The sequence below is a fragment of the Triturus cristatus genome, chromosome 2_2 (assembly GCF_964204655.1).
Source record: "Triturus cristatus chromosome 2_2, aTriCri1.1, whole genome shotgun sequence".
Taxonomy (NCBI): domain Eukaryota; kingdom Metazoa; phylum Chordata; class Amphibia; order Caudata; family Salamandridae; genus Triturus; species Triturus cristatus.
In genome coordinates, this window is record NC_140582.1 from 294,951,860 (window position 1) to 295,023,948 (window position 72,089).

A 72,089-nucleotide genomic window follows, 5' to 3' on the forward strand; every position below is an offset into this window, starting at 1 on the left:
CCCGAGGACGTGTCGGGGAATTTTCCCAATGCGATTCGTATGGATTTTTTAACATACGAATCGTACTTGCCAGTTTGTACGGGACTTGTACGATTTGTACGTAAAAAAGTCCGGATACGATTCGTACGGGGAATATTTTTAACGGATCGGCACCTAAGTTGTTTAGTCTGTCAAAATAATTTTCAAATTCTTGTTCCATGCCATCCCAGATGATTAGGAGGTCATCTATAAAACGCAGCCATAAAACAACCTTTTCTAAGAACTCGTCATCTTCTGATGCCCAGGCCAGTTTTTGTTCGCGTTGGGCATGACGAGACTTTGATAATAAAACTGCCACCATTTCTGTTCACAATTGAGTGCGCTTCATAATTTTCGTCTTGAGCCAGAAAACCGCTTTTTGATGTTCACCGGCTTAGCCCTGCCGGTTAAAGCGCGCCGCCCCATCAACGAGCGCCAGAGTCAAAAATGTTTTTGGGCTAATGGCAACAGTCTATTCCCAATAACTTTGGCGCCAATTGACGAATCTTCGTGACATTTTCAAAACTAATTATTTGTTGAGATCAGCTCCTATGTTGAAAGTTTGGGGGTGATTCATCAAGGGGGGGGCAAGAAAAAAGGGGGGTCCCAAAACTTGTTTTCTCCATGTTAATTTCCATAGGAAACTTTAGACAAGGCTACAGGTCCAACGGGTGAACAGAATTACCCCAAATTTGGCAGGGAGAAGGGTCTGAGTCTAGAAAGCACGCTTTTGTTTATTTGGTGTAAATTTGTTCAGTAGTTTTTGAGAAATATTGATATTTACAGATATCGATATTTGGGAATTCTGCCATCTGATCGGCTGAGGCGTTACGAGCACGAGCTTGTTGCTGATTGGCAGTGAGCGGTGCAAGCGGTTGCAACAAGGAAGTGTTGGCCACCATTTTGTGATTCCGTTGAAGCGAGTAAGGGGAAAAAAGTGGGAAGAAGTGGGAAATAGGAAGGTAAGAGCACTGTAACCTCTGTGGGGTGTTTAGGGGGTGCTATAGAGGGGGTGTGAAGCGAAGTATTTACCCCTACCGGTGTGTAAGTGGTGGGCAATAGAAATTAAGTGAGGTATTGGGTAGAGTCTGATGCGGATAAGGTGATCTGGTGCGGGACTCGGGGATTAAAGTGTGAGCCCAAATTGTGTGTCTTATGCTGTGAAATCATGTGCCCTTGTGGAAGTAGTGCCCGGATGTGTTTATAACTAGTAGGACGAACTACTGACCCGTACTCGTATGAAAGTCCTGGGGTACAGACTATATGTGAGGTATTGTCTAGAGTATCATGTTTCTAAGCTGAGCTGCTGCCGGAGTCAGGGATTAAAGTGTGAGCCCAAACTCTGTGTCATATGCTGTGAAGTCATGTGCTCTGGCCGCTGTGCCACATCTGTGCAAGTAGTGTCAGCATGTAGTTATAGGTACTTGGATGAACTTTTGTTTAGAACATTGTAGCTTGTGTATGGTGCTTAGGTGGTGTTGTATAGGGAGTGAGAAGGTACTTCAATATGGTATTTGTAGAGCGCAAACTACTCACCCCTATGGGTGAGTAGAGCTGGGGATCAAAGCGAGAGGTCTGTGCTGCAAAGTGAGATGGTCTGGCTGCTGCGCCACAGCTGTGTGGAGAATAAATGTTGGCGAGGGTGCAGGAGTTGGCGTTATATGGCCCTAAAATAGGGGGCCTAAGTTGTAAGTTATAGGATGGCTCTAAAAAGAGCCCTTGTGTTCATTAGTTGGAGCTACATATAAGTGCAGATGCACAGCTTCCAGTTATTCAGAAGAACTCGGTTTCCCTGATCTGTGAAGTGTACTCCGTCACTTCTGTATATATCCGCCATATCAAAACGCATGTTGTTGTTGTATATGGAGCCCATTCTGTGGTCTCTGAGGTATGCAGAGACAGCTTTGTTGACTTTTTCCGAGATTTTTCAATCTGAGGACAAAATTGTTTGGACCATTTCCACTTCTGTCTTTGGCATATATTGGAATATACAAAGACAGTTTGAGGCAAAAGTAACATCAATTGTCCAAAGGTGTCCTTCATAAGCATTTCCAAATCTACCCCAGTCAATGTGCCTAGGTCGTTTCCACCACAGTGCACAATCATGAGGTCAGGGTGTTGGAGATGCAAACAGGTTTTAACCAAAGGCAACAATTGGTGCCACTTCAATCCTCTCTGTCCAAACCATTTAATGTCCACATTTTGTTTACCTAGGTCTAAGTCAATACGTCTCTGTTCTGTATACCTCTTGCACCAGAAAACATAGCTATGTCTTACGATCCACACTAGCATTTTGAAGGTATGACTGGAAGGTATGGAAAGATGTCTGTAGCTCATGCAGTTCCTTCATAGAATAAGAGATATGTTTAAAGATGGGGAACTAGTTTCTTTTCGCATACAAAACGGTACCTGATTGGGAGATGAAAAGCATTGTTTTTTAAAAGTACGGTGCACATTCGTTTTGTGGAAAAGTATGTTTGTGATTGGTTAAGAAAAAGCAGTTTGCACATACATATTATAGTACATATTATAGGATAACATTTGCTCAACTCAACCACACCTGCTACTTTCATTTGGAAGGTACTGTTCGAACTTAAAACAATGTTGAACTTTTAACCTGAACGTGCCGTTCGAGAACATGTTGCAAAAAAATACCGTTAGATTTTTAAAAAATGAATAACTTTTAACCTCCACGTGTTGTAGAATGTTCTAGAAAGTGTGTTGATAGAATACGTTGCATTTCTGACTTCGCGGTGTTACTGAATATTGCAAAAAAACACTATTTATATGGAAAAGTAGAAAGACAGTAATAGAAAGAATTTTGGAAAGCTAAAAGAATCAAGGAACGATTGTAATTTGTTCTTGATTACCTACTGGCGGTCGCCAGTAGGTAGTTATCACTGTTAACGGTCTGAAAGTGCGGTGTTGCTCAGAGTGGCATGGTGGTGATAGGATATGGTGCTACACTAGGGTATGAAACCGAAAGTCTAAACCATGAGGTCATTGCTGTAAAGTGATGTGGTCTGGTGTTTGTAGCATACATGTGCAAGTAGTGTTAGTAGGCGTTTATAGCATACAGGGAGTCGGAAGCGAACTACTGACCGCTACTGTGTGTTGATAGTATACACGGAAGCGGGTAGCGAAGTAGTTATGCCTACCGGTGTGAAGACTTGGGGATGAAACCGAGCTGATTGCTGTAAAGTGATGGGCTCTGGGCAGTTTAGGATACTAGCCGCTGTAGTATAAGTGTGTAAGTACTGTTAGTATGCGTTTATAGAATATAGGGAGTGGGAAGCGAACTACTCATCCCTACTGGTGTGAAGACTCGGGTATTAAACCGTGAGCCTAAATTGTGAGCTCATTGCTGTCAAGTGATGTGCTCTGGGCGCTGTAGCATACTTGTGGAAGAAGTGTTAGTTTACGTTTATACAATATAGGGAACGGGAAGCGAAAGTCTTACCCCAACCGGTGTCAAGACTCGTGGATGAAATTATGAGCTCATTGCTGTAAAGTCATGTGCTCTGTGTAGTATTCCATTGTAAGTCATAGTAGAATGTTAGTATGCAATTCTACTAGAATCTAAGGGGCATATTATCAAGGAATGGCGTTAAAATTATCGCCGCTTTAGCGGCAGGAAACTGCTGCTTAAACTGTAATAATGGGCTTGATAATATGCCGTAGAGAATTCCAATAGAAGCCCATGTTAACACTAGAACATGGGCTTCTATTGGAATTCTCTACGGTATATTATCAAGCCCATTATCGCCGGTTTAGCGGCAGTTTCCTGTCACTAAAGTGGCGATAATTTTAACGCCGTTCCTTGATATTATGGCCCTCAGTATGTAATGCTAGAATGTAGGGCTGTCATGAGGGGAACCTTGCGGAGTTTGTACACGGTGCTGGATTAGATGGTTGCTTTGCTGTCTGCTCCTGTTGGTGGTTGTTTCAGGTGTCTTGTTTAATTGAAATAAATCAACTTATTGGATTCACTGCTGTCTGCCTCTTCACGACATAAATTTGGTGACGAGTGGGAGAAGGCAAAAAGAAGGCACCACTCAGCAATATTTCAAAACTGCTTGCATTGTCCTGAAGACCCGTTTTGTTTGTGTAGCTGTTTCTACTCATGCCAGGGTTGTCGACTCATTGAACTATGTCATCTGACTTCTGGTAGGATTTATATTTTTAGATTTTGCGCTTCCTCTGCTTCTTCACTACATTCTGGTCGCTGTACTACACATGTGTAAGTAGTGTTAGCATGCGTTTATACTAACAAATGCATCATGGTAGTAGGGAGGGCGATCTCTCAGGCGCAGCTCATACAATGTCCCGGGGTGTGCATTCGCTGGACATATGTGCTTGCTATTAGAGGGTGGTGCATGGCTTCCACCCTGTGATAGCAAATACATGTTCGACTACTTGAAGCGAGAGGAAGAAAACCTCGTATCGCTGTAATAGAGGGGATGCGGATAGTAAAAATTAAGAGAAAAGAACAAAAACAAAAAAAGTGGGGTCTCACCCGCTCTTTTAAATGAGGTCCCTGGTGGGTGGGTAATGTTCCGTGGCCAATCCAATTATTATATTGCGGGGTCTCTGTAGGACTGGGGATCTTAATGTCGCATGTAAATTAGGCGCGGAAGGGCACAGAGATGTTTTGCAGCCTAGGGGAGCGCCACCTTCCCGGATATTGTTTACTAATTGTTCGGGGGGTCAACTGAAGTCCGGGGATCGCCACACTCCGGGTCTTTATTTAAATATGCAGGTTGGGCCTCGGCAGTCCCTGAAGCCTCGGTGGTCCTAGGCAGTGCCTTATTTGTTCTGTAATCACACGGGCAGTACTTATGGTGTTATAAAGTGATACACTCATAGAACTCTTGCAGTTGTATAATTACCCAGGTTTAATTTGTCTAATAGTCAGTTATATTATGTTTGGTAGGTGCACTCTAATATTAAATAATGTTGTCCTTAAAATCTCCAATAAACAGATGATTTTCACAATAAACAATAGACAAGTATCGTCAGAAAAAGAAGACTTATACACTCAGTTATTTATTTGAAAACATAAGTAACCTTTATTAAAACAGAAATAAATAGAAATGTAACTTTAATAGAACAGTATAATAAAAAAAATGTGGGTTGGACACCAGTGGAAGCAGCGTAGGAAACCTGCAAGACAAAAATGAAACATAAGTATGTGTGCTATGTGGAAGAGGTAAAGAAAGGTAGTCCGAATGAAAGGACCATAGTGAGAATGGAAGGGAGGGGGAGTGGGTGGAAGGGAGAAGGCGAGGGAGAGTCATAAGAAGAGAGGGAGGAGGAGACAGAGCGTCGGCCTATTGCACCCAGCCCTTAGTGTTTACCCTCCATCACCTGTTTGTCTAGGACACTGGGGTCTGCGAGAAAGAGTGTGGTTCAGCAAGTCCTTAAAATTAAATACATGAGGGCAGAGATTATGGGCCATATTATGAAGGAAGGGCAATAACATTATCGCCACTTTAGCGGCAGGAAACTGCCGCAAAAGAGGCGATAAGGGGTTGATAATATGCCCTTGTGAATTCCCTTAGAAGCCCAGGTTCTGGTGTGAACTTGGGATTCTATGGGAATTTACAAGGGCATATTATCAACCCCTTATTGTCGCTTTAGCGGCAGTTTCCTGTCGCTAAAGTGGTGATAATGTTATCGCCGTTGTTTGATAATATAGTCCTACATTATTAGCTACGGGAAAATCACTTGCATGCACCTGTGCACCCAGGGTGCTGCACCCCAACCCCTTCCCCTGCACTGTGCTCAATTGTAGGTCTTGCACACCGAGGCTTCACTGCTCACCTGCCACCACTGGTGTGTCCCACGATGTGTTGGTGCAAGCTCCTAGTCCGGGGTATGTTTGTACGATAGACCAGGTCTCCGGTCGGGGACGGTGTCTTGATACCACGATGGAAGGTGTCAGAATGCCAGGGCATCATTGCGGGGTCAGCTCCCGCTCTGCCCTTCTTGTGGCAATCAATGGAATGTCTGAAGTGGAGAAATAATTTAATGGTGGAAATGTCTGGAGGTAAATGAAGGTTTATTTCAAGCTTGATAGAAAATAGGAGTTGAGTGCATCCTTTGTTTGTGAAGTACGATCTACCAACTGTTAGTGGTAATCGTGGTTCAAAGAGGAGTTGAAGTGCACGAGAATACACAAGGTTAAATAATAATATGTTATGCCAACGTTCACATACAAAGGAACAGAGCGCATGCTAGAAGCGTAATGTGCACGTGTAATGCAGTGGCGGGAGCCTGTGTGCATGTACACTTAGTAAGGAGCTCACTACAGTGTCCTAAAAGCCAATGCCAAGTGTCTGTAGGGCAGCGCTGCCCGCTGGCTCAGGCCTACAGTACGGTCCAGCAGGTCCTTAAAATTAGACCGATGTGACTGAATGAGATCAGAGATCACATCATTATGCACGGCAACATCACTTTTCGCATGTGCGCACTCAGGGTGATGCACCCCACCCTCCCGCAGAACCGCCCTCAACAGGTGTCTGTAAGGCTGCGCTGCCCATTGGTTCAGGCCTACCTTATGGTATAGCAGGTCTTTAAAATGAGACAGATATATGACTGAATGAGGTCAAAGATCACATCATAACACATGGCAATATTGCTTATTCCAAATGCGCACTCTGGCTGATACATCCCATCCCTCCCACAGCACCGCTGTCTGTAGGGTAGCGCTGCCCGATGGCTCAGGCCTACAGTACAGTCCAGCAGGTCTTTTAAATTAGACAGAGATGTGACTGAATGAGGTCAAAGATCACATTATAACACATGGCAATATCGTTTGTTCGGACCTGCGCAACTAGGCTGAAGCACCCCACCCCTCTCGACGAAGCGCGCTCAATTGGAGGCCCTGTGCACCCAGGCCACTCTACTTACCTGCTGTCATTGTTGTGTGAGCAAACACTACGGGCAGCAGTGCTCACAATTCAGATGGAGTGTTGATTGCAGGAGAGTGTACACCTCATGGATCCCTTTCGTAGACGACGGGCAGTAGGACTCACAATTTAGAGCCCGTGTTGATTGCCAGGATGGAGTACACCTCATGGATCCATTTCTTTTTTTTATTGCGCATTGTGATATGCGAGGTGGATGCGGCAAATCATTTGATATAGTGTGGATGAAGAGGGACATGTGGTGTCGTGGTTATCCTATTTATACGTACGCAAAGTGGGCTGGGCTTGCGTACACCAAGCTAGCGTAGGGATGTGAATAATTATTCCGGGGACTTGGGCGTTGTTCAGTTCCTGCCTGGCCAGGAAGTGTACTTATGTGTGTTTCTTTTGAAGTTTTGACCTCGCAGAGTGTGCAATTTAGATTAGTGTAACATGTGTCGGGAGGGCGGAAACTATTGTTAATGAGATGGCATGTGATCTAAGATGTGCAGTCTGCCCGTGGCTGATGATGCTCCTTAGAGCCAGCAATACCCAGGCCGAAAGGCAGCACAATAATGTGCAGACACACCACCAGGAGCATCGTGTAACACATATTTGTTTTTTGATGGAACGTTTGAGATGCATGGCAATCACACGTGGAAGGCTAATGTACAGAGCATGAATATTGATCAAGATGATCGTTGCATGTTGTGTGTAGTATAAGATATGTGTATACAGGAAAACACTTTTCAAAAAGCTTTCTAAGCAGAAGAGGTGTCTCTCATCAAACGCTGTAAAGAGAATGAGTAAAATGGGTGGGGTCGTACAACTGTTACAATGGGAAATGTTATGAACCAATCAATTTTAAGGTCACATGGCAATCGCGCACCGAGCGCGCAAGGAGGTCACACCCCACGCGATTTTGACAACATATATTTATCATAATATAAGTTTATTAGTTAGAAATATATAAATGTTTAAAATAATTTAGATTTTTGCGTGCTCTCATATACTGTTTAAAGTTATTTAGATATACTTTGAGACAAAAAAAATTAAAAAAGGGAATGGCGTACCCGGCGTAATACTATACGTCTGTGACGTAACACAGGGCCTGGCAGCTGTCAGATACTCGTCAAATACGCAACGTATGACATCACTCATGACATCCTCCACGTGACAATCTGATGCACATACTGATGAACTAATATAAACTTTGATACACCCATTCTAAAATGCTGACTACTATTTTTGAAACCATACACAGAAGAATGCCATATACTACATAGCACTCACTATTTCCTAGGTCTACACACACATCCAGTCACTTATACATGTAGTTACTCATCAATTGAGGACTATAATATGCCCTCATACATCTATACATGCAGTCACACGCTGCCACTCATCCATAGAGTTACTCACATGCCTAGTCAGTAATGCAAAGAATGAATCACATACCCATTTAATCATGTATATAGTTATACACACCAACTTCGCTATTTTTAGACATACCACATCACTTATTTATACAGATACTAACACATATTTACTGTCTTATACAATCGCTGATAGAGGCAGACAACTATTTATACACCCACTCTTGAAATAACTTAGTCTCACGTATACTTATTTATATACTCTAACACTCACATATAGTGGCTTAAAACATATGTAGTTAGTCACAGATATACCACTGAGACATTTATTCACTCACCAACACACCGATAGACACACTAACCCACCTATACAGCCCTTTCCAGATGCACTTTTTAATCCATACAACCACTGAATCACCCACTCAGACATCTATGCACAGACTCATACACCCACCCACGCACACAGGCACTCAGGGACCATACAGATACTCAGACAACCAATCAATAACCTATATAGACACTCATGTAGGTATTCAGCAACCCATACAGTTGCTTACACTCCAATGGAGAGACTAATACAGACTTTTACACAGTTTAGTCACTAACCAATGCATTCAGTAAGACACGTTCAATCACTCACTTATACAGTCAGTCACACACATACAAAATAATTTGTTTAGGCACTTGTAAATGCACTCATTCTTCATTACACCTTGGCATATATATATATAAAACATATGTACATTTTAAAGAAACACACATTCACTGGATGATGTCATGAGTGATGTCATCAATGATGTCATTTGAGATGTCATCAGTGATGTCATCAGTGCTGTCACTGACCATGTCATGAGTGATGTAATATGTGACATCATCAGCAGTGCATTGTGGGCGCGCGAGTTATAGTTAGCTCAACTAACTATAACAGGCGAATTTCTCTGGGTTTATATGAGTCAAATGTTCAACTAACTATAACGTCCCTGAAACCTATGGTTTTTTTAGTGAATTTATGAGGTTTTTCAAATGCTAATTCCTAACTATAACGTCTGTAAAACCTATGTTTTGTTTAGTATATATATATATATATATATAAATATATGTATATAAATATATATATATATATATATATATACATATATATATATATATATATATATCTGTTACCTACTGGCGGTCGCCAGTAGGTAGATATAGTTAGGACCTATTTTCCATAGGAAATCCACAACATTCTATTTGTAATAACTTTGGCACCGATTGACGAATCTTCGCGAAAGTTTCAAAACTTTTGGCCAGCTCCGGTCCGCTCCTATCCTAAACGTTTCATGGCATTTCGTCAAGCGTGGGCCGAGTAAAAAAAGGGGGTCCCAAAATGCGTTTTCCCCATGCAATTTCCCATAGGACCTTTAGCCGCAGCTACAGCCCGAACTGCTGAACGGAATTACACCAAATTTGGCAAAGAGGTAGTCCTTAGTTCAGACCCGTGCCTTTTCCTTAAATTGTGTAAATCTGTTCAGTAGTTCTAGAGAAAATGACAGTTAAATGTACATATATATCTATGGCCTCGGAAAATCTGCGCACCCTGAGCGCACCCTGAGTGCACCCTCCCGATCACGAGCTGAATTTTAATTGGCTGCCAACGCTCTGAATCAGGAAGTGTTGGCAGCCCCCAAAAAACGTCGCAAGACACGAAAAGGAGGCAGGGTAGAAACCCCCCAAAAAATTCTTTTTTTTTTTTAAAACCAGGAGGATGCGCGCATCCTGCCGATAGAAAAAAATGTCAGCGCTCTAAATATGCTAATTTGCCCCCCTGGGACTCTAACATAATATAGGCAGTGTGCTCACGGCTCCCCCGCAGCCCTGGGGACCACCCCCCCAGGGGCTTGAAATCATTTGGTATGGGGGGGCTCTCAGGGCCCCCCAGCCCTGGGGACCGCCACCCCCGGGGCAACTTCAAAATATGGTAGGGGGCTGCGTGGCCCCCCTCCTTTAGCCTTGTATAGGCCCTGGGGACCAGGGCCGGCTCCTGCAGTGTCCCGGGGTGCCCACCCCTGGGACACTGTAGTTTGCAATGATAGGGCAGGAGGTTCGCGGCTCCCACCCTGTCATTGCAAACTGCTTTGCTTCATTGAAGCGAGAGCAGGGAAACCTGCTCTCGCTTCAATGAAGCAAAGCAGATTGCTTTTCCACATAGGGAGCAGCATGTTAGCTGCTCCCCATGTGGAAAAGCAATGCCGGCTCCCGGAGGACGCGGGGAGTCGGCTGGGACCGTGGGGGGATTGGGGACCCCCCCACGGACCCCAACGAAGAGGGCCAGCCCCGGGGGATGTGGTCCCCGGGGCTATTAGTAGCCCAGGAGGGGGGCCACGCGGCCCCCCTTCGAAAAAAATAAATAAATAAATGCACACAAAAAAAGAAACGGCCCTGGGGATGGGGTCCCCGGGGCCATAAGTGGCCACAGGAGGGGGGCAAGGCAGCCCCCCTTCAAAATGATTTTTTTTTTTAAAAAGGTCCATGCCCCGGGAGTTGGGGTCCCCGGGTCATCAGTGATATCATTTAAGATGTCATCAGTGATGTCACTGACCATGTCATGAATGATGTCATATGTGACATCATCAGCAGTGGATTGCGGGAGCGTGAGATGTAGTTATATATCGGAGGAATTTCAATGGCTCTGTTCGAGTGAAATGTCCAGCTAACTATAACACCCCTAAAACCTATGGTTTTTTCAGTGAATTTCTAAGGTTTTATAAATGCTAATTCCTAACTATATCAGGCCTGAAACCTATGTTGTTTTCAGTGAATATATATAGATGCATATATATATATATATATATATATATATTCATTCAAATCCGTCCACAGACGAAGCGGCACACAAGGGCTGGCAAACCCCTCCAGCAGGAGAGAATTCTTTATTAGGCAGGCTGCTACACAATCCTCGTATTTCATGAGTGCTGGCCCAACGCCTTTCGGAGCTCCAATGCTCCTTGGTCACGGGCAAAATCGGCTGGCAGACGCAACCAATCACCAGTCTCTATGCGTCTTATATAGCCCTACATGGGCCGCTGCATTGCCTTCTGGGACTTGTGGTTGGATGCCAAGATATTACACTGAATGTGTTCCGCCTTCGCCTTCATTATTTTCACGGTTCTCCATAGAACCTCGGGAATCGTGAGCGGCCTCATTAATGCACAAACCAGCCTTCCTGCATAGCAGTCTCAAGAATCCAAGACCTACAGTCCACTTAACTAATCCCAGTGGTGGTGCTCGCTTCCCGACCTGGACCGGCCGGTAAAAATTCATTCAAATCCGTCCACAGACGAAGCGGCACACAAGGGCTGGCAAACCCCTCCAGCAGGAGAGAATTCTTTATTAGGCAGGCTGCTACACAATCCTCGTATTTCATGAGTGCTGGCCCAACGCGTTTCGGAGCCCCAATGCTCCTTGGTCACGGGCAAAATCGGCCGGCAGACGCAACCAATCACCAGTCTCTATGCGTCTTATATAGCCCTACATGGGCCGCTGCATTGCCTTCTGGGACTTGTGGTTGGATGCCAAGATATTACACTGAATGTGTTCCGCCTTCGCCTTCATTATTTTCACGGTTCTCCATAGAACCTCGGGAATCGTGAGCGGCCTCATTAATGCACAAACCAGCCTTCCTGCATAGTGGTCTCAAGAATCCAAGACCTACAGTCCACTTAACTAATCCCAGTGGTGGTGCTCGCTTCCCGACCTGGACCGGCCGGTAAAAATTCATTCAAATCCGTCCACAGACGAAGCGGCACACAAGGGCTGGCAAACCCCTCCAGCAGGAGAGAATTCTTTATTAGGCAGGCTGCTACACAATCCTCGTATTTCATGAGTGCTGGCCCAACGCGTTTCGGAGCCCCAATGCTCCTTGGTCACGGGCAAAATCGGCTGGCAGACGCAACCAATCACCAGTCTCTATGCGTCTTATATAGCCCTACATGGGCCGCTGCATTGCCTTCTGGGACTTGTGGTTGGATGCCAAGATATTACACTGAATGTGTTCCGCCTTCATTATTTTCACGGTTCTCCATAGAACCTCGGGAATCGTGAGCGGCCTCATTAATGCACAAACCAGCCTTCCTGCATAGCAGTCTCAAGAATCCAAGACCTACAGTCCACTTAACTAATCCCAGTGGTGGTGCTCGCTTCCCGACCTGGACCGGCCGGTAAAAATTCATTCAAATCCGTCCACAGACGAAGCGGCACACAAGGGCTGGCAAACCCCTCCAGCAGGAGAGAATTCTTTATTAGGCAGGCTGCTACACAATCCTCGTATTTCATGAGTGCTGGCCCAACGCGTTTCGGAGCCCCAATGCTCCTTGGTCACGGGCAAAATCGGCTGGCAGACGGTAACCAATCACCAGTCTCTATGCGTCTTATATAGCCCTACATGGGCCGCTGCATTGCCTTCTGGGACTTGTGGTTGGATGCCAAGATATTACACTGAATGTGTTCCGCCTTCGCCTGATTGGTTGCGTCTGCCAGCCGATTTTGCCCGTGACCAAGGAGCATTGGGGCTCCGAAACGCGTTGGGCCAGCACTCATGAAATACGAGGATTGTGTAGCAGCCTGCCTAATAAAGAATTCTCTCCTGCTGGAGGGGTTTGCCAGCCCTTGTGTGCCGCTTCGTCTGTGGACGGATTTGAATGAATATATATATATATATATATATATATATATAGTCACTGAAAAAACCATAGGTTTCACACATGTTATAGTTAGTGGAAATTTTACTGATAAAAAACCAATGAAATTCCCCCGTTATAGTTAGTGCAGGCAACTATAACTCACGCGACCGCAATCTTCTGCTGATGCTAATACTGTATTTAGACACTTATTTGCCCATGTCTTCTTCCATACATTTTTAGCTATACATATATTACAAATATTTTTTTTTCATAAAGACACATATGTCATCAGCAGAAGATTGCGGTCGCGTGAGTTATAGTTGCCTGCACTAACTATAACGGGGGAATTTCATTGGTTTTTTATCAGTAAAATTTCCACTAACTATAACATGTGTGAAACCTATGGTTTTTTCAGTGAATTTGCAAGGTTTTTTAAATGCTAATTCCTAACTATAACGTGTGTGAAACCTATGGTTTTTTCAGTGAATTTGTACGGTTTTTTAAATGCTAAGTTACTTTACGCCATTCGTGGCGTGCGCGCCCACTTAACGCAGTTCGTTCCGTGCGCGCACGGTGCGCTTCGCGCACCGTGCGCGCACAGTGAGCACGCGGTGCGCTTCGCGCACCGCGCGCCCACTTTACGCAGTTAGTGCCGTGCACGCACGGTGGGCACGCGGTGCGATGACAAAGCAAGAAAGCACGTCAACAAATCTGTTTCTGCTTTCCTCCGTGACTATGGTATGGGTGCCATTTACCACAACAACTTGCGTTATGACATGCAAGACATTTATAGAGGAGATGGTGTGCACTTCAATGATGAAGGGAACAGAGTCTTCCTCTTGAACCTTAGACTCTGCATCGGTACTTACTTGTAGGTACCACTAAAAAATCATTTCATATACACAACGGCTCTTTTTAGAGCCCCCTAATATCTAAACACTTAAATCTGATTTTCATTTTTTTTTTTTTTTTTTTCTACCGTACGCTTACCGTAAGCTTACCGTACGCGTACCCCGTGATTTTTTTTTAAAATCAATAAATGTTTTTTTTGTACTTTTCTGTCCTTCTTTGACCCCCTTACAAATGTTAGGGGGTCTGTAACTCTCCTCATTGCCCCCTTTCCTTGTTTTCACTCTTTTTTTTCAGAGTGAAATACACAAAATGGCGGCCGCCGCTTCCTGGTTTCGGCCGATTCGAATGTTTACTAAGATCTAAGAGCCAATCAGAATCGCGCTCGCGCACGCCACCGTACGCTTACCGTAAGCGTACGGTAAGCGTACCGTAAGCGGGCTCAGATATATATATTGATTTAAAGGCTATTTTCTCAGAATCTACTGAACAGATTTACACCAAACCTACAAAAGGCACTTCCTTGACCTAGGGACTACCTCTGTGCCAAATTTTGAGTAATTCTGTTCAGCCGTTCGGGCTGTAGCTCGTTCTAAAGGTCCTATGGAAAAATGCATGGGAAAAACGCGTTTTGGGACCCCCCTTTTATCTCAGCCCCCGCTTGACGGATCCCCCCGAGACTTTCAGGGTAGGAGCGGAGCGTAGCGCCCCACCTATTTTGAGAAATTCGCGAGGATTCGTCAACCGGCGCCAAAGTTATTCAAAATAGAATGTTGAGGTTTTCCTATGGAAACGTGGTCCTAACTATAACTACCTACTGGCGACCGCCAGTAGGTAATATATATATATATATTACCTACTGGCGGTCGCCAGTAGGTAGTTATAGTTAGGACCCTGTCTCCATAGGAAATCCGCAACATTCTATTTGGAATAACTTTGACGCCGGTCGACGAATCCTCGCGAAATTTTCAAAATAGGTGGGGTGCTACGCTCCGCTCCTACCCTGAAAGTCTCGGGGGGATTCGTCAAGCGGGGGCTGAGAAAAAGGGGGGTCCCAAAACGCGTTTTTCCCATGCATTTTTCCATAGGACCTTTAGACACAGCTACAGCCCGAACGGCCGAACAGAGTTACGTGCGTGCACGGCACTAACTGCGTAAAGTGGGCGCACGGTGCGCGAAGCGCACCGCGTGCTCACTGTGCACGCACGGTGCGCGAAGCGCACCGTGCGCGCACGGAACGAACTGCGTTAAGTGGGCGCGCACGCCACGAATGGCGTAAAGTAACTTAGCATTTAAAAAAACTTTTCAAATTCACTGAAAAAACCATAGGTTTCACACACGTTATAGTTAGGAATTAGCATTTAAAAAACCTTGCAAATTCACTGAAAAAACCATAGGTTTCACACATGTTATAGTTAGCTGGACATTTTACTGATAAAAAACCTATGAAATTCCCCCGTTATAGTTAGTGCAGGCAACTATAACTCACGCGACCGCAATCCTCTGCTGATGACATATGTGTCTTTATGAAAAAAAAAAATTTGTAATATATGTATAGCTAAAATTTAATGGGAGAAGACATGGGCAAATAAGTGTCTAAATACAGTATTAGCATCAGCAGAGGATTGCGGTCGCGTGAGTTATAGTTGCCTGCACTAACTATAACGGGGGAATTTCATAGGTTTTTTTATCAGTAAAATGTCCAGCTAACTATAACATGTGTGAAACCTATGGTTTTTTCAGTGAATATATATATATATATATATACACACATCCAGGTATGTGTATATTGGCGCGAAAGGGGTGAGAGGTGTGCAGACCGAATAGCCGAAACCGACATCTAAAGTTTCTATATTGGTTCGGTCACAATATATTTCAAACACATCACAATGTCGGCTGACACGGTGAAGGGGAGGGAAGCAGCAGCATTAGCTATATTTAATGACGGCAAGGCGGGGACAAGTAAAGAAACAAACACCACCACCAAACCCCCGGAAAGGAACGCTACAATGAAAGAAAAATTTAAAATCCTAGAAAAAAAGAGTCGCTCCGAACAAAGTAAATAGTGGGAATCACGCTCACTACGGATGTATTTGGACTCAGACAGGGTCCCGCGAGGCCTACGAATTCTACTGGCCCCCAGCTACGAGGCACCTAACCCGCTTATGATGAGAGAATGGGCGGAATGCAACTTAGATTCTTTCAAACGCCTTATGCAGATTCTTATTAAATATGCTGACATTGATCGTGCAGTACTGTTGGATGAAATAGCGAAATTGAATGAAGAAATCGATGCAATGGAACCAAAAGATGAAAAAACAAAACTACGCCAAGAAATGATATCTAGGCTAAAAAAAGAAGAGGACAAAATAAAAGAATGCAAATCTTTTAAATTCTGTCGAGACAAAACGGACTACGAAGTAGGCCAAATTTTCACCTTTTCGAAAAAATATGAAGCATTGAGAGCTAATAAAGGACAGAAGTCAAGAGTAACCATACCAACTGCACACGAGACAAGTGAAAGATCCTCCGGTACATCGTCGGATCTCAGCTCGATCCCAGATAGCGATTCTGATAGAGGCTCAACAACCAACCTCAGCGGACAAAGACACACACTCGACGAGGAACTCGGTTTTTTATGTGTGGACAGGCGACAAACCCTTCGCCCTCGCATAGAGAAAAACAACTCCGGCCCACAAAGAACTACAGGCGCAAGCAACGGCGAAAGGCAAACAGGGCAAGGAACAAATCAGAAAAGACGCGGTACATGGAGAAGAGGCAAATAAATGAAACAAAAAATGAAGGAGACATTAACAAAACTATTGTCAACCTATCTGAAATAACACTAAGCGACAAAGAAAAGAAAATACTTAATCTTGGCCTCACATACTGTCCACCCAACAACTTCAATTACGCCAAGACAAGATTGGATATATTCAAGAGCACTCGCAAACTAAAACTTAAAAAGTATTTTATACTGAATAAAAAACACGTCCCATCAGGCGATGAAGGACAAACAACTCCTATGCCAACCCAATCAGAAACATCCTTCTTTGACACAATGCAAGAATTATGGGACTCTTCTGAAAACACAAACCATTCAGAAAATGAATCATTGACTTCTACTTCCAGTCAACAAGAAGAGTCTAACGAACATAATACAAATACTCAAGGCCCAAGAACTAAAACAAACTTCAAACCTAAGTCCAAATTTATTCCAGTGATGTTACGGGATTCTATAGATCTATTCCATGATCAGGTAACTAAGGAATTAAAGGCCCTTAACAGCAAAATGTACAGAGGCAAAATGAAATACAACAAAAAAGATGAAGACTACAGAAACTTGATTGTAAAACTCAAAGAAAATAACAATGTGATTGTCCGTGCTTCAAACAAAGGCGGGAACATTGTGCTGATGTCCAGAGAAAAATACTGTAAGGAAGCCTATAGTCAGCTTAACGATAGAGCATGTTATGCAAAATTCAGTGGTGCAGAATTGAAAAACATGTATGCATCGTACAACAAAAGTCTTCCAATATGGAAATCTAATGGTATTCTCACAGGAAACAAATACAAATTTTTGAAAAACAACCATCCAGTTGTACCTACCATTTATTTCATTCCCAAACTACATAAGGACCCTGTGAATCCACCTGGCAGACCAATAATATCAGCCATGAACTGCTACCTTGAACATACATCACAATACATAGATTTTTTCTTGCAGGATTTGGTTAAAGCTTTACGTCATATGTGAGTGACACCAGTGACTTTCTAAGAAAAATTTGAATCTGGAATGGAAAAACAACTACCACTTTATAGCCCTTGACGTCGTCTCCCTATACACAAGTATACAACACGAAGATGGACTACGAGCCATAGACTTTTTCTTAGATAAAGCCTTAGGCACAAGTAAAGATCACAAGGCTATGTTGATGAAGATGATCACATTCTGCTTGGAAAACAATGTATTTATGTTCAATAACATGCTCTACAGACAGACAAGGGGCGTAGCGATGGGGGCCAGCTTCTCCCCCAGCTATGCATGTTTACACATGGGTTGGTGGCAGGAGTTGGTCCTCAGAACAGAGCACCTTGACAAAGTTAATTCTCATGTGAAGTTATGGCTGCGATTCATCGATGATTTGTTCGTAGTATGGGATGGTAGTAAGGATGAAGCACAAAAGTTTGTACAAGCCATCAATGTCAATGATTTAAATTTAAGTTTCACAGCTGACATTAGCAATTCTTCAGTAACGTTTTTAGACACACAGGTGTACGTAAAAGGAAATCAAATAGTTACCAAATTGTTCCGCAAGAAAACAGCGGGAAACTCCACACTGCACGCAAGTAGCTCACATGTAAATCATCTGATAACCAGTATCCCCTACAGTGAAATGCTTCGCCTTAGGCGAATTCATAGCCTAGAAAGTGACCTCATATTAGCTCAAAATGAGAGTAAACAAATATTCAAAGAAAGGGGCTACTCAGAAAAGGTTATACAAACTGCGGTTAACAAATCTATGCTAAAAAGCAGGGAAACGCTACTCATGGAGAAACAGGTGACTAAGTTATGTACACAAGAAACAGCATTAAATAATGACACTATGGGGGACTTTAGAATCATATTACAACACAGCCAACAGCATGGCAAGATTGAATCCATCATAAACCGCAATTGGTCCATGGTTCTCAGTGACCCAGTGATAGGATCTAAGCTCCCGAGAAGACCCCCAATAACTTACAGTAGAAGCCGCTCTATGAGAGGTGACTTAGTCAAAACAAGTCCTGAGGTCATAGAATCCACGAGCTGGCTCCAAACTCACACTGGCTTTTTTAAATGCAAAACATGCAAAGCATGCTCACAGGGTGAAAACAAACTATGGTATATTAACCCTTTCAGTGAGAAAAAACACAAAATATCTAAGCTCCTAACATGCAAAACAGAATTTGCAATATATGTACTCTCATGCCCATGCAACCTACATTATGTAGGAAGCACCAAACTTCAAGTGCATAAACGCATACTACAGCACTTAAGGGCAATTTCTAATCATGACGAGACATATCCTGTAGCCCGCCACTTCAAATCCAAGCATGGCTCTCGAAGCAGTGACTTAAGATATTTTGTTATAGATTCGATCCCAGCCAGTAGAAGAGGGGGTGACAGGGAGCATAGATTGCGCCAGTTAGAAACAAGATATATCCTTGAACTGAATACCAAACATCCAAATTCAAATTCAAATTCAAATTCAAATTCAAACATCCATCAGGCCTAAACACAACGGAGGATCTCTATACATGCCTATAAGAACATTTTGAAAGGTGCAAACCTATAGATAATTGTGATCACACTTCAATTATCTATATAATATGTAAAATGGAAGGAAAATATACTTTTTTAGGTTTAAAAAAACTTTTTAAAGGGTATTTTAAATGTATTTATTCTACTATTTATAGAAGTGTATAGGGTCTTTTATATGTATTTACTTTTAGATGTATCTATTTATTTACCATACAATATAATATGAAAGCTGAATAATATCTATTTTAGATTATATTTAGACGCTTATATAATTTTATAACATGTAAAATGGTATTTATTTATCTATTTATCTATTTATTCACTTAGATGAATAAGGACCTAATTCAAAACCATAAAGGGTTTTAATTAAATTTTATTATCACTTTCGATATATATATAAACCTCAAAATACTTATTCTTACCTGTATATAATCCCATCGGTAATTTGCAAACTTAGGTATCCATTTTACTATATACATTTAAAAAGTTTGTTTGTATCTTACATTAAGCCTAAAACATTCAACCTCATATGACGTGATATTGAGATCTCTCAACAGAAATACTATCATTGGAATGCACCATTAGGCCGTTTCACATTTATCAACATTGACTAGCGTATTTGCACAAATGAGACTAGATGGGACCACAATACCTTCTGTAGGCCTTCACTGCCACCTAGCCTATTAATAGGAGTTGACCAAAAAACCGAAAAAATGATTTACAAAAAAATGTTACGAAGTTTTGTTTATAGCAGACATGATAAGATGTCATGCATAAACGGTATCACTGGGGCTCCAGTGAAGGTTTTTTTTCACACATATATATATTTATACACTTATCTATGCTCCTTTCGATGTGCTATTTCTCAATGTATTCTATATATAGGCATTCATGCTGTTTATCATAGTTATATACTTTTTATTGAGAAGTTGTGCACCAATCAGGGTAATTGGGGAACGACGAAAAGACTCTCATATACACAGAACAAGGGTCCCTTTAGCACTAACACCGTTCACAATGTTAAAGGGTTGTTATATACTATCATACTGTGTATCCCCCCATGCACTATGCACTTTAGTATTTCTACTTTAGGTTTACAGATACAGTCAAGCGTAATGAAACAAATTTACAAGCATCAGTTCCATTCATATTAACAACTTGTTTTCAGAAACCTAAATTATGTTATTTGAACCAAAACTTTTTTAAATACATTTTAAGTGGTTTTAAGGATTTAAATTTACTTGTATTTTACTCGTAGTTTTAACCCGAAAAGATTAAGGAACTAACTGTTTGTAGTCTGTTATCCATGTCATTTGTCTCAACACATGCCAATCAGCGTGCTTGTTACTCGTATTATATAAACCAATGATATGTTACGTTACCGTGTCATGTGATCAAGGCCCGTGGTCGGGCTGAAACGCGTCATGGCGGCAAGGTGATTTTGAAATAAATATATTTGCTGCACCAAACTGTGGTCCATATCCGTTGTCAAGAAGCGACAGTAGCGGACTTCCTGGATATATATATATATATGTATATATATATGTGTATTATCTACTGGCGGTCGCCAGTAGATAGTTATAGTTAGAACCGATTTCCCATAGGAAATCTGAAAATTCTATTTTGAATAACTTTGGCGCCGGTTGACTTATCTTCGTGAAATTTTCAAAACTAATGGGGCGCTCCGCTCAGCTCCTACCCTGAAAGTCTCGGGGTGATTCGTCAAGCGGGGGCTGAGAAAAAAGGAGGGTGCCAAAACGCGTTTTCCCCATGCATTTTCCCATAGGAACTTTAGTCGAAGATACAGCCCGAACAGCTGAACAGAATTACATGAAATTTGGCAAAGAGGTAGTCCTCAGGTCAGGCATGTGCCTTTTGCATATATGGTGTCAATCTGTTCAGTAGTTCCTGAGAAAATCAAAATTGCATATATATCTGGGCGAAGCCTAACCTCACATCTCATCGTGAGATCTGATTGGCTGTCAGCACTTCATCCAAGAAGTGTTGGCAGCCATCTTGGGACCAATATACATGATAGCACCTCATTAAAAAGCATTACAGTTAATAGAAGGTTTTAAGACTTTAGTTACATTATAAATCATTTGTTGATGGTACCATACTCATTTTAGGAATTGTGGTGTGTTCTAAGGTGATTTTACAATGTGAAAAAGCCTTTTTCTGTGATATCATGAATCATGTTTGAGAGAAAACCATGTTCTCATGCTTTTCCCACAGAGGTTTGGAAAGTGATCTATAAGCTAAACTGAGAGCATATTTTCTGTAAATTCACATTATCTTTCTCAGTCATGTGAGAATGAAGTCTGACATTCTCAGTAAAACATGTACATCCAACAAGGGCAGAGACTGTCAGTTGATTCCTTTGTGTTCTACTGCAGCTTCCCAGAGTGTTCTAAAGAACAACTAGAGCGCTAACAGTCCTACTTATGACAAACGTATTGCACACCTGAAGCCATCTTGAATGGAATAAAGTGGTAACTCTTAAAATATTTAATTTAAAAAGGAACACAATGAGGGGGTTCATTTTGCCATAGAAAGTATGATTAGTGCTGCAGAAAGAAAAATTAGGGCACATTTTGAGTGACTTCTCAAATCCTCTTCTATTTCATTAAAAAATTCTGACATGCAGACTGAAACATGCACTTTCAATACCAGCAGCAGACTTCCCTGATGAGCAGTAGCTTTACTATAGTGATCTAATAAGCAACTAGAGTGCTAACATTCTGAATTTATGGCAAATGTGTGACACATCTGAATGCCTTCTTGATGGAATCAAAGTAAAAAACTGAAAGTATTTCCTACTGAGGAGACTGTAGTAAACGAGGAAATTAGGAAACTTCATAACAAATAAGTCTCCCAAAATGGCCACCAGAGACAAAAGAGCCCAAATGTAGCCCAAATATCACCCAGATGTAGCCCAAGTATAGCCCAATGACAGAATGTCCCAGAGTGTTCTAACGAACAACTAGAGCGCTAACAGTCTTACTTATGACAAAAGTATGGCACATCTGAAGCCATCTTGATTGGAATAAAGTGGTAACACTTAAAACATTTAATTTGCAAAGGAACAAAATGTGGGGGTTCATTTGGCCATAGAAACTATGATTAGTGCTGCAGAAAGAAAAATTAGGGCACATTTTGACTTCTCAAATCCTCTTCCATTTCATAAAAAAATTCTGACATGCAGACTGAAACATGCACTTTGAGTACCAGCAGCAGACTTCCCTGGTGAGCAGTAGCTTTACTACAGTGCTCTAATGAGCAACTAGAGTGCTAACATTCTGAATTTATGGCAAATGTGTGACACATCTGAATGCCTTCTTGATGGAACCTAAATAAAAAACTGAAAGTATTTCCTACTGAGGAGACTGCAGTAAATGAGGAAATTAGGAAATTTCATAACAAATAAATCTCCCAAGATGGCCACCAGAGACAAAAGAGCCCAAATGTAGCCCAAATATCACCCAGATGTAGCCCAAGTATAGCCCAATGACAGAATGTCCCAGAGTGTTCTTAAGAACAACTAGAGCGCTTACTGTCTTGCTTATGACAAAAGTATGGCACATCTGAAGCCATCTTGATTGGAATAAACTGGTAACACTTAAAACATTTAATTTAAAAAGGAACACAATGAGGAGGTTCATTTTGCCATAGAAATTATGATTAGTGCTATTGAAAGAAAAATGAGGGCACATTTTGAGTGACTTCTCAAGTCCTCTTCTATTTCATTTAAAAATTCTGACATGCAGACTGAAACATGCACTTTCAATACCAGCAGCAGACTTCCCTGGTGAGCAGTAGCTTTACTATAGTGATCTAATAAGCAACTAGAGTGCTAACATTCTGAATTTATGGCAAATGTGTGACACATGTGAATGCCTCCTTGATGGAATCAAAGTAAAAAACTGAAAGTATTTCCTACTGAGGAGACTGTAGTAAACGAGGAAATTAGGAAACTTCATAACAAATAAGTCTCCCAAAATGGCCACCAGAGACAAAAGAGTCCAAATGTAGCCCAAATATCACCCAGATGTAGCCCAAGTATAGCCCAATGACAGAATGTCCCAGAGTGTTCTTAAGAACAACTAGAGCGCTTACTGTCTTGCTTATGACAAAAGTATGGCACATCTGAAGCCATCTTGATTGGAATAAAGTGGTAACACTTAAAACATTTAATTTACAAAGGAACAAAATGAGGGGGTTCATTTGGCCATAGAAATTATGATTAGTGCTGCAGACAGAAAAATTAGGGCACATTTTGACTTCTCAAATCCTCTTCCATTTCATTAAAAAAATTCTGACATGCAGACTGAAACATGCACTTTGAGTACCAGCAGCAGACTTCCCTGGTGAGCAGTAGCTTTACTACAGTGATCTAATGAGCAACTAGAGTGCTAACATTCTGAATTTATGGCAAATGTGTGACACATCTGAATGCCTTCTTGATGGAACCAAAATAAAAAACTGAAAGTATTTCCTATTGAGGAGACTGCAGTAAATGAGGAAATTAGGAAATTTCATAACAAATAAATCTCCCAAGATGGCCACCAGAGACAAAAGAGCCCAAATGTAGCCCAAATATCACCCAGATGTAGCCCAAGTATAGCCCAATGACAGGGTGTCCCAGAGTGTTCTTAAGAACAACTAGAGCGCTTACTGTCTTGCTTATGACAAAAGTATGGCACACCTGAAGCCATCTTGATTGGAATAAACTGGTAACACTTAAAACATTTGGAACACAATGAGGGGGTTCATCTTGCCATAGAAATTATGATTAGTGCTATGGAAAGAAAAATGAGGGCACATTTTGAGTGACTTCTCAAGTCCTCTTCTATTTCATTAAAAAATTCTGACATGCAGACTGAAACATGCACTTTCAATACCAGCAGCAGACTTCCCTGGTGAGCAGTAGCTTTACTATAGTGATCTAATAAGCAACTAGAGTGCTAACATTCTGAATTTATGGCAAATGTGTGACACATGTGAATGCCTCCTTGATGGAATCAAAGTAAAAAACTGAAAGTATTTCCTACTGAGAAGACTGTAGTAAACGAGGAAATTAGGAAACTTCATAACAAATAAGTCTCTCAAAATGGCCACCAGAGACAAAAGAGCCCAAATGTAGCCCAAATATCACCCAGATGTAGCCCAAGTATAGCCCATTGACAGAATGTCCCAGAGTGTTCTAACGAACAACTAGAGCGCTAACAGTCTTACTTATGACAAAAGTATGGCACATCTGAAGCCATCTTGATTGGAATAAAGTGGTAACACTTAAAACATTTAATTTACAAAGGAACAAAATGAGGGGGTTCATTTGGCCATAGAAATTATGATTAGTGCTGCAGAAAGAGACAAAAGAGCCCGAATGCAGCACACATATCACCCAGATGTAGCCCACATGTAGCCCACATGTAGCCCAATGACAGAAGTGAACAAAACACATTTTTTGTGTATTTGCAGTTTTATATAGTGCAGACTTGTCAGGTATTGGAGTGCTTTTCATGAGCATTGGTTACATCACACAAGATCAAATTCATTTTGGTTGTAGACATGGGGAGATTAAGTGATTTGACCAGAATCACAGAATGTTGAGCTGAAGCAGAAACTCCAACCTGGTTCCCAAGTTGCAAAGTCTGCAACTCTGGAAGTAACACCACATCCCCTCCCCTAGGTGCAACATTTAATCAAGTGGTCAACTGGATAAAAAAAATAAAGATTACAAATAATTTAAAAGTTCTTTGTCGCTATTTGAAAACTCAGAAAATATGTCCTCATTTTAGTTTTTTAGAGCACTAACCATAATTTTGATGCAAATGAGACCCTCTCATATATGTAATTTCTAAAGGAAATGCTCTAGGTATTACAGTTTTGATTACATCAAGATGATGTCAGGCGTTCCACACTTTTGTAATACATATAGAATGTTAGCAATCTAGTTGTTCATTGGGATACTGTTGAGAGGCCGAGGGCAAGGGCACGGACTCTGAAAATTGAAGGCAGGTAGGAGAGTGCAGAGGCAACAATTTGACCACACTGGGCAGGCAGGAAGGGCAGTGGCAGCACAACAGACTATGGAGGGCAGTGGAAAGGGGGGCAGGGGCAACAAACCAACAATACAGGACTGGCAAGAGAGGCTGTGGCAATATAATAGACCATTGTGGGCAGAAGGAAGAGGCAGTGGTAGTACAACCATACATGCCAACAGTCCCGTTTCAGCCAGGAAACGGCCAATGTTTTTAAGCTCAAATGGGCTTTATTTGATCTGTCTCCTGTCTACAATCTCCTCTTTTTCAATGTAACTCAAAGGGGAAAATCAATACCCCAGTTTTTTTTCAAAATCTCCCTCTTACCAAGTTCAAAATGTTCGCAAGTATGATACATTGGATCATGGTAGGCAGGAGGAATTGGGGTAGGGACATGGACTCGGATAACAGAGGGCAGGAGGGACATGGAGAGGTGCACCAAACTGACCCTACAGGGCAGGCATCAGGGTTTGCAGCAGCACAATACACCACACAGGGCATGCGGGACGGGAGTGCAGCACAACAATCCATAGAAAGCAAGAGGGAGGGGACAGGACCATGCACATGGACAACAGAGAACAGAGGGGAAAGAGGCAATGGTAGCTAACTGACCATAATGGACAGACAGGAGAGAAAGCTGCAGCATAACAGACCATAAAGGGCAGGAGGGCCAGATCAGGGGCATTACAATGGAACAGACAAGCCAGGAGGGAGGGAATAGGGGTCTGCACATGGAGACAGAGGGCTGGGGGCAAGGGGGCAGGGCAGGAGCAGCAAGATGACCATGGAGGTCAGGCAGGATGGGCACTAGAAACAAGACACACCATAGAGAGCAACAATGAGACTATGATGGCATACACACAGACAATGGAGGGAAGGTGGGAGGGGGTCAGGGGCAGCTAGCTGACCACACAGGGAAGGTGGGAGGGGCCATGGCAGCACAGAAGGCCATGCATGGCAAGCGGGATGGTTAGTGGCAGCACAATGGCTATGATGAGCAAGAAGGAGGGTGCAGGGGCATGCACAAAGGACCATGGAGGACAGAAGGGAGGGTCAGGACCTGGGCACAGACAAGAGAGTTCAGGGGAAGGGGCCTCACAACAGACAGCGCGGGGCAGGCAGGAGGAGCAGTTGCAGCACAACAGACCAGGGAGGGCAGAAGGGTGTGGCAGTAGAATGGACCATGGAGGACAGGAGGAAGGGGATAGGGGCATGGCATGTGGACAGGCAGGGTGGAGGTGGCAGGGACAGGTTGCAGTCATCTGACAATGCTAGGCAGGTGGGAGGGGAGTGGCAGCTCAACATAACACTCAGAATAGATAGGAGTGGCAGGTCCATGGAACATGGTGGGCAAAAAGGATGGAGCAGGGGCATGCACAATGACATCGGAGGGCAGGGGAAGGGAGAATAGGGGCAGCAAGCTAAGCACAGAGGCTAAGCAGGAGGTCAATGATGGGCCATAGAATTGGGCAATGGAGGGCAGGAGGAATGGACTGGTACATCATGCTAAATGGAGGGCAGTGGCAGCACATCAGACCATGCATGGCAGGAGGGAGGAGGCTAGTCCATGGATTCAGACAACAGAGGATAGGGAGGAGGTAGATGGGGCAGCAAGCTAACTGTTCAGAGAAGGTGGGTATTAGGAACGTTATTGTTTTTAAAATGTGTGTCTGTGCGAACTACTTAAAATATGAACAAGTATGCAGCATAATCTCACTTTTATTCAGGAAGAAGAGGACGTTTGTGACTGTGACTCTGGGCTCCCTTGGGAGAAACACCCCCTGACCCTCCACCCCATCGCAAAATGTAATGCCCGTGAAAAGGGTAGGTGGACGCAGTGTTATATAGAACATAGTCCTGAGAGCACGATTGAAAATGAAAACAAGAAATAGTATATGGTTTAAACTATGCAACAAAAAGTGTGATATAAGATGAACCGGGGCGTGAAATATAATATGCAATACATTGTGCGCAATGACAGATTAATTGGAGAGCGCAAGATAGCACAGGCACTAGTGCGTGCTATGCGTTATGCGCCTTGGAGTGTAATATGCACAGGGCAGTGTTGTGTAACCTAACTAGTCTCTAAAGTTGTAGTATAAAATATGTGCTGGGGAGTGTAAAATTGCATATGCACAGTGACAAAGATATGGATCCCAGATTGTAATATATATGGCATAGCGCTGTCCGTTATAACATAGGCATCGAGGAACGCACGTTAGATGGGGCAATATAACCCGTGCAAAGGCAAGTGTGGCATGACATATTCACGGGGTGGTGTTACAGTGCACATGGGCTAGAGAGTGTCATAGCATACGCACTAGCTGGTGGAATACAACACAGAGGTGTGTGGCACTCGGTGGGCACTGGTGGGTGTAACACAGCATTGGGCTCAGCCAGGAGCACGCTGTGACTCTTAAGTGAGGTTCGTCTCCTTTCCAGAGAGTAAAATAAAAAGTATTAGACATTCGGCGGTGGATGTGTGTTTTATTAACCGTGAGGGGGGTTTCTTGCATAGTTTGGTCGAATTTTTGTCGAATCCCCTTTGAATGGCTTGGTGTGCGTGTGTATTAAATGTGCCCGTCAATAGCTACCCATCTTTGTATAAATAAACGACAAGGGTGTCTACTTGGAGAGTACCCACCGGCGGGGGCGCCGGGATTAGGCAGGGTAGGGCATCAGACATGTCAGAGCTTCACTAGCGGTGTAAATACATTCCACGTGGATTCATTGTATGCATAGTCGCCTTTTAATGAATATCACGCAAATCGTCATGGTGATAGGTAAATACGGTTTGTCCAGCATGTCCTAGGTGTTTCTATAAATATATATTTTTTTAAAATAATAAAAAACAAAGGCCGGCCCCGGGGAATGGGATCCCCGGGGCAATAAGTGGCCTGAGGAGGGGGGCAACGCAGCCCCCCTCCTAAAGAATAATAAAAAAAAAGGCGGATTAAGGCCTTGGGAGGGCCAAATTAATTTTTTTCAACAAAAAAAATTAGGGTGCAGGCCCTGGGGGATGGGGTCCCCAGGGCCAATAATTTAGAAAAAGAAGGGGGGCCACACAGCCCTCCTTCTTAAAAGAATAAAATAAATACAAGACCGGCATCGCGCCGGAGGCCACGCCCCCTCCTTGCAGCACTCTGCAAACGCGCCCCCTGGCCAGTTGTAAGTTGGGGAATTAATTCCCCTTCAATACTGAGGGTCCCTGAGGGCCAACTAGCCCAACAGGTATCTCCAGTATGCGCCAGGGAGCTGTGTTGCAGACAGGTGTTCTAAGGCCACGCCCCTTTTTACACCTCTATGCAACGCAGCTCTGTGGCGCTTACTGGAGGTACCTAGTGGGCTAGTTTGACCCTAGGGACCCTTAGGAGTCAAGGGGACTTAATCTCTCAACTTAGAACGGCCACAGGGCGCGTTTACACAGTGGTGAAGGGAGGGGACGGGGCCTGAGGTGACATGTGCAAACACGCCCTGTGGCGTGTTTTAAGTTGGGGAAATAATTCCCTTTCAATCCTGAGGGACCCTTGGGGCCAACTAGCCCACCAGGTGCTTTCAGTAAGCGCCACTGCTCTGCGTTGCAGAGAGGTGGTGCAGGCCGTGCCCCTTTTTACACCTCTCTGCAATGGCGCTTACTGGACGTACCTAGTGGGCGATTTTGCCCCTAGGGACCCTCAGGATTCAAGGGGACTTAATCTCCCAACTTAAAAAATGGCCACAGGGCGTATTTACACAGTGGGGAAGGGAGGGGACGGGGCCTGAGGTGACGTGTGCAAAAACGCCCTATGGCGCGTTTTAAGTTGGGGAAATAATTCCCCTTCAATCCTGAGGGCCCCTGGGGGCTAACTAGTCCACCAGGTGCTTCCAGTAAGCGCCACTAAGCTGCGTTGCAGAGAGGTGGTCCAGGCCGTGCCACTTTTTACACCTCTCTGCAACGCAGCTCTGTGGCGCTTACTGGAGGTACCTAGTGGGCTAGTTGGACCCTAGGGACCCTCAGGATTCAAATGAACCTAATCTCCCAACTAAAAACGGCCACAGGGCGTGTTTACACAGTGGTGAAGGGAGCGGACGGGGCCTGAGTTAACGTGTGCAAACAAGCCCTGTGGCGCGTTTTAAGTTGGGGAAATAATTCCCCTTCAATCCTGAGGGACCCTGGGGGCCAACCAGCCCACCAGGTGCTTCCAGTAAGTGCTACTGCGCTGCGTTGCAGAGAGGTGGTCTAGGCCATGCCTCTTTTTACATCTCTCTGCAACGCAGCTCTGTGGCGCTTACTGGAGGTACCTAGTGGTCTAGTTGGACCCTAGGGACCCTCAGGATTCAAGGGGACTTAATCTCCCAACTTAAAACGGCCACAGGGCGTGTTTACTCAGTGGGGAAGGGAGGGGATGGGGCCTGAGGTGATGTGTTCAAACACACCCTGTGGTGCGTTTTAAGAGGTAGTTTTAATCCCCTGCCCTATTATATACTAGGGGCTTACTGAGGAGGTCATGCTAATCACAGGGGGACCCCAATGCATAGTGTTCCCTAGTGTATGTAGATGTTTTCACTGTATTCTGAGTGTCTTTTAAAATAGCACTGGCTCTAGGACTGGTTAGTCAGACTCAGTTACCACCAGTATCCGTCTGAAAAAGTTGAGGGTACAGGATGATATTGCAACAAGGCTTCTTTCTGCTCTTCTCTTTGTTCTTTCAGCACGTTATCCTTCTTCCTACACTTTTCTTCATCTTTGAGGACTTCGGTTGCTTCTTTCTGCATTTCTTTTTTTTCTTTCTGTGCGTTTTTTCTTCTTTCTTCACATGTCCTATCTCTGTAGGCATAGTTGGAAATTAGCATTTAAAAAACCTTTGAAATTCACTGAAAAAAACATAGGTTTCAGGCATGTTATAGTTAGGAATTAGCACTTAAAAAACCTTAGAAATTCACTGAAAAAACCATAGGTTTCAGGGGCATTATAGTTAGCTGGACTTTTCACTCGTACAAAACCATTGAAATTCCCCCGTTATAGTTAGTTCAGCTAGCTATAACTCGCGCGCCCGCAATGCACTGCTGATGACGTCACATATTACATCACTCATGACATGGTCAGTGACATCACTCATGACATCACTGATGACATCTCAAATGCCATCACTGATGACATCATCCTTGTGATAGAGTGGCAGACCTCCTCTCCCCCAATATAACCTTTGATACACACATTCAAAAATAGAAACAAAAATTTTCAAAACAATGGACATACCAATACCGGTTACAACAACCTATTCAGTAATTCTAAGATCCACATACACATCCACTCATTCACCAACCGTCCTATACAGTCACTCATACATGTACTCACTCATCATATGTACTCATACACCTATACATCCTGTTACACAACGCCACTCATCCATAGAGTTACTCACACACATAGTCACTCATGCTAATAAAGAATCAAACATCCATTTACTTGCATATACAGTTATACACACACCACCACACTTACTTCTACAGAAACTTACACATACTTAGTCTTTTAAACAATCACTTATAGAAACACATACTTATTCATACAGGAACTCTTTCAATCTCTCACTCTCACGTATACTCACTTATGTACACCAATAGTCACATATACTAGTTTAAAACATATGTAGTTACTCATAAAGACACTATTGAGACAGTCATTCACTCACTAACACACCCATGCACACACTCATCCACCCATACAGTCCTGCACACATGCTGTCTTCAACACATACAAACTGTGCGTCACTCATTCATGCACCTATGCACTACGTAATACCCCCCACCGAACCATACAGACACTCAGACACTCATACTGATACTCAAAACACCAACTAATAACCTATATAGACACTCATGGAGCCACTCACCAACCCATGCAGCCACTTATACACAAAGTGAGAGACTGATACAGATATTTACATATTTAAACATTACTCACTAAGCCATGTATTCACTAAGATACACTTAATCAGTCAGTTATAGAATCAATTTTTCAAAAACAAATCATCCATTTAGACACTTATATACCCATTTATTCTTCCATCGACCTTGAGATATGCATATATAAAACATATGTAATTTTCAGAAAAACACACATTCACTGGATGATGTCATCAGTGATGTCATCAGTGATGTCATCAGTGATGTCATCAGTGATGTCACTGGCCATGTCATGAGTGATGTAATATGTGATGTCATCAGCAGTGCATTGCGGGCGCGCGAGTTATAGTTAGCTGAACTAACTCTAACGGGGGAATTTCAATGGTTTTGTTCGAGTGAAAAGTCCAGCTAACTATAACGCCCCTGAAACCTATGGATTTTTCAGTGAATTTCTAAGGGCTAATTCCTAACTATAACGTGCCTGAAACCTATGTTTTTTCAGTGAATATATATATATATATATTTATATATATATATATATATTACCTACTGGCGGTCGCCAGTAGGTAGTTATAGTTAGGACCACGTTTCCATAGGAAATCCGCAACATTCTATTTTGAATAACTTTGGCGCCGGTCGACGAATCCTCGCGAATTTTTCAAAATAGGTGGGGCGCTACGCTCCGCTCCTACCCTGAAAGTCTCGGGGGGATTCGTCAAGCGGGGGCTGAGATAAAAGGGGGGTCCCAAAACGCGTTTTTCCCATGCATTTTTCCATAGGACCTTTAGACACAGCTACAGCCCGAACGGCTGAACAGAATTACTTGAAATTTGGCAGAGAGGTAGCCATAAGGTCAAGGAAGTGCCTTTTGCAGGTCTGGTGTAAATCTGTTCAGTATTTCCAGAGAAAATAGCATTTAAAAGCATATATATATCTATATGCGCGCAGGGTGCGCGCACCGTGCGAGCACCGTGCGAGCACCCTAACGTGCGCGAGCGTAATTCTGATTGGTGGTTACATGTTAGTCAACGTTCGAATCGGTCGAAATCAGGAAGTGTCGGCCGCCATTTTGTTTGTTTTCAGTGCGAGAGTGAAAAAGGAAGGTGGCGAACGTGAAAAGGGGGCAGGGTAGAGAGTTCCTGACCCCCTAGCCTTTGTCAGGGGGTCCCTGAAGGACCCCGAAGGCAAAAAAAAAAATTTTTTTTTTTTTAAATCGCGGGGGTGCGCGCACAGTGCGCGCACCCTGAAAAACACACACAAAAAAAAATTTTTTTTACAAAAAAAAAAAAATAATTCGCAGGGTGAAAACCAAAAAAAAAAAAAAAAAATATTTTAATACGTAGTTTATTGTAAAATAAATATATAAAAAAAATAATACATAAATAAATTAGCATTTAAAAAACCGTACAAATTCACTGAAAAAACCATAGGTTTCACACACGTTATAGTTAGGAATTAGCATTTAAAAAACCTTGCAAATTCACTTAAAAAACCATAGGTTTCACACATGTTATAGTTAGCTGGACATTTCACTCATAAAAAAACCAATGAAATTCCCCCGTTATAGTTACTGCAGGCAACTATAACTCACGCGACCGCAATCCTCTGCTGGTGACGTCAGATATTACATCACTGATGACATAGGTGTCTTTCTGAAAAATAAATATTTGTAATATATGTATAGCTAAAGATTAATGGAAGAAGACATGGGTAAATAAGTGTCTAAATACAGTATTAGCATCAGCAGAGGATTACGGTCGCGTGAGTTATAGTTGCCTGCAGTAACTATAACGGGGGAATTTCATTGGTTTTTTATGAGTGAAATGTCCAGCTAACTATAACATGTGTGAAACCTATGGTTTTTTAAGTGAATATATATATATATATATATATATATATATATATATATATATGTACACATATTATCTACTGGCGGTCGCCAGTAGATAGTTATAGTTATATATATATGTATATATATATATATATGTATATATATATAGATATATATATATATATATATGATATATATATATATATATATATCAAGCTCCTGGACACACGCAGTTTGGTATGTATATGTGTAAGCTACTGGCATTTGCCACTAGGTAGTTATAGTTAGGACCATGCTTCCATAGGAAAAGCATTTTTTGACTTGCCTATATCTTTGGAACTGTTTGGCGAATCTTCATATATTTTCTAAACAAAGAGTCCCAGTGATTCTAGTTGTGCATGGAAAGTTCTAGGGTGATCCGTCACACGGGGGCTGAGAAAAAAAATGGGGGGGGGAGTGCATTTCCCCTGTTAGTTCCCTTAGGGGTTTTGAACACAACTATAGCTTGAACCGCTGGATGGAATTGCACCAAATTTAGAAGAAAGGTAGCTTTTGGTTCACGGATCATGACTTCAGTTATTTGGTGTAAATCAGTTTAGTAGTTTTGACGATATTAAAGGAAAGACAAATTTGTATATCCGGGCGAAGCCTATGGACAGATCTTATGGTAAGATCTGATTGGTTGCAAGTTTTGCAACTACTGGATTTTTATCCAATAAAAAGGTAAATGATCAACCTATTTCTTCCCCTTCTTTTCTCTTTTCTTGTCTTTTTCTTCTAGAACAATGGGCAACAAAGAAACAAGCACACAACATAGCTGCCCAAAATCTGCTTTGTACATAGAGATTCTTTCTTATCTTTTATTCACTTGGTTGTGTACAGTTGGAAGATAACATGATAAATAGCACTAATTAGAGTATATTTATTTTCTTTTGTTTAAAAAAACCACAAAAAAAACAATAGGTAACAGGTAACATAGGTTGGACATTAAGTGGAAAGATGCCACAACTACATTAAATTAAAGTAGTTGTACAGATCAGGATTGGCTAAAACAATAGGGATCCTATAGGCTATCAGGTATTTAAACCAGGACCCAAGCCGATGGTTAAAATTGAGAAATGCATATTTTTTATACATGAAAGGATTGAATTTATTCACAATACAGCGGATATAAGTATGGGTATATTTAACTATTCAAATAACTGATTGTTTATTTATATATTTAATGTTTTTTTATATGTATACTCTTTTAACACTAATATTTATGTATTTATTTATTTATTTACATATTTATTTACAAAATCTGCTGATTTCATGTGAATGCATTTAAGCAGAAATCAACGTTGTTTGACTGCATGAATATAATCTTTACTTTACCTGTCATCAGGCATCAAGTTGCACTGTCACTTTAAGGTTTTTAGTCACATTGTGGATAATATATAAAAAAACTAAAGAGTATTTAAACAACTGTCATGGCCGATAGCGCGTCATGTGATCAAGTCCCCTGCGAGGGCCGAAACGCGTCATGGCTGCTGCACTACTTGGAGAGTTTGAATAAAATTATAGCTGACGAGCCACGGTGGTCCACGCTCTTTCTTTTTGCCTTGCTGGCTGAACAGGAAGGAGTTTATCTGTATATCTATATATCTATATATATATTCACTGAAAAAACCATAGGTTTCACACACGTTATAGTTAGGAATTAGCATTTAAAAAACCTTGCAAATTCACTTAAAAAACCATAGGTTTCACACACGTTATAGTTAGCTGGACATTTCTCTCGTAAAAAACCAATGAAATTCCCCCGTTATAGTTAGTACAGCTAACTATAACTTGCGCGACCGCAATCCACTGCTGATGACGTCACATATTACATCACTCATGACATGGTCAGTGACATCACTCATGACATCACTGATGACATCTCAAATGACATCACTGATGATGTCACTGTTGAAGACATCAATCGAGCTTCTGGAGCAAACCCTCCACCTGCTCAGCCGACGACATCTGCAGCAGCTCAGCCGAGCACATCTTCGGCAGCTCAGGCGAGCACTTCTTCTGTGATGGTGCCTTCGCCTTCTTCCACACCTCTTGTTGGACCACCTTGTTTGGCGAGGTTGTCCACACGCTGCACTGATTGCGGTCGACTTATTTCTGTGGGTGAGACCAGTCTTGATCTCATTCAGAGAAAATTTGATGCGCATGAGTGCAGTAGGCCATAGACGTTTTTTCTTTTTTTTCGTTTTTCTCTTCCTGTTTCCCTACATTAACTCAAGGGCTCTTTTAAGAGCCACTTAAAAACTAAACCCCCAACATTTTTTGGGGGATTTTTTTTTTTTTTTTTTTGGGTGCGCGCACCCTGCGCGCACCCTAGGATGTTTTTAAAATTGTTTTTTTTTTTTTTAAATTTAATGTACAAAGAGAGGTGAAGAAATGGAAGCATGAAAAGGGAGGATTGAGAAATACAAATATTTTTCACTTTTTTTTAAAAAAAAACAACTTATTTTGAAAAAAATTTTTTTTAGTAATTTGCAAGGGAACAGAATTTCATTTTTAAATTTTTCTTTCTAGTTCTGCAAAAAAAGAAAAAAAGTATTAATATTCAATCATACATTTTAAAAAGCATTACATGTTTTTACATATTTAACAAAGCAATTTTTTGCCCTTTTTTTGCTGTTTTCAGAATTTTTTAATTTTCACTTAAAATAGTGAAAACAATTGTATTCATCATTTAACAGCGGGCAAAAAAAAAACAATCTGAAAGATTGATTAAAAAAAGCCCCAAAACTATCCTCGCTAAAATATACCTTGTTAGAAATATTACATATATATTACAAATACTTTTCTAGATGAATACAATTTTTCTAGATAAACCGTCTTTAAACCTTGTTGCAAAAGCACACATGCCAAAATAATTTCTGTCAAAGGAGTCCACAATTGTTTTTATTACTTTTCCTTTAGGCCAAATAGTAATTTCAAAATCCTTTTTAAGTGATATCTTCAATTATAATCCTTTAAAATTACAAAAAATGCTTTCTTCAGATGCAGTTTTTAGTTTTCAAAATTTAGGTTTCAGAATAATTAAGTAAGAATTGGGTAAATCATAAGGCAAGCGTTGCTTGAAAATCAATTGGGAATCATTACACAGTGTCCAGCCTTTTTCACATTTAAGATAAACTGTGTAATGTCCAGAAGTTACAGTAGGTCCTTCATGAAAAATTATTTCAACTGTAACAAAAGTTTTTCCAGAAATTGATAATTGTTGTCCTATAAACTTCTTTATTAAAGTATCCAATTTTGAACCATCAGCTCTACAACGTTGCATCATTAAAATTAAATACTGACCATATTTCTGTAAAAATAACGTGGAAAACATGTCAGATTTACATTCAGTCAATCAACAACAGGAGAGGAAGGGTAATAACACGACTAGTCCCCTCAAGGGAAAAGTTCCAAAACAACAAAGTCAGTGTAGTGTCTACAAGGCACTTAAAATCCAAAAGGCACGGATCTCCAGGGTCGGAACCTTCCCAAAACGTTATAGGGAGGAACACAGACCTAGGGGGGTAATACCAGTTAAGTATGAAAGCCCTCACTCACCAACCTGGTTGGTGACATGCTTCATCATCGGGCGAACTTTTTTCTCCTCATTTCCTATTGGCTGGGGCCCAGCCAACCACCGCACAGCTTTGGAGGTTTTGCCCTATCACAGACGGGCTTACTTCTACTCGCCTACCCATTCCTTCTGTTTATATTTGCCTCGCTCCAGGTCTCTTCACTTCCTGGACCCGGTGGCTTGAGACTTTGCAGGTTCCTAACGGGTGCCGAGCAGCGAGGGCGTAAGTGTACTTCCCGCACCCCGTCTCCTTACTGTTTTTTGTTCCTCACGGCCACAGTTCTTGTTACCCAGCTGCTCGTGGCTTTTTCTTTTCCTTCCCTCTCTAGGGTGTGCTATTTTGTTCGCACCCCCACCCCGGGATCCCTGAGGCGACGAACGGTCTGGCCTCATAGTAAGAACCTTTTTCCACCTGCTTGCATCTTTGCTTCCTAGAAATGATGCACGGGCCATGTCCAATTAGTTCCCGGCCCTCTTTTGATTTAGATTATCACGTAGCATTTAGGCTCCACGTGTGTTTCGACATACAGTACTAGTCACGTTATTCAGGCGAAGTCCAGTGTAGTTCCCTGACACTAGTACCTGGATAATCCTAGGAGCACTGAGAGCACAACTTTTTGCACCTGAGGTACTGATTACTGGCACAGTCCCATCCATGCACTATGTTTTGTGCCTGCAGCTGTGGCGCCTTATAATGATTTGACCACGCACATTTACAATTCTTTTATGTTTTGTCTTGTGTTTGTATGTCTTTTTTCATTATAGAGTAAACTCGTTTCTCTCCACCTCGATATCACTTGGCGGATTTTGAATTGTTTATTCATATTTTTTCACACAATAGCCCACGGTAGGGTGAACCTTAGTGCGTTCATACCACCGGGGCTCTCACTTTCCCACTCTGGTCCTGATGAAAGCCTGTTAAACACACATGAAGGCAGAAACATGTTGACCGCCATGGAGTTAATCCGGTCTGTTATTTTTTTGACCCTCACTCCTTTTTAATTCTCCCAATTAGCAAAACTATTAAATTATATTTTTTTTGACTCAATTGGGTATTTTAAATTCACTGTCACCTCACAAAATCCCGCTCCGCAGTAACCTGGCGTTGCAGCACACTGGGTTGGCACTCTGCCATACCCAGTGGAGCCCGATGATGAAGCATGTCACCGACCAGGTTGGTGAGTGAGGGCTTTCATACTTAACTGGTATTACCCCCCTAGGTCTGTGTTCCTCCCTATAACGTTTTGGGAAGGTTCCGACCCTGGAGATCCGTGCCTTTTGGATGGTAAGTGCCTTGTAGACACTACACTGACTTTGTTGTTTTGGAGATTTACATTCAGAACATTCCATGTTGTGATTGGCATCTTTAACTAATTTACTAAAAGTCACTAATTTACTTTGTGGTAATGGTAAAAATATGAACCTTTCTGACTCAACATTACTACTGCATGTGTTCATACAGTTTTCACAGCAATGTTCCCATTTGTAAGAGACACCAAATAAGTTTTCTACTTCTACTCCTTCATCTTCAAGTACGCTCAGTATATATATTAAGAATTCCTGTGCATCTTGCTGGACATTTTCTTTAAACTGTGTAGATCCAGAACATACATCTAAAAGATTTCTAACATCAGAAGCACTTTCTATTTTAGTTTTATCATTACTTAGCTTTTCATAAAGGAGACTCAGCAGACAACACAATCTTTTTCCATGATTTACTATTATCTGTTCTTGCAACTTTTCAAGATAAAATACAACATTCAGCACTACATTTGCATAGCAGTTGACACCAGAGCTATTTTCAAAATGGCAACCAACAACCTCTTCAACACTGTCCTTTTTCTTTTTCCTTGCTATCACATCACTGTCCTTTTTTTGTTTGTTTTGTTCATCCACATTACAGATATTTTCAATTCTCCTTTTCCGAGAAACAACATGTTTTTCAATCACAGGATACTGACCTAAATGAGGAGCATAGGTTCTTCTTGATCTATTATACTCCTTTCCACAGTTTGTATCAGCACTAACTTTTGAGTCATCAAAGTCTATCATAAATAAACCAGATAATGTTTTTACTCGTGACAGAGCAACATATGCCATACCTTCTTTGAACACAGTAGAACCAATGTTTACAAAAGCACTATCTACAGTCAATCCTTGAGACTTGTGAATAGTTACAGCATATGCTAGAGAAAATGGAAACTGCTTTCTACGCACATATAAGTCTTTCACAAGCATGAAACGAACTGAACAACGACAAATGTCTTTAACTTCTTCTATCTGATCAAATTTTATTTTTAAACATTCAATTCCAACTTTTTTCTGGTAATTAATAAAACCCACAACTCTTCCCATAGCTCCATTCACTAAACCTTTTTCTACATCCAAATTTTTCCTTAAAATCACTCGACAATTCATGCAAACATATAGATTTTTTTCTAATCCAGCTGTTTTGGAAATGTTCTTCTCTAGTGAATCCAATTTATTTTTCAGTTTGCCTGTTAATGTAATAGTAATTCTTTCATGCTGAATTTTGTCCTCTGCTTCCATTTTCTTAATCTCTTCTTTTTCCAATTTCAAAAGTTCCTCATTGAATATTGAGCACTCACGTAGTGTTGGCATTAAGCAGATTACAGTATTTTTTTCAGCAATGTTCTTGTATATTTTCTCTGCAACTATTTCTTCATTTGGAAATAAATTATGTAGCATCCTACTCTGTAATGCTTTTTTGCCAACTTCTGTGAGTAGTCCAATTCTGATATCTTTCAGAATACTTGCATAATCTTCATTGTTTGCTTGTCTCATATTGGTAGTGAGTTCTTTGTACTCAAAGAACGACCAAATATTCACATTACCAATGCTTCCTAATGACTTCTTCGTGTCTTCATGTGTGACACTATTAAACACGGGTTGTCCTTTAACTGGAGTGAGCTGTAAAAGATCTCCAAAAACTATGACGTGTTTTCCTCCAAATAACACGTCATAGTCTCTCTTAAGAATTTGTTGCATTCTTAAATGCACAAAGGCAAGCATTAAGTTTGATACCATGCTCACCTCATCAATAATTAGAACTTGCATCTTCTTCAACACTCTTGAAACTTCGAAGCATGCTTCTCCAGTTAGCTTGTGGTATTCTATTTTGTTCTCATGCTCCACTGGTAACATTAGCAAGCGATGTAAGGTAATTCCTTTTATGTTATAGGCTGCTAACCCAGTTGGAGCAGTTACCACACAAGACAAATTTGAAGCTGTTTTTTGCTGTAGGTAGCTTCTGATGACTTTTATTAAGAAACTTTTACCAGTTCAAGCTTGTCCACTTACATACATCCTGATTGGTTCAAATGATGTGCATGAGCACTGTTTTTTTTCATGTAGTAATCCATGATCAATTTTTTTGGTGACTTCTTCGGAAATTTGTTTTTGTTTTTCATTCAGTTGTTGTTCCAGATTTAGTAAGTCTATTGAATCTTCCTGTGCTTGATTCATAGCCGTTTCTACTTCAGTCATGGCTACTGCAGCTTCATTTTCTACGATTGGTTGTCCTAGGGGATCTTGACTGAGTGTTCCAGAACTTTGGCTGTCTTGAGAACTGTCTCTAGCTACTTCAGCTGCAATTTTTGCTTCCTGTTCATTTTCTTCATTTAACATGTGGAAATAAGTTGTGAAAGTACTGCATTCTATGCTGTCTTTGCTAGCATTAAAAGAATCTTCATAGCTTTGAAATTCTCCCAGTAGTTCGTCCTCTGAACGCCATGGTTTAAACAGCTGTAAAAGAGCCAAGTAGTAAAATTCCTTTTTGTCAGTAGTGTCGCAACTCAGCTTCCTGTGAATTATCAAACTTCCTTTTGTTTGCTTCACCAAACATCCTTCCTCGCCAAGGACTTTATATTTTCCATTGTTGATGTCTTCTGTGGCTTTCCGTGAAAAAATGAAGTTCTGCAGCACTTCATAGAGACACATGTTCTCAAGATGATGACTTCTCTTTGGGTAATATGTGTCCAACATGTCTGTTTTCAAAATATCTGTACTTTCTGGGTCATTCTCGGCCAAATATTCAATTTCTCCAACAGATTTCAGTACCCGATTTCGCATTCCTGCAAGGCCTAAACTGACCCAAATTATTCTTCTGGATTTCGAGTAAAGACTTGCAGATGATAACCTATCTGAGCATTCGTAGGATCCAATTTCTCGATGCGATAACATCTTTAAACTGAAACTGTACAGCTTCTTACTGACAGTCTTCTCGTTAGAAATCTCTACCCACATTTCCTTCAATTCTGTTTTCTCAGATTTAGTGATGTAAGATGTGACATACCGAGCAACAGCAATAGAATTGTCTGCCACATATTGAATATCCATGTTAGCATTCCACATGGTTAAAATGACTGGGTTGTAGTCATTTATAAATTTTCACTCTTCTTTTCTTCTTAGGTTGTATGTATTTTTGGGAGATTTTCTTGTTATAGTATGTCGCACAGCTGACATAAAACTGTTGACTCTTCCTTTTGAAATAACAGGTCTAGGAAATCCAAATCGACACTTTGTGTAGAATTTATCTTTGGTCTTGTACTTCCGTCGACAGTATTTTCCACACCGATGACTTTGGAAACATAAAACTTGCTCTTTTAACTTTTTCTCTTCTGTGCTTTTAGGTATAGCACATGTTGCATATTCTTCAATAAAAGATAACACTGCTTCATCAGCATCTGTTCCAAATTTTGGAGCATCCTTGATCCACAATATGAGGAGCACCTCTTGCCTGGTACTCTTTTCTCCAAAAGAAATCCACTACTTCTCCAAGAGGTGGATTTTTTTTATTGCAAATGAAGGACATCATAGCCTCAAATCTATGATTGAAATATCTGCAAACATTAACCGGATCCAATGAGCACAGTTCTCCTGCTGTGTTGTATTCAATGTTTTTAATGTTTGAATTTGCCTCTCGTAGAAAATCCAATAAATCATCCCAAGCGTACTCGGCACAGTTTAGGGTTACGAACCATGTAGGAGTTCCTAAATTCCGTAACATGCATTTTAATTCTCCATGGCGTCGGTACCAATATTCATTTGTCCCACGCTGACAAGCCATCAGATTGATCAATTGTGTTTCCAAATGATCATCTCGGTGCTGCACTTTCTCCATAAAATCCTTAGCAGACACATTATGTAGATGTACTCCACTTTTTAAAATGTGATTTACTGCATAAGATAATGCAGACAAGTCGCTTTCAAATAAAAGATGAAACAAATAAGGAATACTTTGACGAAATCTTGAATCTTCAGCATATAGTCTTGTAGTCCGATACTCAGAAGCTGGAATCTGTTCTGGGCGTTCATCGTATCGTCCACCTTCTCCTGTAGGAAACAGCTGAGGAAAACATCAAGCTTCCAAGCTCTTCTCCCATACACTCACGGGAGTTCCTTTTGCTTTCTTCACCTGAAACAGATCAATAGTGTCTCCCATAACTTCTTTTGAATGAAGAGGATGTATGCTAAAATGTTCATAAATTTCTTCTTCTTTTGACTTGTCCACTTTTTCAATTTGTCCAGTTGGTGTTTCTGTGTCTTCTTGTAAATCTTCTTCTTCTTCATCTATATAAATTGATTCATACCATTTATTATTCCTTTTCAAATATAAATTTGCTCTTTGTACTTTCCATACATCTACCAGCTCCTGCCAAATCTTCTTGTTCTTTGTAGGTACACCAATAACCAGAATAACTAATGGTTCAGTTTCCAAAGTATCTGCATCAATAGTTTTCATATTTGTTTTCAAATCCAATGGCAAATACACCACTCTTCCTTTTAAACCTCTCAGTAAATCTGAAGGAGGTAATTTACCAGTTTTGGGCTCCATACGTACTATGGTCTGGAACGGATCAACACATTGAATGAGTATAGACTCATATGTATTTAAATCAGAAAGTTCGTCAGGAATAGCATCCAATTCTAAATTATTATGTACAGCTCTGGTCGGCATTCTATTTTCTTCTAACTTATTATAACAGTATTTACAAATACGCTGATCTTCACCCAATTCAAAACAATTTTCCAGAAATATATATGTTGCAAAATCCTTCCACTTATAATTATCTTCATTTTCACTTTTTTTATACAGATCAACATTCCTTGTTTGAATTTTATAATGGCTTCTGTGGCAACACATACAAGTAATATTTGGTCTTTCATTAGAGATGATAGTAAATTTTGTCATTTCATCCTCAAAATTTTTAGTAATAATGAGTTCTACATTCTGTTCCTCATTTTCCTCATTAACTGTGTCCTTTTCTGCACTTTCTTGTTCTGGACCAAAGTAACAAAACTGAATCTCATCGGTAACCTTCACTACATCTGATACAGATCCACGGAACAGAGCATTATTTAACTCATTTAACTTTACTGCTGGACTTTTAGCAAAATACAATGTTCTCACAAACTTTCTCATTTCAGTATGATGAACAGCCAGCATCCTAAAATGATGAAAAACACTTTTACACACTTTTCTAGATAGACAAGCCAGAGAATGTCCTTGCAAACCAGTATTCTCTCTCACTCTGCATGGATCTAGTGTTTGAAGCACCTTCATCTTCTGTTTTACACTCTTTTTACTATATTCTCTTAGAAAGTCACGTAATTTATCAATAGATTCCTGACGCACAGTACAAATACTACTACAGTTCCAAGTGTACACTGGGGCTTTTGGACGTCTCCCCATAGCCTCAGCAGCCATTACTTCTTCCTCATTTCTTGGGACCATTTTCTCTTTTTCCATCACACAACCATCCTTAACTTCATATGCTCTACCATTGGTGTCAACTGCATGCAACAAACTATTACTTTGAAGATAACTCTCTTCATTAAAAAATGGTTCAGTACTTGAACTGTGCTTCCATTCTCCCAAGGACACTTTACAAAAGTTACTTTTTTTCAATTCTCTTTTCCTTTTGCTTTGTGACTTCATTGCATTGACTAATTTATCTAATCTACGCATCCTATTCAAAATTAGAATAAAAAGTTTTCTTTTTATTTCCAAAGCCTTACTTACAATATTTTCTATACATTTTTTTTTCTTAATAAATTTTGATTTTTTCTTATATTTTTTCACATCCTTTAGCAAATTTAACATCACTCTTCTCTGAAACATTTTTCGACGAATGTTTTTAAAATCGAATTTTCGTGTTAAATCAGTTTTACTTACTTCTGATTGTACATTAGCTTTTGTTTTTTGCTGTTGACTCTGTTGTTGCTTTGTAAATAAAACACTGTTTGTTTTACATTTATTTTTAAAGAAAACTTTAGTTTTCTTACCAGTAGAGTTTTTCTTTTTTCCATCACAAGCTTTTCCTCCTATTTTTTTTCCCAGTTTTGTCCAGATATACTTGTTGCTGCTTTTCTTTCCTCTTTCTTGTCCTTAAAGGCATTTTTTTATGTTTTCACTGTTGCTCAGCAATACCTGCAAGAAACTTAAAAAAAATTCCTTTTTGTAATTATAATTCATTAAAATATTTTTTAAGCTTTTCATTAATTTCAAATGTTTTACCATTTGCCTCTCATTTGTGATTTACTGATTTGTGCAGAGTGCTAACCACCACAGTTGAAAAAAAACAAGCTGCCCCTTTCCTGCAAGTGCAAGTCTTTCAGAACAACTGCAACACACTTTAAATCTCTGCCCACAATTCCTGTGCGCACACAGCCTCATGGTGTGATTCTAGGCAGAAAACAATATTTGATTGGCAATTTAAATGCACATTTACTACTGTGGTAGAGCAAGTGATAATTGCTGTTACAACCTGACACATTTTCCTTATAGTTTACAGAGACTGAAAAGAGCACATTTCCTAACAGCTGCTTCATACCATGAGCATGTGCAACCTGGGTGAGTGATTAGACTAGAGCAAAGAAAATGAGGCCTTGATGATGTTTTTATGTGTTTGCGTTACACACTGCTATCTGAAACATCACACAGAGCTGAGTACTACGCATGGGAGTGTTGGAGAAGCTGCTGCGTGTGTGCCAAGAGTGTGTTTCTGGAGACTGTGTATTCTCTGGTGCAAGAGAGATGAGCAAGGAGACTTCCAGAACTGCATGAAGACTGCAGGGATGTATGTAACAGTGCATGTGTGCTAAGGGATAATTTGAGTTTAGAAAACAGGCTGCCCCTTTCCTGGGACTGCATTTCTTACTGAACAACAACTTCACAAATTAAATCTCTGCCCATAATTCCTGTGCGCACACAGACTCATGCCGTCATTTTAGGCACATAACACAGGCTGCCCCTTTCCTGGGACTGCAATTCTTTCAGAACAACAACTTCACAAATCAAATCTCTGCCCACAATTCCTATATGCACACAGACTCATGCTGTGATTTTAGGCACAAAACAGTGTTCCTGGATAGTACCAAATTACTGTTACAACCTGACACATTTTCCTTATCATTTAGAGAGGCAGAAAAGAGCACATTTCCTAACAGCTACTTCATACCATGAGCATGTGCAACCTGGGTGAGTGATTAGACTAGAGCAAAGAAAATGAGGCCTTGATGATGTTTTTATGTGTTTGCGTTACACACTGCTATATGAAACATCACACAGAGCTGAGTACTACGCATGGGAGTGTTGGAGAAGCTGCTGCGTGTGTGCCAAGAGTGTGTTTCTGGAGACTGTGTATTCTCTGGTGCAAGAGAGATGAGCAAGGAGACTTCCAGAACTGCATGAAGACTGCAGGGATGTATGTAACAGTGCATGTGTACTAAGGGATAATTTGAGTTTAGAAAACAGGCTGCCCCTTTCCCGGGACTGCAATTCTTACAGAACAACAACTTCACAAATTAAATCTGTGCCCACAATTCCTGTGCGCACACAGACTCATGCCGTCATTTTAGGCACATAACACAGGCTGCCCCTTTCCTGGGACTGCAATTCTTTCAGAACAACAACTTCACAAATTAAATCTCTGCCCACAATTCCTGTATGCACACAGACTCATGCTGTGATTTTAGGCACAAAACAGTGTTCCTGGATAGTACCAAATTACTGTTACAGCCTGACACATTTTCCTTATCATTTAGAGAGGCAGAAAAGAGCACATTTCCTAACAGCTACTTCATACCATGAACATGTGCAACCTGGGTGAGTGATTAGACTAGAGCAAAGAAAATGAGGCCGTGATGATGTTTTTATGTGTTTGCGTTACACACTGCTATCTGAAACATCACACAGAGCTGAGTACTACGCATGGGAGTGTTGGAGAAATTGCTGCGTGTGTGCCAAGAGTGTGTTTCTGGAGACTGTGTATTCTCTGGTGCAAGAGAGATGAGCAAGGAGACTTCCAGAACTGCATGAAGACTGCAGGGATGTATATAACAGTGCATGTGTGCTAAGGGATAATTTGAGTTTAGAAAACAGGCTGCCCCTTTCCTGGGACTGCAATTCTTACAGAACAACAACTTCACAAATTAAATCTGTGCCCACAATTCCTGTGCGCACACAGACTCATGCCGTCATTTTAGGCACATAACACAGGCTGCCCCTTTCCTGGGACTGCAATTCTTACTGAACAACAACTTCATAAATTAAATCTCTGCCCACAATTCCTGTGCGCACACAGACTCATGCCGTCATTTTAGGCACATAACAAAGGCTGCCCCTTTCCTGGGACTACAATTCTTTCAGAACAACAACTTCACAAATTAAATCTCTGCCCACAATTCCTGTATGCACACAGACTCATGCTGTGATTTTAGGCACAAAACAGTGTTCCTGGATAGTACCAAATTACTGTTACAGCCTGACACATTTTGCTTATCATTTAGAGAGGCAGAAAAGAGCACATGTCCTAACAGCTCCTTGAGACCATGGCCATGTGTTACAGGGTGAGTTATTAGACTAGAGCAAAGAAAATGAGGCCTTGATGATGTTTTTATGTGTTTGCGTTACACACTGCTATCTGAAACAGCACACAGAGCTGAGTACTACGCATGGGAGTGTTGGAGAAGCTGCTGCGTGTGTGCCAAGAGTGTGTTTCTGGAAACTGTGTATTGTCTGGTGCAAGACAGATGAGGAAAGAGACTTCCAAAACTGCATGAAGACTGCTGGGATGTATGTAACAGTGCATGTGTGCTAAGGGTTATTTTCAGTTTTTAACATATGGCAACTACCTGTGCCTTTGCTATTTTGAAAGGAAAATCTACCGTCTTGGTTTCAAATGTTTTAGCTTTTGCCTCTCATTTGCAATTTAGTGATTTCTGCTGACTGCTAACCACCACATTTGAAGAAAACAAGCTGTCCCTTTCCTGCAAGTGCATGTTTTACAGAACAACTGCAACACAAATTACATCTCTGGCCACAATTCCTGTGCGCACACAGCCTCATGGTGTGCTTCTAAGCAGAAAACAGAATTTGATTGGCAATTTCAAAGCACATTTACTACTGTGGTAGAGCAAGTGATAATTACTGTTACAGCCTGACACATTTTCCTAGTAGATCACAGAGGCAGAAAAGAGCACATGTCCTAACAGCTACTTCATACCATGAGCATGTGCAACCTGGGTGAGTGACTACACTAGAGCAAAGGAAATGAGCCATGGTGACGTTGAATGTGTTTGTGTTACACAGTGCTATCTGAAACAGCACACAGAGCTGAGTACTACGCATGGGAGTGTTGGAGAAGCTGCTGCGTGTGTGCCAAGAGTGTGTTTCTGGAGACTGTGTATTGTCTGGTGCAAGACAGATGAGCAAAGAGACTTCCAAAACTGCATGAAGACTGCTGGGATGTATGTAACAGTGCATGTGTGCTAAGGGTTATTTTCAGTTTTTAACATATGGCAACTACCTGTGCCTTTGCTATTTTGAAAGGAAAATCTACCCTGTTGGTTTCAAATGTTTTAGCTTTTGCCTCTCATTTGCGATTTAGTGATTTCTGCTGACTGCTAACCACCACATTTGAAGAAAACAAGCTGTCCCTTTCCTGCAAGTGCATGTTTTACAGAACAACTGCACACAAATTACATCTCTGGCCACAATTCCTGTGCGCACACAGCCTCATGGTGTGCTTCTAAGCAGAAAACAGAATTTGATTGGCAATTTCAAAGCACATTTACTACTGTGGTAGAGCAAGTGATAATTACTGTTACAGCCTGACACATTTTCCTTGTAGATCACAGAGGCAGAAAAGAGCACATGTCCTAACAGCTACTTCATACCATGAGCATGTGCAATCTGGGTGAGTGACTACACTAGAGCAAAGGAAATGAGCCTTGGTGACGTTGAATGTGTTTGCATTACACAGTGCTATCTGAAACAGCACACAGAGACTGTTTATTGTCTGGTGCAAGAGAAATGCATGAAGACTGCTTGGATTTATGTAACAGTGCATAGTTTCAGCACACCTTTGATTCTGGGGAAGACATACTCCAAAATATCTAACATGTTCAAGACAGATACATATCTTCCACAACATAAAATGTAATTCACAACTTTTAATGTAGAACGAAAATCTACCATGCTAATTTCAAATGTGTTGGCATTTGCCTCTCATTTCTTTCAAAGTGATTTCTGCTAAATCCTAACCATCACAGTTAAAAAGAAGCTTTCCTTTTCTTTCAAGTGCAAGTCTTACTTTTCTACAGCAACACAAATTAAGTCTCTGTCAACAATTCCTCTCTGCACACAGACTCATGGTTTGATAGTAGGCACAAAATATTATTCCTAATTGTTACCAGTACACCTTAACTTATGGTGAAAACATACTCCATAATATTTTACTTATTCAAGACAGTTAAATATCTCCCAAAACAGAAAATGTAAATCACAACTTTAAACAAATAATCACAATTCTTTCTTTTATATCTAAATTAACCACAAACACCCCCTCTCAAACTCATAACTCACCTTTAAAATGAGTTAGTTGTGAAAGAAATGTGGCAGTCACACAGCAGTTTATCAGACCAGAATCTCTGAGCTGAACACCTCTCTCCTCTCAGCAGAACCAGTTAATGGCACAGTTTCCCTCTCTTTTTTCACACATATACATGTTAACTCCAAATCACATTCCTTCCCACATTTTTTCAAATGGAATCACACTTTTTTATTGGTTGTCATTTTTAACCCTTTTCCAACTGAACCCTTCCCCCAACATGACTTCTGCCTGCTGCCATAGCAACAGGTCATGGAACACTGGTGTGTGCAGAGAGGTCAAAAGTTCAGCACACAATGTTTCAAATCCAAAGAGCAAGAGTGCTTGACCTGTCAAACCTCTCAGCAAATCCAAAGTAATGTTCAGTGGCAACACATTTTTCATAACCAATACAAAACATGCTTCTAAAAATGTATACAGGCAGCCTAGTTTTAAATGTAAAATAGTTTGAATCAGCCAATGAGTTATTTTTATTAAAAAAAAGTATGTTAGCCTCCATTTTACAACTGTCTTTCATTTCATATTGCCTTTCTACTGAAAGACACCTCCTGAGTGCATCCAGATCTCCTTGAAAGATGTTCACAGTGTGGATTGTAGGTCACAGCTATGTCTTCTGGAGTGAAAAGTATGCAGTAAAAAGAGGTATGATGAGAGACCTTGCTTTGCCAAATGTAGACATTAAATGGATTGGTCAGAGAGGGTTAAAGTGGCACCAATTAATGCCTTTGGTGAAAACCTTTCTACATCTCCCACAGCCTAACCTTATTATTGTGCACTGTGGTGGAAATGACCTAGGCACTTTAACTGGGGTAGGTCTGGAAATGCTTGTTAAGGACACCTTTGTGCAATTGATGTCACTTTTTCCACAAACTGCCTTTGTATATTCTAATATATGCCAAAGGCAAAAGTGGAACTGGTCCAACCAACATTGTCCGCAGATTGACAAAGCAAGGAAGCACGTCAACAAATCTATTTCTGCTTTCCTCAGAGACTATGGTATGGGTTCTATATACCACAACAACTTGCGTTACAACATGCAAGACATTTATAGAGGAGATGGTGTACACTCCACTGATGAAGGCAACAGAGTCTTCCTCTTGAACTTAAGACTCTGCATCGGTACTTACTTGTAGGTACTACCAAAAAAAGCACTCAATGAACACAAGGGCTCTTTTTAGAGCCACCTAATATCTAAACACTTTACTGTGATTTTTGTTTCTTTTTTTTGTGAAAAGTTTTTTTCGGGTGCACGCTGGGTGCGCGCACTCGGCGATATTTTAAAAAAAAATCTAATTCTTTTTTTTTGCCCTACAAGGTCCTACTGTGACCCCCTGCCAATGCCTAGTGGGTCAATATCTCCCCACTCTATCCCCTTTACACGTTCTCCCCCTTTGTTTTTACTGCCTCAGACTGCGAGAGACAAAATGGCGGCCGCCGCTTCCTGATTTCCACCGATTCGAATGTTTACTGACATCTAACAACCAATCAGAAGTGCGCTCGCGCACGGCAGGGTGCGCGCACAGGGCTTGCTCAGTGCGCGCACGCTGCGCGCGTATAGATATATATATTGATTTAAATGCTATTTTCTCTGGAAATACTGAACAGATTTACACCAAAGCTGCAAAAGGCACTTCATGGACCTTATGGCTACCTCTCTGCCAAATTTCACATAATTCTGTTCAGCCGTTCGGGCTGTAGCTGCGACTAAAGTCCCTATGGAAAAATCCATGGGGAAAACGTGTTTTGGGACCCCCCTTTTTTCTCGGCCCCTGCTTGACGAATCACCCCGAGACTTTCAGGGTAGGAGCTGAGCGGAGCGCCCCATTAGTTTTGAAAATTTTGCGAGGATTCGTCAACCGGCGCCAAAGTTATTCAAAATAGAATTTTGAGATTTCCTATGGAAACACGGTCCTAACTATAACTACCTACTGGCGACCGCCAGTAGGTAATAGGCGGCATTGTGATTTGAAATAAATATATTTTCTGCACCAAACTGTGGTCCGTATTCGTTGTCGTGAAGAGGCAGTAGCGGAGTTCTTTGGGATATATATATATATATATATATATATATATATATATATATATATATATATATATATATTACCTACTGGCGGTCGCCAGTAGGTAGTTATAGTTAGGACCACGTTTCCATAGGAAAACCTCAACATTCTATTTTGAATAACTTTGGCGCCGGTCGATGAATCCTCGCGAATTTCTCAAAATAGGTGGGGCGCTACGCTCCGCTCCTACCCTGAAAGTCTCGGGGGGATTCGTCAAGCGGGGGCTGAGATAAAAGGGGGGTCCCAAAACGCGTTTTTCCCATGCATTTTTCCATAGGACCTTTAGAACGAGCTACAGCCCGAACGGCTGAACAGAATTACTTGAAATTTGGCAGAGAGGTAGTCCTCAGGTCAAGGAAGTGCCTTTTGTAGGTTTGGTGTAAATCTGTTCAGTAGATTCTGAGAAAATAGCCTTTAAATCAATATATATATCTGAGCCCGCTTACGGTACGCTTACCGTACGCTTACGGTAAGCGTACGGCGGCGTGCGCGAGCGCGATTCTGATTGGCTCTTAGATCTTAGTAAACATTCGAATCGGTCGAAACCAGGAAGCGGCGGCCGCCATTTTGTGTATTTCACTCTGAAAAAAAAGAGTGAAAACAAGGAAAGGGGGCAATGAGGAGAGTTACAGACCCCCTAACATTTGTAAGGGGGTCAAAGAAGGACAGAAAAGTACAAAAAAAACATTTATTGATTTAAAAAAAAATCACGGGGTACGCGTACGGTAAGCTTACGGTAAGCGTACGGTAAAAAAAAAAAAAAAAAGATAAATGAAAAGCAGATTTAAGAGTTTAGAAATTAGGGAGCTCTAAAAAGAGCTGTTGTGTTTATGAAGTCATTTTTTTAGTGGTACCTACAAGTAAGTACCGATGCAGAGTCTAAGGTTCAAGAGGAAGACTCTGTTCCCTTCATCATTGAAGTGCACACCATCTCCTCTATAAATGTCTTGCATGTCATAACGCAAGTTGTTGTGGTAAATGGCACCCATACCATAGTCACGGAGGAAAGCAGAAACAGATTTGTTGACGTGCTTTCTTGCTTTGTCAATCTGTGGACAGAAATGATTGGACCAGTTCCATTTTTGCCTTTGGCATATGTTGGAAAACACAAAGGCAGTTTTAGGGAAAAGTGTAAACAGTTGTGCAAAGGTGTCCTTCATAAGCATTTCCAGACCTACCCCAGTCAAAGTGCCTAGGTCATTGCCACCACAGTGCACTATTATGAGGTCAGGGTGTTGGATTTGAATGAAGGATTTCACCAATGGCATCAATTGGTGCCACTTTAACCCTCTCTGACCAATCCATTTAATGTCTACATTTGGCAAAGCAAGGTCTCTCACCATATCTGTTTTCTCTGCAAACTTTTCACTCCAGAAGACATAGCTGTGCCCTACAATCCACACTGTGAACATCTTCAAAGGAGAACTGGATGCACTCAGAAGGTGTCTTTCAGTAGAATGGCAATAAGAAAAGAAAGACAGTTTGGAAATGGAGGCATACATATTTTTTTAAAACAAAAAGAACTGATTGGCTGTTTCATACCATTCTAGAATAAAAACTAGGCTGTATGTGAAAATTAATAGAAGCATGTTTTGTATTGGTACAAAAAAATGTGTAACCAAAGAACAGTACTATGGATTTGCTGTAAGGTTTGAAAAGTCAAGCACTCTTGCTCTGTGGAATTGAAACATTGTGTGTCGAACTTCTGACCTAACTGCACACAGCAGTGTTCCATGAGCTGTTGCTATGGTAGCAGGCAGAAGTCAAGTTGGGGGAAGGGTACTAGGCAGAAGTCAAGTTGGGGGCAGGGTACTTTTGGAAAAGGGTTGGTTTTCAACCAATAGAAATGTGTGAATACATGTGAAAAAAAGGGGGAAGCACTGAGATTTGAAACTTACATGTATATGTGTGGAAAAATAGAGGGAAAGTTTGCCATTATCTGGTTCTGCTGAGAGGAGAGAGGTGAACAGAACAGAGATCCTGGCTCTGATAATCTGCTGTTTGAGTGTCACATTTCTTTCACAACTAACTAATTTTAAAGGTGAGTTTACAGTTTGAGAGGGGATGTATGTGGTAACTTAAGAAATGAATAATAGAAATGGGAATTGTTTTTGTTGTAGTTACACATGGTGGTTTCATAATGTGTCAGTGTGTAAAAGTGATTTACACTTGCCCCGAAAAAAAAAGAGCAGTAAGTGTGCTTTCAAATTGGCAAAGAAATTTCGTTTTGGCACTAATGTGAAAACATGACTCTGTGTGCATAGAAGAATTATAGGCAGAGATTTATTGCGTCTTGCTCTGGTGATTTCACAGTTGCATTAGATGGAAAGGGGGAGCGAATTATTGGGGGAAGAAGCAGAGGCTTAGCACACACCCATGTCCTTGCCGTGTATAGTCATGCACAGTATTTACAAGCCAGTGGGGTTTTCAGGTTTAAGTCTGTAATGCAAATACATTCAGCATCACTAAGGCTGGTTGCCCTTGGTGGAGTGTAGGCAGTCACAGAGAATGCACATGGTGGTGGTCTGAAAAAAAAACAGCTTGGACACGTGCAATTAAATAAATCAAAAATAGTGGTTTCATAATGTGTCAGTCTGTAAAAGTGATTTCAAATTGTAAAAAGATATTTTCACTTGGCCCGAAAAAAAAAGAGCAGTAAGTGTGCTTTCAAATTGGCAAAGAAATTTCGTTTTGGCACTAATGTGAAAACATGACTCTGTGTGCATAGAAGAATTATAGGCAGAGATTTATTGCGTCTTGCTCTGGTGATTTCACAGTTGCATTAGATGGAAAGGGGGAGCGAATTATTGGGGGAAGAAGCAGAGGCTTAGCACACACCCATGTCCTTGCCGTGTATAGTCATGCACAGTATTTACAAGGCAGTGGGGTTTTCAGGTTTAAGTCTGTAATGCAAATACATTCAGCATCACTAAGGCTGGTTGCCCTTGCTGGAGTGTAGGCAGTCACAGAGAATGCACATGGTGGTGGTCTGAAAAAAAAGCAGCTTGGACACGTGCAATTAAATAAATCAAAAATAGTGGTTTCATAATGTGTCAGTCTGTAAAAGTGATTTCAAATTGTAAAAAGAGATTTTCACTTGGCCCGAAAAAAAAAGAGCAGTAAGTGTGCTTTCAAATTGGCAAAGAAATTTCGTTTTGGCACTAATGTGAAAACATGACTCTGTGTGCATAGAAGAATTATAGGCAGAGATTTATTGCGTCTTGCTCTGGTGATTTCACAGTTGCATTAGATGGAAAGGGGGAGCGAATTTTTGGGGGAAGAAGCAGAGGCTTAGCACACACCCATGTCCTTGCCGTGTATAGTCATGCACAGTATTTACAAGCCAGTGGGGTTTTCAGGTTTAAGTCTGTAATGCAAATACATTCAGCATCACTAAGGCTGGTTGCCCTTGGTGGAGTGTAGGCAGTCACAGAGAATGCACATGGTGGTGGTCTGAAAAAAAAACAGCTTGGACACGTGCAATTAAATAAATCAAAAATAGTGGTTTCATAATGTGTCAGTCTGTAAAAGTGATTTCAAATTGTAAAAAGAGATTTTCACTTGGCCTGAAAAAAAAAAGAGCAGTAAGTGTGCTTTCAAATTGGCAAAGAAATTTCGTTGTGGGACTAATGTGAAAACATGACTCTGTGTGCATAGAAGAATTATAGGCAGAGATTTATTGCGTCTTGCTCTGGTGATTTCACAGTTGCATTAGATGGAAAGGGGGAGCGAATTTTTGGAGGAAGAAGCAGAGTCTTAGCACACACCCAGCTGCTTTTCATGTAGAATCATGCACAGTATTTACAAGCGAGTGGGGTTTTCAGGTTTAAGTCTGTAATGCAAATACATTCAGCATCACTAAGGCTGGTTGCCCTTGCTGGAGTGTAGGCAGTCACAGAGAATGCACATGGTGGTGGTCTGAAAAAAAAACAGCTTGGACACGTGCAATTAAATAAATCAAAAATAGTGGTTTCATAATGTGTCAGTCTGTAAAAGTGATTTCAAATTGTAAAAAGAGATTTTCACTTGGCCCGAAAAAAAAAGAGCAGTAAGTGTGCTTTCAAATTGGTAAAGAAATTTCGTTTTGGCACTAATGTGAAAACATGACTCTGTGTGCATAGAAGAATTATAGGCAGAGATTTATTGCGTCTTGCTCTGGTGATTTCACAGTTGCATTAGATGGAAAGGGGGAGCGAATTATTGGGGGAAGAAGCAGAGGCTTAGCACACACCCATGTCCTTGCCGTGTATAGTCATGCACAGTATTTACAAGGCAGTGGGGTTTTCAGGTTTAAGTCTGTAATGCAAATACATTCAGCATCACTAAGGCTGAATGCAATTGCTTTCACAATTAATAGTGAAATGCAATTTATTCTGAAAACAGCAAAAATAAGGCAAAAATATTTTTTGGTAAAAAATGTAAATATGTGTACTGTATTATTAAATGGTTTAAAAATATTAATACTTTTTTCTTTATTTTCAGATCGATATAGAAAATTTTCGGAAACTACAACCATTATAAAAACTATTTTTTAAAAAAACAAATGAATAAATATTTTTTTGAGTGAGTATGGTAAGTAAATAATAAAAATTGTAGTCTCTCAAGGACTTTATAATGTGATAAATGATTTTTAGTGTTTTTTTTTAAAAAATAAAAAAAAGGTACGCTTACCGTACGCGTACGGTAAAAAAAAAAAAAAAAAAGTTTTTAAAAACAAGTAAAAAAAAGATGGAAGATAAGGTTGGCTCTTAAAAGAACCGTTGTGTTCATGCAGGGACAGAGGAAAGGAAGCATGGGAAAATCATTCAAAGCTACAAATGTGCTGATCTATTTTGTTGTTCACTAGGGAAACACTGGTCTCCCTATGACAAATTAGACCTTTACAAAATGTGCAATGAATATCAACCTTCCGAAATCGAAGGTTCATTTCCAGAGGGCCAGCAAAAGGAGATTCTCCCCCCACAGATGAAGGGCTCACCTGACCTGCAGAAGAAGGAGTAAGCCCTGCAGGTGATGGTCCAGGCTGAGCTGCTGTGGATGTACTGGCTCGTCTTTCTGAAGAGTTACCTCCAAAAAGATGACCATGTGTCCTTCTGTGTACATCCTGGAGGTGTCTCTTCATGGTGTGATTCCCAAAGGAATACTTCCTGTTAGGATTACCTCTAGAAAGTACACGCTGACACAGCTTGCAAGTAACTAAGGGTGCATTCACCTTTTGCTGGCCTTCTGGAAAAGTAAAATAATCCCAAACATAAGAAGGCTTTACTTTCCTCGCTCTCTGCCTCAAGACAGTGCTGCTGGTGCTAGCCTCACTCTCAGAAGAGCTCTGCTGTTCTGCCATCGTATCCCAAAGACAAACCAGCTCCTTCTCCCAAGGGATCACAAGCAGAAATGAGGGGAATGGGTGTGGTGTAGGAGAGTTCTAGAACTGAAAGTACTTTCAACCAATCAAAAGTTGTGTTTCATGATCACATGACCTACCGTACGCTTACGGTACGCTTACGGTGCGCTTACGGTGCGCTTACGGCAAAAGGTACGCATGCGCGTAAAAAAGACACGCGCTTGCGCGCATGCGCATAACAGTCACTCCCCGGCACTTCCGCGTAACGTGCGCGTGTGGCGTAAGCGCGCACGCGACCCACGCGCAGTACGCGCGGCTACGCAAAGTACGTAACTATACGCAAGCAGCGTAGATAGATTACGGGCGTTGCGTAAACCGTACGCTTACCGTGAGCTTACGGTACGCGTACTATAAAAAAAAAAAAAAAAAAAAAAAAAAAAACTGGAAATAAATTTTACGTTTATTTTTAAAAATTGATATAAAATAAATATTTAATGATTTTAAAAATTTAAGCATAGTCTTTATAAAAGGTAAGAAAATTAAATTAAAAATATGTTTGAAAAAAATGAAGAATAAAAAAAAAAATAGCATTTAAAAAACCTTGCAAATTCACTGAAAAAACCATGGGTTTCACACACGTTATAGTTAGGAATTAGCATTTAAAAAACCTTAGAAATTCACTGAAAAAACCATAGGTTTCACACACGTTATAGTTAGGAATTAGCATTTAAAAAACCTTAGAAATTCAGTGAAAAAACCATAGGTTTCACACATGTTATAGTTAGCTGGACATTTTACTCGTAAAAAACCAATGAAATTGCCCCGTTATAGTTAGTTCAGCTAACTATAACTCGCGCGCCCGCAATGCACTGCTGATGACGTCACATATTACATCACTCATGACATGGTCAGTGACATCACTCATGACATCACTGATGACATCTCAAATGACATCACTGATGACATCACTGATGACATCATCCTTGTGATAGAGTGGCAGACCTCCTCTCACCTTAATATAAGCTTTGATACACACATTCAAAAATAGAGACTAAAATTTTCAAAACAATGGACATACCAATACCAGTTACAACAACCTCTTCAGTAATTCTAAGATCAACATACACATCCACTCATTCACCAACAGTCCTATACAGTCACTCATACATGTACTCACTCATCATATGTACTCATACACCTATACATCCTGTTACATAATGCCACTCATCCATAGAGTTACTCACACACATAGTCACTCATGCTAGTAAAGAATCAAACATACATTCACCTGCATATACAGTTATACACACACCACCACACTTACTTCTACGGAAACTTACACATACTTAGTCTTTTAAACAATCACTTATAGAAACACATACTTATTCATACAGGAACTCTTTCAATCTCTCCCTCTCACATATACTCACATATATACACCAATAGTCACATATACTAGTTTAAAACATATGTAGTTACTCATAAAGACACTATTGAGACAGTCATTCACTCACTAACACACCAATACACACACGCATCCACCCATGCAGTCCTGCACACATGCTCTGTTCAACACATACAAACAGTGAGTCACTCATTCATGCACCTATGCACTACGTCATACCCCCCACCGAACCATGCAGACACTCAGACTAATACTCAAAAAAACCAACTAATAACCTATATAGACACCCATGTAGCTACTCACCAACCCATGCAGCCACTTATACACAAAGTGAAAAAATGATACAGATATTTACATATTTAAATATTACTCACTAAGCCATGTATTCACTATGATACACTTAATCAGTCAGTTACACAATCAATTTTTCAAAAAGAAATCATCCATTTAGACAGTAATATACCCATTTATTCTTCTATCAACCTTGAGATATACATATATAAAACATATTTAATTATCAGAAAAACACACATTCACTGGATGATGTCATCAGTGATGTCATCAGTGATGTCATTTGAGATGTCATCAGTGATGTCATGAGTGATGTCACTGACCATGTCATGAGTGATGTAATATGTGACGTCATCAGCAGTGCATTGCGGGCGCGCGAGTTATAGTTAGCTGAACTAACTATAACGGGGCAATTTCATTGGTTTTTTACGAGTAAAATGTCCAGCTAACTATAACATGTGTGAAACCTATGGTTTTTTCACTGAATTTCTAAGGTTTTTTAAATGCTAATTCCTAACTATAACGTGTGTGAAACCTATGGTTTTTTCAGTGAATATATATATATATATATTCACTGAAAAAACCATAGGTTTCACACATGTTATAGTTAGCTGGACATTACACTCGTGAAAAACCAATGAAATTCCCCTGTTATAGTTAGTTCAGCTAACTATAACTCGCGCCCCCGCAATGCACTGCTGATGACGTCAAATATTACATCACTCATGACATGGTCAGTGACATCACTCATGACATCACTGATGACATCTCAAATGACATCACTGATGACATCATCCAGTGAATGTGTATTTTTCTGAAAATGAAATATGTTTTATATATGTATATCTCACGGACGATGGAAGAATAAATGGGTATATAAGTGTCTAAATGGATGATTTGTTTTTGAAAAATTGATTGTATAACTGACTGATTAAGTGTATCTTAGTGAATACATGGCTTACTGAGTAATGTTTAAATATGTAAATATCTTTATCAGTCTCTCACTTTGTGTATAAGTGGCTGCATGGGTTGGTGAGTAGCTACATGGGTGTTTATATAGGTTATTAGTTGTTTTTTTTAGTATCAGTGTGAGTGTGTGTATGGTTCGGTGGGGGGTATTACGTACTGCATAGGTACATGAATGAGTGACTCACTGTTTGTGTGTGTTGAAGACAGCATGTCTGCAGGACTGTATGGGTGGATGAGTGTGTGCATGGGTGTGTTAGTGAGTGAATGACTGTCTCAATAGTGTCTCTATGTGTAACTGCATATGTTTTAAACTAGTATATGTGACTATTGGTGTATATAACTGAGTATATGTGAGAGTGAGAGATTGAAAGAGTTCCTGTATGAATAAGTATGTGTTTCTATAAGTGATTGTTTAAAAGACTAAGTATGTGTAAGTTCCCGTAGAAGTAAGTGTGGTGGTGTGTGTATAAATGTATCTGCAAGTAAATGTATGTTTCTTTCTTTATTTTCATGAGTGACTATGTGTGTCAGTAACTCTGTGGATGAGTGGCATTGTGTAACAGGATGTATAGGTGTATGAGTACATATGATGAGTGAGTACATGTATGAGTGACTGTACAGGACTGTTGGTGAATGAGTGGATGTGTATGTGGATCTTAGAATTACTCAAGAGGTTGTTGTAACTGGTATTGGTATGTCCATTTTTTTGAAAATTTTAGTCTCTATTTTTGAATGTGTGTATCAAAGGTTATATTAGGGTGAGAGGAGGTCTGCCACTCTGTCACAAGGATGATGTCATCAGTGATGTCATTTGAGATGTCATCAGTGATATCATGAGTGATGTCACTGACCATGTCATGAGTGATGTAATATGTGACGTCATCAGCAGTGCATTGCGGGGGCGCGAGTTATAGTTAGCTGAACTAACTATAACGGGGAAATTTCATTGGTTTTTCACGAGTGAAATGTCCAGCTAACTATAACATGTGTGAAACCTATGGTTTTTTCAGTGAATTTGCAAGGTTTTTGAAATGCTAATTCCTAACTATAACGTGTGAGAAACCTTTGGTTTTTTCAGTGAATTTGTACGGTTTTTTAAATGCTAATTTTTGTATTATTTAATTAAAAAAAAAAATGTTATATTAAAAATAAAATTCCTATGTATTCATTTATATATTATCTGTATCTTTTTATTTGTTTTTGCTTTTTAAAAAAAATTTCAATTAGGATAAAGTTGAACAGTTTTTTTAGTTTTTTGCAATTAATTTTTCTCCACCTTTTTTTTTATATATAAATTCTTGGAGTGCGCGCTCTGAGCGCGCTCCTAGTACAATTTCATAAGTTTTTTATGAATACCGCCGTACATTATTTACGTACGCAAATATACGTTATAGTGCGCGCTGGGAGCGCGCACCCAGTACGTATGCATACGTACGTACGCATGCGTGCGTGCGTCCTACGCGCTCCACGCGGTTTACTTCCGCATACGCTAAAATTACGCGCAATAACGGTCGCGTATACGCGTGTTCAACGTATGCGCGCTACGTACGCGCATATGACGTATGCACATGCGCTCCTACGCGTTCGCGCATAGCCGCATACGTAATCACGAGGTGCGCGCTCGGAGCTTGCGCAGTGCGCGCACCTCTGGTATATGCATAATAAAACAGCACTTCTTATTGGTTATCATTACTTTCAGTTTCTGATTGTTTCAACACCACACCCAATCCCCTCATGGCAAGTCATGTGATCAAGAATCATCACTTTTGATTGGTTTGAAGTACTTTCAGTTCCAGATTCTTCCCAAACCACACCTACTCCCCTCATTATTAGTTCTGATTCCTTTGAAGAAGGAGCTATTCTGTTGTTGAGAGACAATGGCTGAACAGCAACCATCTTCAGACAGTGACCAGGACACTCTTGAGAGGCAGAGGAACAGGAAGCAGAAAGACAGCTTTATATGGCAGTTTTTCACTTTTCCAGAGGGACAAAAAAAGGTAAATGCACCTAAAGTTACATGTGTACTTTGTCAAAAAGTCTTGTCACGTGGGAATCCTAACAAGAAATATTCTTTTAGCATTCACACTATGTTGAGGCATGTTGACAAAATGCATCCAGTGACTTTTCGTCGAGCTTCTGGAGCAAACCCTCCACCTGCTCTACCGACGACATCTGCAGCAGCTCAGCCGAGCACATCTTCGGCAGCTCAGACGAGCACTTCTTCTGCAGTGGTGCCTTTGCCTTCTTCCACACCTCGTTTTGGACCACCTTGTTTTGCTAGGTTGTCCGCACGCTGCACTGATTGCGGTAAACTTATTTCTGTGTGTGAGACCAGTCTTGATCTCATTCAGAGAAAATTTGATGCCCATGAGTGCAAGTAGGCCATAGATGTTTTTTCTTTTTTTTCGTTTTTCTCTTCCTGTTTCCCTCCATTAACTCAAGGGCTCTTTTAAGAGCCACTTATAAACTAAACCCCCCCAATTTTTTTGAGGGATTTTTTATTTTTTTTTGAGGTGCGCGCACCCTGCGCGCACCCAAGGTTTTTTTTAAAAAAAAATTTATTTATTTTTTTAAAATTTAATGTACAAAAAGAGGTGAAGAAATGGAAGCATGAAAAGGGAGGATTGAGTAATACTAATATTTTTCACTTATTTTTTTAAAAAAATAAATTTTTTCGAAAAAAAATTTTTTTTAAGTATTTTGCAAGGGAGCAGAATTTTTTTTTTATTTTTTCTTTCCAGTTCTGCAAAAAAAGATAAAAAGTATTAATATTCAATCATACATTACAAAAAGCATTACTTGTTTTTACATATTTTACTAAGCAATTTTTTGCCCTTTTTTTGCTGTTTTCAGAATTTTTTATTTTTCACTTAAAATAGTGAAAACAATTATATTCATCATTTAACAGCGGGCAAAAAAAAAACAATCTGAAAGATTGCTTAAAAAAAGGCCTAAAACTTTCCTCACTAAAATATACCTTGTTAGAAATATTACATATATATTACAAGTACTTCTCTAGATGAATAAAAATGTTCTAGACAAACCGTCTTTAAACCTTGTCGCAAAAGCACACATGCCAAAATAATTTCTGTCAAAGGAGTCCACAATTGTTTTTATTACTTTTCCTTTAGGCCAAATAGTAATTTCAAAATCCTTTTTAAGTGATATCTTCAATTATAATCCTTTAAAATTACAAAAAAATGCTTTCTTCAGATGCAGTTTTTAGTTTTCAAAATTTAGGTTTCAGAAAAATTAAGTAAGAATTGGGTAAATCATAAGGCAAACGTTGCTTGAAAATCAATTGGGAATCATTACACAGTGTCCAGCCTTTTTCACATTTAAGATAAACTGTGTAATGCCCAGAAGTTACAGTAGGTCCTTCATGAAAAATTATTGCAACTGTAACAAAAGTTTTTCCAGAAATTGATAATTGCTGTCCTGTAAACTTCTTTATTAAAGTGTCCAATTTTGAACCATCAGCTCTACAACGTTGCATCATTAAAATTACATACTGACCATATTTCTGTAAAAATAATGTAGAAAACATGTCTGATTTACATTCAGAACATTCCATGTTGTGATTGGCATCTTTAACTAATTTACTAAAAGTCACTGATTTACTTTGTGGTAATGGTAAAAATATGAACATTTCTGAATCAACATTACTACTACATGTGTTCATACAGTTTTCACAGCAATGTTCCCATTTGTAAGAGACACCAAATAAGTTTTCTACTTCTACTCCTTCATCTTCTAGTACACTCAAAATATATATTAAGAATTCCTGAGCATCTTGCTGGACATTTTCTTTAAACTGTGTAGAACCACAACATACATCTAAAAGATTTCTAACATCAGTAGCACTTTCTATTTCAGTTTTATCATTACTCAGCTTCTCATAAAGGAGACTCAGCAGAGAACACAATCTTTTTCCATGATTTACTATTATCTGTTCTAGCAACTTTTCAAGATAAAATACAACATTCAGCACTACATTTGCATAGCAGTTGACACCAGAGCTATTTTCAAAATGGCAACCAACAACCTCTTCAACACTGTCCTTTTTCTTTTTCCTTGCTATCACATCACTGTCCTTTTTTTTTTGTTCTGTTCATCCACATTACAGATATTCTCAAATCTCCTTTTCCGACAAACAACATGTTTTTCAATCACAGGATACTGACCTAAATGAGGAGCATAGGTTCTTCTTAATCTGTTATACTCCTTTACACAGTTTGTATCAGCACTAACTTTTGAGTCATCAAAGTCTATCATAAATAAACCAGATAATGTTTTCACTCGTGACAAAGCAACATATGCCATACCTTCTTTGAACACAGTAGAACCAATGTTTACAAAAGCACTATCTACAGTCAATCCTTGAGACTTGTGAATAGTTACAGCATTTGCTAGAGAAAACGGAAACTGCTTCCTACGTACATATACGTCTTTCACAAGCATGAAACGAACTGAACAACGACAAATGTCTTTAACTTCTTCTATCTGATCAAATTTTATTTTTAAACATTCAATTCCATCTTTTTTCTGGTAATTAATAAAACCCACAACTCTTCCCATAGCTCCATTCACTAAACCTTTTTCTACATCCAAATTTCTCCTTAAAATCACTCGACAATTCATGCAAACATATAGATTTTTTTCTAATCCAGCTGTTTTGGAAATATTCTTCTCTAGTGAATCCAATTTATTTTTCAGTTTGCCTGTTAATGTAATAGTAATTCTTTCATGCTGAATTTTGTCCTCTGCTTCCATTTTCTTAATCTCTTCCTTTTCCAATTTCAAAAGTTCCTCATTGAATATTGAGCACTCACGTAGTGTTGGCATTAAGCAGATTACAGTATTTTTTTCTGCAATGTTCTGGTATATTTTCTCTGCAACTATTTCTTCATTTGGAAATAAGTTATGTAGCTACCGACTCTGTAATGCTTTTTTGCCAACTTCTGTGAGTAGTCCAATTCTGATATCTTTCAGAATACTTGCATAATCTTCGTCGTTTGCTTGTCTCATATTGGTAGTGAGTTCTTTGTACTCAAAGAACGACCAAATATTCGCATTACCAATGCTTCCTAATGACTTCTTCGTGTCTTCATGTGTCACAGTATTAAACACTGGTTGTCCTTTAACTGGAGTGAGCTGCAGAAGATCCCCAAAAACTATGACGTGTTTTCCTCCAAATAACACGTCATAGTCTCTCTTAAGAATTTGTTGCATTCTTAAATGCACAAAGGCAAGCATTAAATTTGAAACCATGCTCACCTCATCAATAATGAGAACTTGCATCTTCTTCAACACTCTTGAAACTTCGAGGCATGCTTCTCCAGTTAGCTTGTGGTATTCTATTTTGTTCTCATGCTCCACTGGTAACATTAGCAAGCGATGTAAGGTAATTCCTTTTATGTTATAGGCTGCTAACCCAGTTGGAGCAGTTACCACACAAGACAAATTTGAAGCTGTTTTTTGCTGTAGGTAGCTTCTGATGACTTTTATTAAGAAACTTTTACCAGTTCCAGCTTGTTCACTCACATACATCCTGATTGGTTCAAATGATGTGCATGAGCACTCTTTCTTTTCATGTAGTAATCCATGATCAATTTTTTTGATGACTTCTTCATAAATTTCTTTTTGTTCTTCATTCAGTTGTTGTTCCAGATTTAGTAAGTCGATTGAATCTTCCTGTGCTTGATTCATAGCCGTTTCTACTTCAGTCATGGCTACTGCAGCTTCATTTTCTATGATTGGTTGTCCTAGGGGATCTTGACTAAGTGTTCCTGAACTTTGGCTGTCTTGAGAACTGTCTCTAGCTACTTCAGCTGCAATTTATGCTTCCTGTTCATTTTCTTCATTTAACATTTGGACATAAGTTGTGAAAGTACTGCATTCTATACTGTCTTTGCTAGCATTAAAAGAATCTTCATAGCTTTGAAATTCTCCCAGTAGTTCGTCCTCTGAACGCCATGGTTTAAACAGCTGTAAAAGAGCCAAGTAGTAAAATTCCTTTTTGTCAGTAGTTTCGCAACTGAGCTTCCTGTGATTTATCAAACTTCCTTTTGTTTGCTTCACCAAACATCCTTCCTCACCAATGACTTTATATTTTCCATTGTTGATGTCTTCTGTGGCTTTCCGTGAATAAATGTAGTTCTGCAGCACTTCATAGAGACACATGTTCTCAAGATGATGACTTCTCTTTGGGTAATATGTGTCCAACATGTTTGATTTCAAAATATCTGTACTTTCTGGGTCATTCTCGGCCAAATATTCAATTTCTCCAACAGATTTCAGTACCCGATTTCTCATTCCTGCAAGGCCTAAGCTTACCCAAATTATTCTTCTGGATTTCGAGTAAAGACTTGCAGATGCTAACCTATCTGAGCATTCGTAGGATCCAATTTCTCAATGCGATAACATCTTTAAACTGAAACTGTACAGCTTCTTACTGACAGTCTTCTCGTGAGAAATCTCTTCCCACATTTCCTTCAATTCTGTTTTCTCAGATTTAGTGATGTAAGATGTCACATACCGAGCAACAGCAATAGAATTGTCTGCCACATACTGAATATCCATGTTAGCATTCCACATGGATAAAATGACTGGGTTGAAGTCATTCATAAATTTTGACTCTTCATTTCTTTTTAGGTTGTAGGTATTTTTGGGAGATTTTCTGGTTATAGTATGTCGCACAGCTGACATAAAACTTTTGACTCTTCCTTTTGAAAGAACAGGTCTAGGAAATCCAAATCGACACTTTGTGTAGAATTTATCTTTCGTCTTGTACTTCCGTCGACAGTATTTTCCACACCGATGACTTTGGAAATGTAAAACTTGCTCTTTTAACTTTTTCTCTTCTGTGCTTTTAGGTATAGCACATGTTGCATATTATTCAATGAAAGATAACACTGCTTCATCAGTATCTGTTCCAAACTTTGGGGCATCCTTGATCCACAACAGCATATGAATATGAGGAGCACCTCTTGCCTGGTACTATTTTCTCCAAAAGAAATCCACTACTTCTCCAAGAGGTGGATTTTTTTTATTGCAGATGAAGGACATCATAGCCTCAAATCTATGATTGAAATATCTGCAAACATTAACTGGATCCAATGAGCACAATTCTCCAGCTGTCTTGTATTCAATGTTTTTAATGTTTGAATTTGCCTCTCTTAGAAAATCCAGTAAATCATCCCAAGCGTTCTCGGCACAGCTTAGGGTTAGAAACCATGTAGGAGTTCCTAAATTCCGTAACATGCATTTTAATTCACCATGGCGTCGGTACCAATATTCATTTGTCCCACGCTGACAAGCCATCAGATTGATCAGTTGTGTTTCCAAATGATCATCTCGGTGCTGCACTTTCTCCATAAAATCCTTAGCAGACACATTTTGTAAATGTACTCCACTTTTTAAAATGTGATTTACTGCATAAGATAATGCAGACAAGTCGCTTTCAAATAAAAGATGGAACAAATAAGGAATACTTTGACGAAATCTTGGATCTTCTGCATATAGTCTTGTAGTCTGATACTCAGAAGCTGGAATCTGTTCTGGACGTTCATCGTATCGTCCTCCTTTTCCTGTAGGAAACAGCTGGGGAAAACATCGAGCTTCCAAGCTCTCCTCCCATACACTCACGGGAGTTCCTTTTGCTTTCTTCATCTGAAACAGGTCAATAGTGTCTCCCATAACTTCTTTTGAATGAAGAGGATGTATGCTAAAATGTTCATAAATTTCTTCTTCCTTTGACTTGTCCACTTTTTCAATTTGACCAGTTGGTGTTTCTGTGTCTTCTTGTAAATCTTCTTCTTCTTCTTCTATATAAATTGATTCATACCATTTATTATTTTTTTTCAAATACAAATTTGCTCTTTGTACTTTTCGTACATCCACCAGCTCCTGCCAAATCTTCTTATTCTTTGTAGGTACACCATTAGCCAGAATTACTAATGGTTCAGTTTCCAAAGTATCTGCATCAATAGTTTCCATATTTTTTTTCAAATCCAAGGGCAAATACACCACTCTTCCTTTTAAACCTCTCAGTAAATCAGAAGGAGGTAATTTACCAGTTTTGGGCTCCATACGTACTATGGTCTGGAACGGATGAACATATTGAATGAGTATAGACTCATATGTATTTAATTCAGAAAGTTCGGCAGGAATAGTATCCAATTCTAAATTATTATGTACAGCTCTGGTCGGCATTCTATTTTCTTCTAACTTATTATAACAGTAGTTACAAATACGCTGATCTTCACCCAATTCAAAACAATTTTCAAGAAATATATATGTTGCAAAATCCTTCCACTTATAATTATCTTCATTTTCACTTTTTTTATACAGATCAACATTCCTTGTTTGAATTTTATAATGACTTCTGCGGCAACAAATACAAGTAATATTTGGTCTTTCATTAGAGGTGATAGTACATTTTGTCATTTCATCCTCAAAATTTTTAGTAATAATGAGTTCTACATTCTGTTCCTCATTTTCCTCATTTACTGTGTCCTTTTCTGCACTTTCTTGTTCTGGACCAAAGTAACAAAACTGAATCTCATCAGTAACCTTCACTACATCTGATACAGATCCACGGAACAGAGCATTATTCAACTCATTCAACTTTACTGCTGGACTTTTAGCAAAATACAATGTTCTCACAAACTTTCTCATTTCAGTATGATGAACAGCCAGCATCCTAAAATGATGAAAAACACTTTTACACACTTTTCTGGATAGACAAGCCAGAGAATGTCCCTGCAAACCAGTATTTTCTCTCACTCTGCATGGATCTAGTGTTTGAAGCACCTTCATCGTCTGTTTTACACTCTTTTTACTATATTCTCTTAGAAAGTCACGTAATTTATCAATAGATTCCTGACGCACAGTACAAATACTACTACAGTTCCAAGTGTACACTGGGGCTTTTGGACGTCTCCCCATAGCCTCAGCAGCCATTACTTCTTCCTCATTTCTTGGGACCATTTTCTCTTTTTGCATCACACAACCATCCTTAACTTCATATGCTCTACCATTGGTGTCAACTGCAAGCAACAAACTATTACTTTGAAGATAACTCTCTTCATTAAAAAATGGTTCAGTACTTGAACTGTGTTTCCATTCTCCCAAGAACACTTTACAAAAGTTACTTTTTTTCACTTCTCTTTTCCTTTTGCTTTGTGACTTCATTGCATTCACTAATTTATATAATCTACGCATCCTATTCAAAATTAGAATAAAAAGTTTTCTTTTTATTTCCAAAGCCTTACTTACAATATTTTCTATTAAAAAAAAATTCTTAATAAATTTTGTTTTTTTCTTATATTTTTTCACATCCTTTAGCAAATTTAACATCACTCTTCTATGAAACATTTTTCGACGAATGTTTTTAAAATCTAATTTTCATGTTAAATCAGTTTGACATACTTCTGATTGTACATTAGCTTTTTTTTTTGCTGTTGACTGTGTTGTTGCTTTGTACATAAAACTCTCTTTGGTTTACAGTTATTTTTGCCATTTTTTTGTTTTTTGAAAATCTTTTTTAAGAAATCTCTGCTCTGCTTACCAGTAGACTTTTTCTTTTTGCCATCACCAGCTTCTCCTGCTATTTATTTTTCCCAGTTTTGTCCAGATATACTTGTTGTTGCTTTTCTTTCCTCTTTCTTGTCCTTAAAGGCATTTTTTTTTCACTGTTGCTCAGCAATACCTGCAAGGAACTAAAAAAAAATCCTTTTTGTAATTATAATTCATTAAAATATTTTTTTTTACTTTTCATTTATTTCAAATGTTTTTCCATTTGTCTCTCATTTGTGATTTACTAATTTGTGCACAGTGCTAACCACCACAGTTGAAAAAAAACAAGCTGCCCCTTTCCTGCAAGTGCATTTTTTAACAGAACAACTGCAACACAAATTATATCTGTGGCCACAATTCCTGTGCGCACACAGCCTCATGGGGTGCTTCTAAGCAGAAAACAGAATTTGATTTGCAAATTCAAAGCACATTTACTACTCTGGTAGATCAAGTGATAATTGCTGTTACAGCCTTACACATTTTCCTTGTAGATCACAGAGGCAGAAAAGAGCGCATTTCCTAACAGCTACTTCATACCATAAGTATCTGCAACCTGGGTGAGTGTTTAGAGTAGAGCAAAGAAAATGAGGCCTTGGTGACGTTGAATGTGTTTGCATTACACACAGTCCTGAGTAGTACGCATGGGAGTGTTGGAGAAGCTGCTGCGTGTGTCCCAAGAGTGTGTTTCTGCAGAGTATGTATTGTCAGCTGCAAGAGACATGAGCAAAGAGACTTCCAGAACTGCATGAAGACTGCAGGGATGTATGTAACAGTGCATGTGTGCTAAGGGATAATTTGTGTAAACACAACAGGCTGCCCCTTTCCTGGGACTGCATTTCTTACTGAACAACATCTTCACAAATTAAATCTCTGCCCACAATTCCTGTACGCACACAGACTCATACTATGTTTTTTGGAACAAAACAGTGTCCCTGAATAGTACCAAATTACTGTTACTGCCTGACACATTTCCCATATCATTTACAGAAGCAGAAAACAGCACATGTCCTAACAGCTCCTTAACACCATGACCATGTGTTACAGGGTGAGTGATTAGACTAGATCAATTTAAATGAGGCCTTGGTGACGTTCAATGTGTTTGCATTACACATTGCTATCTGAAACAGCACACAGAGCTGAGTACTACACATGAGAGTGTTGGAGAAGCTGCTGCGTGTGTGCCAAGAGTGTGTTTCTGAAGACTGTGTATTGTCTGGTGCAAGACAGATGAGCAAAGAGACTTCCAGAACTGCATGAAGACTGCAGGGATGTATGTAACAGTGCATGTGTGCTAAGGGATAATTTGTGTAAACACAACAGGCTGCCCCTTTCCTGGGACTGCATTTCTTACTGAACAACATCTTCACAAATTAAATCTCTGCCCACAATTCCTGTGCGCACACAGACTCATGCCATCATTTTACGCACATAACACAGGCTGCCCCTTTCCTGGGACTGCATTTCTTACTGAACAACAACTTCATAAATTAAATCTCTGGCCACAATTCCTGTGTGCACACAGAGTCATGCCATCATTTTAGGCACATAACACAGGCTGCCCCTTTCCTGGGACTGCATTTCTTACTGAACAACATCTTCACAAATTAAATCTCTGCCCACAATTCCTGTGCGCACACAGACTCATGCCATCATTTTAAGCACATAACACAGGCTGCCCATTTCCTAGGACTGCATTTCTTACTGAACAACAAATTCATAAATTAAATCTCTGCCCACAATTCCTGTGTGCACACAGACTCATGCCATCATTTTACGCACATAACACAGGCTGCCCCTTTCTTGGGACTGCATTTCTTACTGAACAACATCTTCACAAATTAAATCTCTGCCCACAATTCCTGTGTGCACACAGAGTCATGCCATCATTTTAAGCACATAACACAGGCTGCCCCTTTCCTGGGACTGCATTTCTTACTGAACAACATCTTCACAAATTAAATCTCAGACAACAATTCCTGTGCGCACACAGACTCATGCTATGTTTTTTGGAACAAAACAGTGTCCCTGAATAGTACCAAATTACTGTTACTGCCTGACACATTTCCCATATCATTTACAGAAGCAGAAAACAGCACATGTCCTAACAGCTCCTTAACACCATGACCATGTGTTACAGGGTGAGTGATTAGACTAGATCAATTTAAATGAGGCCTTGGTGACGTTGAATGTGTTTGCATTACACATTGCTATCTGAAACAGCACACAGAGCTGAGTACTACACATGAGATTGTTGGAGAAGCTGCTGCGTGTGTGCCAAGAGTGTGTTTCTGAAGACTGTGTATTGTCTGGTGCAAGACAGATGAGCAAAGAGACTTCCAGAACTGCATGAAGACTGCAGGGATGTATGTAACAGTGCATGTGTGCTAAGGGATAATTTGTGTAAACACAACAGGCTGCCCCTTTCCTGGGACTGCATTTCTTACTGAACAACATCTTCACAAATTAAATCTCTGCCCACAATTCCTGTGTGCACACAGACTCATGCCATCATTTTACGCACATAACACAGGCTGCCCCTTTCCTGGGACTGCATTTCTTACTGAACAACAACTTCATAAATTAAATCTCTGCCCACATTTCCTGTGTGCACACAGAGTCATGCCATCATTTTAGGCACATAACACAGGCTGCCCCTTTCCTGGGACTGCATTTCTTACTGAACAACATCTTCACAAATTAAATCTCTGCCCACAATTCCTGTGTGCACACAGACTCATGCCATCATTTTAAGCACATAACACAGGCTGCCCCTTTCCTAGGACTGCATTTCTCATTTCTTACTGAACAACAACTTCACAAATTAAATCTCAGACAACAATTCCTATATACACACAGACTCATGCTGTGTTGGTAGGCACAAAACACAGGCTGCCCCTTTCCTGGGTTATCAATTCTTACAGAACTAATGCTTTTTTCAAATGTGCTGCCATTTTCCTCTCTTTTATTTCAAAGTGATTTCTGCTAAATGCTAACCATCACAATTAAAAAGAAGCTGTCCTTTTCTTTCAACTGCAAGTCTTACTTTTCAACAGCAACACAAATTAAATCTCTGTCAACAATTCTTCTCTGCACACAGACTCATGGTTTGATGGTAGGCACAAAACAGTATTCCTCATTGTTACCAGTACACATTAACTTATGGTGAAAACATACTCCATAATATTTTACATATTCAAAACAGTTAAATATCTCCCAAAACAGAAAATGTAAATCACAACTTTAAACAAATAATCACAATTCTTTTTTTTATATCTAAATTAACCAGAAACACCCCCTCTCAAACTCATAACTCACCTTTAAAATTAGTTAGTTGTGAAAGAAATGTGGCAGTCACACAGCAGTTTATCAGACCAGAATCTCTGAGCCGAACACCTCTCTCCTCTCAGCAGAACCAGTTAATGGCACAGTTTCCCTCTCTTTTTTCACACATATACATGTTAATTTCAAATCTCAGTGCTTCCCACATTTTTTCAAATGAAATCACACATTTCTATTGGTTGAAAACTTCAACCCCTTTCCAAATGTACCCTTCCCCCAACTTGACTTCTGCCTGCTACCATAGCAACAGGTCATGGAACACAGGTGTGAGCAGAGAGGTCAGAAGTTCAGCAGACAATGTTTCATTTCCAAAGAGCAAGAGTGCTTGACTTTTCAAACCTAACAGCAAATCCAAACTAATGTTCTTTGTTCACACATTTTTCTGAACCAATACAAAACATGCTTTTTAAAATGTAAACATACAGCCTAGTTTTTAGTGTAGAATGGTTTGAAACAGCCAATGAGTTCTTTTTATAAAAAAAAGTATGTGTGCCCCCATTTTTCAACTGTCTTTCATTTCTTTTTGCCTTTCTACTGAAAGACACCTCCTGAGTGCATCCAGAGCTCCTTTGAAGATGTTCACAGTGTGGATTGTAGGTCACAGCTATGTCTTCTGGAGTGAAAAATTTGCAGAAAAAAGAGGTATGGTGAGAGACCTTGCTTTGCCAAATGTAAACATTAAATGGATTG